This window comes from Miscanthus floridulus, chromosome 16 (genome assembly GCF_019320115.1).
Source record: "Miscanthus floridulus cultivar M001 chromosome 16, ASM1932011v1, whole genome shotgun sequence".
NCBI classification, from domain to species: domain Eukaryota; kingdom Viridiplantae; phylum Streptophyta; class Magnoliopsida; order Poales; family Poaceae; genus Miscanthus; species Miscanthus floridulus.
In genome coordinates this window covers 64,805,682-64,866,629 of record NC_089595.1, presented here as the reverse complement: position 1 = coordinate 64,866,629, position 60,948 = coordinate 64,805,682, and the positions used below count along the sequence as shown (strand labels likewise).

At 46.9% G+C, this 60,948-nt stretch overlaps 1 protein-coding gene across 12 annotated transcripts; it reads left to right on the top strand.

Annotated features, from left to right (window-relative positions):
* Window positions 1-17,019: 17,019 nt before the first annotated feature.
* On the top strand, window positions 17,020-24,553 carry LOC136512700 (uncharacterized). Of its 12 annotated transcripts, XM_066506676.1 has the most exons (6): window positions 17,026-17,355; window positions 17,554-17,842; window positions 17,916-18,252; window positions 18,629-18,716; window positions 19,318-19,418; window positions 24,022-24,553. In XM_066506676.1, the coding sequence occupies exons 3-6, from the start codon at window positions 18,095-18,097 to the stop codon at window positions 24,233-24,235; spliced, it is 561 nt and encodes a 186-aa protein (XP_066362773.1). In that variant the 5' UTR covers window positions 17,026-17,355; window positions 17,554-17,842; window positions 17,916-18,094; the 3' UTR covers window positions 24,236-24,553. The 12 variants fall into 12 exon arrangements, 3 of the variants coding, with proteins under 3 accessions (XP_066362775.1, XP_066362774.1, XP_066362773.1); XM_066506678.1 differs by lacking the exons at window positions 17,554-17,842; window positions 17,916-18,252 and having other exon boundaries at window positions 17,020-17,355; window positions 19,321-19,418; XM_066506677.1 differs by lacking the exons at window positions 17,554-17,842; window positions 17,916-18,252 and having other exon boundaries at window positions 17,023-17,355.
* Window positions 24,554-60,948: the final 36,395 nt, after the last annotated feature.

Genomic DNA, 60,948 nt, shown 5'->3' with positions numbered 1-60,948 from the left:
TCCACAATCAAATCCGAGCAAGCTGTGCTGTTCTTTCTCGACATCATCCATCGCTTTGGAGTACCGAACTCCATCATCATAGACAATGGCACACAGTTCACCGGTAGGAAATTTGTTCGCTTCTGTGATGAACAACACATCCAAATCGATTGGGCAGCCGTCGCGCACCCCCGGACAAACGGGCAGGTCGAGCGCGCAAACGGCATGCTTCTTTAAGGCCTCAAACCCAGAATTTTCAACCGGTTGAACAAGTTCAGCGCGCGTTGGCTCGCTGAGCTCCCAGCTGTGCTCTGGAGCCTAAGGACAACTCCTAGCTGGGCCACTGGCTACACACCTTTCTTCATGGTCTACGATTCCGAGGCCATTCTCCCGACGGACCTCGACTATGGAGCACCAAGAATAAGAGCATATGACGAATAGGGAGCCCAGGCATCTCACCAAGACACCATGGACTAGCTGGATGAAGCTTGCGACATCGCCCTCCTCTGTTCGGCTAAATACCAGCAAGCGTTGCGGCGGTACCACAGCCGACGTGTGCAGGGTCGAGCCTTCAACGTCGGAGACCTCATCCTCCGTCTTGTGCAGAGCAACAAGGATCGCCACAAACTCTCCCCACCCTGGGAAGGACCCTACGTCATCGCGGAAATACTTCGCCCAGGCGCCTACCGGCTAAAAACCATCAAAGGCGAGGTCTTCACCAATGCCTGGAACATTGAGCAGCTATGTCGCTTTTATCCTTAAAATAAGCATACACTCTTCCTTATCAGTTTTTGTCATAATAATACCCCGATCCTTAGTGACTTCCAACCCCTGCAGATAGCGAGGGGTCAGATCTCACTTGGGGGCTGGCTTGAGATCGTAACATATGACATATGTAATACAAGTATTACGCTTGCAAAAAATTCTTGTGTTATACTTATAAACAATCTCTAAGTTTTCCATTCGCCTCATAAACAAGTTCCAAGGGCTAAGATCTTGGGAACCAATTCTGAATACAACTGGTAGGACTACGAGATACCCACGCCCTAGCGGCTGCAACTTCTTTGCTCACCAGTTCAATCAGAATTAGTTCGCCCACGTTCCTAGCTTCTTATAACTTAGACCATGAGAAGAGTCGGAAAGCACAAAAATCTTTCCTACAGAAAGGAGGGAAGATAAAAATTGCTTGCCATAAGCAAATGATGTAATTTTGTTCCTTTTTTGTACAAATTCATCACTTACAAAGCGATTTCATTACAAAAAGGAACAATATACTTATAAATTCAGAGAACTGTTTGCTCGGGGGCTTCCCCACAAAGTTATTTCATTACAGTCTCTGCTTAGCTCTACTACAAGTACTACTGCGGTCGCCGCGCCACGCTCTCCATCGGTAATGCCCAGGGCATGTACATAGGCCAGCTCATCTACTACGGTCGCCGCGCCATGCTCTCCATCAGCGACGCCCAGGGCATGTACACAGGCCAGCTCATCTACTGTGGTCGCCGCGCCACGCTCTCCATCGGCGACATCTCGATATCCCGTCGCTTCGCTGGACCCTCGAAGCCGCCACCATCTGCGACGTCTCCGCCGGGGCATTCGGGGACTACGCCATCGTCGTCAGCCGCAACCTCGACAACGATGCCACCGCCAAGGCATCTGGGGACTACGCCATCATCCCCAGCCATAACCCTAATGATGGCGTGTGAGTAGGAAGTGCCTCCCGCCAAAAGAGGAGCACAGCGGACGACGGCGCAGTCGACGACGTACGACGCCCACCGGCACCTCTTCTCCTTCGACAGCGGTGACTCCTCAGCAAGGGCAGTACGCACCATGTCATCCACGTTGGATAACCCCTGGCTCGACATCACGCGCCAGACTCGCAAGCAAATTTGTGAGTTCTCTCTCTCTCTCTAGCATTACTCTTCCTCACTCAGGAATTGCCACGATGCACGGACGTGTTCGGCAGAAAGGAAGAAGAAGGAGAGATAGCGGCTCACCCCTCTCCCCCTCCCTATTTAAAGAGGAGGCGTGGTAGCTAAGGAAAGGCAAAATGTTGGACGAAAAACCCTCTCCCTTCCCCTCTTTAAATACGGAATCAATGCTAATTGATATCTGAGGGGACGCGCCGAAACTGACGGGACGCACCCCGGTCGACGAGGCGTCCCTCTTTGGTCAAATTGAGCACTGCCTGGGTATGGCCCGCCACTGACCCACTCCGAACATGGCAATTAAGGTGCCCACGTAGGCAGACAGCCCTTCACCTCCCCGTGTAGGACCAAGGACGATCCGATGATGGGACCTTTCAGGTCTCCTGGGCTGGTCGTTCGGCCCAGAAGACACGACGAATGAACGTCCAAAGAAAGGTAAGCCTCTCAGCGTTCTTACTTTATACGTTAAAATTCATTCACGAGTTTCTGACCCCGTCAAACGGCGGGGACACGAACATCACTCGGGGGCTGCCGAGGATGACTACCAGTCTAGACATCCTCTACACCCGACCCCTCTGTACGCTTGAAACTGGGAGTACAGAATACGGGCATAGAACTTTGAGTAAAGCTGGACGAACTGGCAGACCCTATGCCTCGGTGGCTACGGTGTTTTTCGTTCACCAAAAAAAACCATGCTCAAACACCCCTCGTGTCTCTGACTTCAACGTCTGCCTTCTCAAGAAGGGTTCGAAGGGGTCCACCTACAGAGTCTCTCCCAAAGGAGAAGCTGTCAGGTTCCCTAAGTTAATTAAATGGCTCGGATTGCCACCGAGACATGAAAAACAAAGAATAGCAATTCTTATGCAGGTTACTCTAACCTCATCGCGAACATCAGGGTCCGAACCCCGTGTGGACACGTTTCATAAGAGCCTTTCGTCACTCATACCGCCAAGGTAATGTTGCCGACCCCTCCTTCATTTCGATTATATTATACGTAGGCAAAACATCCCAACACTTCATGTCGCACCACGAAATGACTGTTGCCTCATTTGATATAGGCGACCACAGGCTGAGGTTCAAAGGTCAGCCCACGAAGGGCTCGAGGCCGCCTCACACCGAACAGAGCCAGGGAGAGATAATCGAGACAAGCCCCAGCGGCCCTGCCTGACCCCGCTCAGAAGTGAACAGGGACATCTCGACCTTCTCTCGTTCGATTCTAACCCCGAGCCAAACCCACAAAATCTCCATCGAGGAGAGGCCATCGGGCCCCCTGAGCTTATCGAACGACTCAGGCATCTGCCGGGAGGCGGGTTAAGAAGTTGTGGAGTGCTACCAGAGGGCTCTGCCAACCCCATCAGCAAATGATGGACCCGGATTCCACATGAACGTACCCGTTAGTGAGCTCGTTGAGCGCGACACTCGAGCCGTCGAGGCAAGTGTCGTTCACTCAGCCCCTCCGATTGCGAAAACCGAGGATGGGGTAACATGCAAATAACGGCCGACCCCTATTAGACCCTAACAAGGCTCGGGGGCTTGAGCCAAACAATATAGGGACACAGGTTCGAAGGCTCCACCTTGCCGAGCCCATAGAGTCCCCAGTTGGGGATTTCTATTGGAAGACAGGGTGGGGAATATTGCGATAACATCCATGGACTTCGTCGACCCTATCACCAAAACCAAAGTTCTGATCTCCAGTAACCCCCGACCCCTGCAAATGTAGGGGTCGGACCTTACTCGGGGGCTGGTTAAGGTATGGCTACCTCCTTTCTTTCTTTCGGAACACTCTCCTCGCATTATAACCAGCGGTATAATTCAGAGGAACAGATTGGTAAGATTGTAAAACATCAAACAAAATGAAATTACGACGCAAAATCATGAAAAACATCTAGACTCAAAAAATACTGACACTTGTCCACATATTACATATAAGTTGTTCTCAAAATTGTTCGACTAATTACTCCCGTGGAGGGAGAACCATCTCTTTTAGATTGTCTGCCAGGTTCTTCGCAAGGGGAGCAACCATCTTCTCCATTTCCTCTAGCTCTTCATCCTCGTAGGTGGATGGAAAGCCTTCACTCATCACCTTCAGGTTTATTTCCTTCTCGTAATGGGCGTGGGTGACGGTGAAGGCCTAGGTAATCCTGGCGTGAAAGGCACTCTCCTCAAGTTGGCCCACCCGAGCCGTGATACCTGCGACACGAGCCATGAGTGGGCTGGTCTCCACCGGCTCCATCACATTCAGGGCATTAAGGACCACCCTGACCGCAACTTGTAGAAGATCGTGCTCATCGCTCTCAACCTAAAGGGCCCTTCGCGTATAGGCAGCCTCTTTTTCTAGCTTGATGGAGACGTTCTCAGCACTCAACCTTCCTTTCACCGTGTCACCAAGCTCCGCCTGGAGAGAGCGGACCACCATGATGTCCTCGTCCACCTTCTGCTGGAGGGCCGTGGCCCTACTCTTGGCCTCCCATCGGAGTTCCCGCTCCATCTCCAGCTCCTTCAGGACTTCGTCGATCTTCTCGTTGACCGCGGCATTCCACTGCAGCAGCTCGTCTCGCTCTTTCTGGAGCCTGGCAATCTCCTCCCCATCCAGCTTAGACCTTGTCACCAGATCCTCGAACATCCCGTGGGCCTCCTCCGCGTCCTGACGCGCCTGGGCTTCCCACTCCTAGGTGGTAGCAAGCTGGAAGGCCATGTCTGCTCGCAGCTAGGCCTCCTCGAAAAGGCGATCCCTCTCCGCCTTCTGCTCACAGAGAAATTGGGACTTTTTTCTAGCTACGAGCAACAAGAATCTGAAGAGGAAGAAGACTGGTATCAGAAAAGCGAAAACACAAAAACATGCGCAGAAAGAAGAAAGCCTAGCAAATACCTGAGTAGTAGGAATAACAATCTCACGGAGGGCTCCTCTGGCCTGGTCCAGGGCGTTCAGCATGGTCGAGATCCTGATGTCAAGACCCTCCCGCTCCATGCTCTCAGAATGATCATCGAGCGAGAAAAGGGCCGACGTCGGGTCCTGAGCAGCCATCCACTAGAGTGGCGGCTCCCCCCGCGTAGGGGAGCGGTCTCCTCCTGACAAAGGGGCTGGGGGCGGCTCCCTCCTAACCCTATGTGGCGCCACTGCTGCACTCGAGGATCCTCCGACTGGATCTTCCTCCATCTGGGCCACTTCGAGCGCCACGGGCGGATCCACCTGGGCCTTCGGTGGCGCAGATTGCACTACGTCCTCGTGCGCTACCACGGCCGTACCCGGCTGGTCTAGGCTTGGCGCAGTCACAACCGCCTCCACCAGTGGTATACGGCCCTCGGCCAGCTGTACCACGTCCGCCATTAAGGAAGCCGCCTGCTCGGTAACCTCCGCGGGCGTGGGCGCCACCACAGACGCCGTCGGGTCGGCCAACGCAGCCCCAATGTTGGCATCACTCCTGCCCGAAATAGGGGTGATGGCAGGCAATGCCATCTGTCCCACTTGAATGGCGAGGCTCTTCTTGGGCACCAGCCCCAGGGGGTGACCCGTCCACAAGAACCTACACAAAGGTAGTAACCATTAAGTCAAAATAAAAATGGAAAAAGGATGAAAACAGAGGAATCAGCAGCTTACGTTGACGTCCTCGGCCGGTGGAAGCGTTTTGGGGATGGATCCCTAGATCCCTACCCCGACTCATCTGGGCAGGACCGTTTCATGCCTGCACCCTGCTCTAGAGCAGGGGGGTTCATCTCATTGGGCGCGGCACCAGAGTCGCCCCCCTCTATCGTCTCATGGGGCATGACACCGGAGCTGCTCCTCTCCATCTTTTCATCGGGCGTGGCACCAGAGCCACCCCCCTCCATCGTCTCATGGAGTGCAACACTGGAGCTGCTCCCCTCCATCGTTGCCTCGGGGGTGGCGGCAGCAAGCCCACCCCCCCCCCCCCCGTCCACCGGTCCTCGGCCGGCACGCCGTGCGAAGCGGCGGACTCGCCGGCCTCCACTAACCTCATCGATCTACTTCCCTCCGTGTGGAAAGGGAAGGGCCCCTGCATGAATGGGTGGCCACTCGTCAGCGTGTCCTTGTCCTCCAGGATGTCCCAATCCACGCCGACGGCTACCTCGTCGTCGTCATCATCATCGTCGTCATTGTCGTCTTCCTCACTGCTCATGTCCTCTCCCTGATCCCGTGCCTCCTGCTTCAGTCGTTTTGCCTTCTTCATCTCTTCCCTTGCTTTCTTGTCCCGCTCGGCCACGAGTCGATTCGCTGCCGCCATGACCTTGTCCTTCGGTAGTGGAACTGGGCTGTCCTTAAAGACCAGCACCCTTGGCTGGTCCCAACGTCATAAAAGCAAGTGTTAAAAAAATGGAGATCTAGGAAAAAGAAAAGAGCATGGGAGAGGAGGGCTTATGAATTCAAAGAATCCAGGCTCTGGCCGCATTGGGGGGTGTCCGGGCATCGGATACACAATGTTAAGGACCCTGCCTGTAGAATCCTTCATCGGCTCCGTCACCTCCTTGATGCGCTGCGCCACTTCTGAATAAGGGAGCGCCTCGTCAACGAGCACTGTCCCCTCGAACGATATCCCGGGCATCATCCGATGTAGGGGAAGCACATGCACCATCAGTGGTGCCACCCTCCTCGTGTGGTAGGCGCTGATAATCCCCATCCCCTTTACACCCCGACCCTTCAGGGCTTGGAGGGTGGAGAGAAGGTCAGAGATGTGTTTCTTGTCTTTGGACTGGGTGCCCTAGCCCCACGACTCTGGAGCATCCACAATAAGGCACCTAGTGTACTTTGGTAGGGTGGCACTCACATCATCCCTAACATAAAACCACTGCGAGTGCCATCCCTTGTTGGATATCGCCAGACACATGTATGGATAACCCTTTGACCAGGTATGGTGTAGATGAATGCTGGCACACCCCATCGGCGCATTCACATCTTTCCCCCCAATCTTCCTCTTCGACAGACTAATGCTAAAGAAATACCACCACAGATCAAAATGGGGATCGATCCCCAGGAAACCCTCGCACAGGGCCACAAATGCTGCCATGTGTTGAATCCCGTTGGGAGTTAGATGTTGCAGCTCTACCTCATAGTAATCCAGCAGCCCCCGAAGGAATCTATGCGCGGGTACCCCGAATCCCCGCTCATGAAAGATGGCAAAAGAGACGACATACCCTTCAGGCGGCACTGGCTCTCCCTCATCACCAGATAGTAGCCACTCCTGGACGGCGGACTGTGGGCGAAGAAGGCCACGGCGGATGAGGCCCTCCAGACGCCGTGAGGTGATGTTAGATCTGCCCCACAACTCCATTAAAGCAATAGGGGGAAGGGCAGGCGTGAGCTTGACAACGGCTGCAACACGAGCGCAAGCCAGACGATGGTGGCGACACAGGCACAGGAAGCTGGGGCGGTTGGCAGCGGATGTTTCAGGACTCAAAGGCAGGGGAGCGAAATATGGAACCCTAGGGGCGAACCCTGCGGTTTTATAGGGGGCGACGGACATGAGAAGGGCAACCATCCGCCTTGATCTCTGGGCCTGCCACGTGCACCACCGTGTCACGTCGTGGGACATGTGCCCACAGTCCCTATCCTCTCACCCCAAAAATCTTGGTGGACGGTTTGCCTTCCCCGGGTGAATTCGAACTCTCTACCCACCTGGGAAACGCAAGCCACGAAGGCCTTTTTTTTCCTCTCCTTGGCCCACCTAGGGCCTCGAAGCACAGCGGCCGGCCCAACTGAGGAATCACTAGTCAGGTCAGCCCTGAAATCAAGGGCGCAAGCACCAGTCAGGTCAGCCCTAAAATAAGTTCCCCGCGAATGGGATACCACGACCCTCTCAAAAAAATGACCAGTTGATGAAAAGATTAAGTCCTTCAGCCTTACCCACGAAGGGACTAATACAACCCCCCGGGCGACTCTACTCAAATCACCCGGGGGCTCGGGGGCTACACCCATCGGGTGCACTTGCGCGCACCCTCTGGCAAAGAAACTCTAACGAAATCAAAAAAACACCCTCCAGGCGGTTCTACTCGAATCACCTAGAGGCTCGGGGCTACTGTTGGGGACCTAATACCGGGGTACCCCAGAAGATGGAACCAATAACCACCGAATGTTAAAAACTTCTGGACGCACAAGAGCATTGCTTCACCCCTTACTAGGGTAATAGGAGCTTGGTTCCACCTCGCTCGACGCCTTTAGGGTGGGCTCGGTCTCGCCCGAGGGCTGAGGATTAGTCTCCATCTCGCCCGACGCCTTTAGGGCGGGCTTGGTCTCGCCCGAGGGCTGAGGGATAGTTTCCGTCTCGCCCGACCCTAGAGGGGCAGGGTCGGTCTCGCCTAGGAGATAGGGATTGGTCTCCGCTTTGCCCGACGATAAGGATGATAGAGACAGGGCAAGACAAGACGTTCGGGTCAACCATGGCTCCAAGAACCATACCCTGCGCCCTGGCAGGAAAAGTACTGCCAGGGGAGGACGGGACGGGTGCTTTAGACCCTTCCAGGCGCAGAAGGGCCCGAAAGGTTGTACAGGTGCGTGCTCCTCACCCTGTAGAATTATAGGCGCCGCCTTCAGACCTGGGACACGGAACCCGACGAAGATATACGACAACCGCTACACTCTAGAAGAAGATTTGCTATCTCCACAAATGACGGGAATTCCGTCACCATGCTATAGACCTAAGGGAGCAGCACCCGCTTCCTGACCCCTCAGGTCCAAAGCCAGAAGGCCTTGACCTCGGCATTACTCTGGACCCCGACCCCTCGACACTCTGACAAAGACTCACAAGAACCAGAAGACATGCGGAGCAAGGCTGGAAAAGGCTAATAAGTCAAAACCACTGTACTACAGCCCATACCCTGAGCAGGATAACATTCTGTAATCAACCTGACACACTATAGGGACATCAACAGTGTTGTAGACACTTATCTTTCTTAGCACTCATCAGAATGAAGGACCAGGCTGGGTAGACGTGAACCACAAGATTAGATAAAGCCCTCATCCTTGTAAAAGTCACCCCCTTGATCTATAAAAGGGGATGCGCCTATCCCATAGAGGGGGGACCGAAAATAAGACCAAACAAGAGAATGCACTCATACACACAGTCAAGCGGCTATGAAGCTCTTGACCACCTTTCAACCCTTCCATCAGAGACTTGGGACCAGTCCCTCTCTCGATTGTTTGTACCCCTTACTATAGACCATTCACGGTGCTAATAATACGAGCAGCAGCAAACTAGACGTAGGGACGTACCACCCGAACCAGTATAAATCTTGTGTCCTTTAGCGCACCATCCAAGCCTAACGCATATTACTATAAATTTACTTGCCGGTGCTTGTACGAAACACCGACAACTCCTTCATGACCTGGTCGATGACCAACTCTGAGTCACCGCGAACATAGAGTCACATAGTGCCAAGCTTGATGGCGATGCGTAGTCCATTGATGAGGGCCTCGTACTCCGTGGTGTTGTTTGAGGCTGAAAAGTGGAGGCAGATGGCGTAGCGGAGCCTACTCCCGTCTGGGGAGATCATAACCACTCTAGCCCCCGAGCTGGGTGCCATGATGGACCCGTCGAAGTACATTGTCTAGTACTCGTTGGTGACATCTGGGGTCGGTAGCTGGACCTCCGTCCATTTGGCAACAAAATCCATGAGAGACTGAGACTTAATAGCAGTACGGGGGATATACCTGATGTTGTGGCCCATGAGTTCGAGTGCCCACTTGGAGATCCATCCCACGGTGTCATGGTTGCGGATGATGTCCCCAAGTGGGTATGAAGTGACGACCATGACTTCATGATCGGTGAAGTAGTGTAGGAGCTTCCGAGTCACCATCAGCACGACGTATAGGAGTTTTTGCACCTGGGGGTACCGGACCTTGGGGTCAGTGAGTACTTCCCCGACGAAGTATACTAGTCGCTGGACCTTAAGGTGGTGTCCCGGCTCTTCCCTTTCGACGACTAGGGCGACGCTCACCACATGGCTGCCCGCCGCAAGGTAGAGGAGGAGGGGTTCTCCTCATTTAGGAGTGACGAGGATTGGGGTTGACGTCAGTGATGTTTTGAGGCTCTCCAAATCCTGTTGCACTTCCTCAGTCCAGGCGAAGGTGTCTGTCCTTTTGAGGAGCTTGTAGAGAGGCATCCCCTGCTCGTTGAGCCAGGAGATGAACCGACTCAGGGCAGCCAAGCAACCCGTGAGCCACTGTACACTCTTGACATTGCGTATAGGGCCCATGCTAGAGATGGCCATGATCTTTTCGAGGTTGGCCTCGATATTGTGTTCGAACACGATGTATCCAAGCAGCTTCCCCTTCGGAACCCCAAAAACACATTTCTCGGGATTCAATTTGATGTTGAACCTTCGTAGGTTCACAAACGTTGCAGCTAAGTTTGCAATCAGGTCATGAGCTTGAGCTGTTTTGACCACTATGTCATCAACATAGACGGCAATTGTTGGTTTCGGTCGCTCGGTTTGATTAGGCTGATCGAGCGGGTCAATTTGGTCGACGAAGCATTGCTGCATGCACCTTTGGTAGGTGGCACCAACGTTCTTCAGACCAAAAGGCATGGTTATGTAATAGTATGAACCATACGGGGTGATAAACAGGGTTGTGAGTTGATCAGACTCTTTCATCGCAATCTGGTGATAGCCTGAGTAGGCATCTAGAAAGGAGAGGACCTCGTATCCTGAGGTGGAGTCAACTATCTAGTCTATGCGCGATAAAGGAAAGTGATCCTTTGGACATGCTTTGTTGAGGCCAGTATAATCAACACACATTCTCCATTTTCCAGTCTTCTTTTTAACAAGAATAGGATTAGCAAGCCAGTCGGAGTGGAATACCTCTCTGATGAATCTGGCTGCTAGGAGTTTGGCGACCTCCTCGCCTATGGCCCTGTGCTTCTCGTCATCGAAGCGATGCAGGCGTTGCTTGGCGGGCTTCGAGCCTGGGATGAGGCATAGTGCGTGCTCGGCGACCTCTCGTGGTATGCCTGGCATGTCGGAAGGTTTCCATGTGAAGACATCGAGATTGGCGCATAGAAAGTCAGCGAGCTTGCATTCCTATTTGGCCGAGAGCTGGGTCCTGATCCACACCATTTTGGTTAGATTAGTGGGGTCAATCCCCACCACCTTGGTTTCCTTGAGTGGGTGAAATGCCATCGAGGAGGTTGATTTGTTGCAGTCTAGGACTGCCGGGGTCAACGCTTCCTCAAGCCATGGGAGCTTGGACGATTGGATGATGGCAGTGGCGAGCTCGTAATGCTCGTGGTCGCACGTGAAGGCATGCAAGAAGGTGCTACCCACAGTGATGACGTTGTTCGGTCCTAGCATCTTCAACTTTAGGTAGGTGTAGTTAGGCACCGCCATGAACTTGGCATAGCATGGCCGCCCCAAGATGGCATGGTAAGACCCCGGGAAGTCCACCACCTCAAAGGTAAGCACCTCCGAGCAGAAGTTGGCTCGGTCGCCAAACGTGACAGGTAGGTTGATCTACCTGAGTGGTACGCCTGCGCTCCTAGGATCACGCCATGGAAGGGAGAGCTCGCCGGTCGGAGCTCCGACCGGGGGATGTGCATGGCATTGAGGGTGTCGACGTAGAGGATGTTGAGGCTGTTGCCTCCGTCCATCAGCACTTTGGTGAGGCGCTTCTTGTGAACGATGGGGTCGATGATGAGCAGGTAACGCCCTGGTCTAGCAACATGGGATGGATGGTCCCTCTGATCAAAAGTGATCGGAGATTCCGACCAGTGAAGGAAGGAGGGACAGCCATTTTAGCGATGCACGCCTCTCGGTAGCGCACTTTGTGCTGGCACTTGGAGTAGACAAGCATCGGATCCCCCAAAGATCATGATGCATTCCTCAGGGTCGGGGAAGCCGTCCCCATCCTTGCCCACCGTGCCTCCTTTGTTGGCTGCTACCTCCTTGCCCTTTCCTTCTTTTGGCCTGCTGGCCTGTTGTAGGAAGCGCTTGAGGAGCTCATAGTCCTTGTAGAGGTGTTTGACGGGGTAAGCGTGGTTGGTGAAGGGGCTATCCATGAGCTTGCCAAAGTGGTCAGGCAGGCCCTGATGGGGCTGCTTGCCCGTGCGATCAGCTACGGCGACCAACGTGGACTTGGTCAGTCGGTGCCGATCCTTCTTGTTCTTCTTGCCCCTCTACATGGTGGGGCCCTCATCTTGGTCCTCGCGTTTGGCCTTGACCTTGTCCTGGCCTCCATTGAAGACCGCTCCGACTGCCTCCTTGTGGGAGGCGTGGTTTGTGGTGATGTCGAGAAGGTCACGGGTGGTTTGGGGCTTCAGGCAGCCAAGCTTGTGAATCAAGGACTCACAGGTTGTCCTAGAGAGGAATGCGTTGATGACGTCCGTGTCGACTACATCAGGAAGGGACTTGCACCGCTTCGAGAACCTATGGATGTAATCCCGTAGGGACTCATTGGGCTCTTGTTGGTAGCTCTTGAGGTCCCAGGAGTTCTCAGGGTGGACATACGTCCCCTAGAAGTTCCCAACAAAGACCCTCTTGAGGTCCGCCCAGTCGCGGATGCTATTGTGCGGGAGGAATTTGAGCCACGCTCGAACATGTTCCCCCACATAGATGGGGATGCACTAAATGATGAAGTGATCATCATCCACTCCCCCGGCTCAGTAGGCGAGCCAAAAGTCTTCGAGCCATATTCCGAGGTTCATCTCCTCAGTATACTTGGCGACGTTGGTTAGCGGTCAGAAGCGCTGTAGGAACGGCACTCTCTGGATGCACCGGCCAAAGGCCCATGGTCCTAGGCCATCCAGGCTGGGACTCTGGTTGTCCGGTCAACGACCACACTTAGGGTGCGTCTCTCCGGTTTCCTCGATGGTCCGGTTGGAGCCCGTGTCGTCTCCTCTCACTGCCGCTCGATGGACGTCATCATCATGCCAGGCCTGACACCGGTTGTTGATGATGCTACGAGCATCTTGGTTTGGCCCAAGATGTTCGTGCACATGCGGTCGGTGTGGAGCGGGTGCCGGGTCAGGCTTTGGCGTAGCTACGCCCTCCTATGCCGTGCTCAGTGGCTATAGCGGTGAGCAGATGGAACGATTCATCTGGTGCGTCCCCACTCCCCTGGTGGGGAGAGAGGCCATGAGTCGGTGTCATGATGCGAAGCTCTCCGCTTGTTGAATGGCGATGGTTTCCACTAGTGCCCAGAGGTTTTGGTGGATCGCCTATTCCTAGGGGTTGTCTGGCTCGAGAAGGCCACGCAGAAGCATCGCCGCTGCGGCGATGTTTTGGCCAGCCCGAGCGAACTGTGGGGGATTATTCCCCCCGTCCATGATGTTGCGCTGGACCTGGCAGGCACGACCCCGGACGCCGCTCGCCGGGTTACATGCACGGGGCGCATCATGGCGGCTCGCTGTGCGCATAGGCACATGCGAGGGCATCCACATGAGGTACGGAGGGGTGTGGGTCTAAAGAGACTCCACTACCATCGGCGGCTGTCCTGGGGCGTCTGCCATAGCGCACTCCCAGTATAGAGGGTGGTTGGGTGCCACGACGTCGTCGATGCTAGAGCTGTTGCTCTCAACATCGTCATCCAGGAGGTCGTGAAAAGAGGCGGGAGCGTAGCTCGCTATCCCCACGAATTCAGATGTGAGAGGGGGTGGCGCCAGCATCCTTCGGAGCCCTCGGGCGTATGCATCCGTGGGGGACGCGAGGCCATAGGGGAACCGGTTGCATGGTGGTCATGGCAGGGACAACAGGGTCCCTTCGGAGAATCGGCAAAAGACAGTAAATAGCGAGTAAATAACAAAGCGTACATTACTCATAGTGGGGTTTGAGCAGAGCGTTTGCTCGGAACAAAGCGCAGGCGCCTTGCCGTTGAAGTCGTCAGGTGTCCTAGGGCTGATGGAGGACGCGCTTCCTTCGATGGGCGCCGGAATAAGTGCCTCCTCACTAAGGTGAAGCACGCCGAGCCGGTAGGGGGAGCCTTACCATGTTTGTCTAGTAAGGGAGTTGATGGCGCCCACATACTGTAGGGCAAATGTCAGCGCCCACAACACTGCTTGGGTTCTAACATGCCTAAAAGGTTGCAGGGCACCCTTCTGACATGTCCTGTCGGTACTGTCCTACAGGTGTACACGGTATAGTCCTTGGTTTTGCGGTTGACTTGAGCGCCCTGCTTTACTTGCTCCGCCTGTTTCCTAGTCCTCACCGAGCAGGCGTCCCCGGTTGGTTGGTCCTAGTCTTCTTTGACTGCGCCAGTCGGGGAAGAGCTATAAACAGAAGTTTGGTGTATCCCTAGTCGGAGAAGCGGGTCGGAGTCAGAAGCGAGGCCTTCCGGTCGGAGAGGTGGCCTAGAGTCGGAAGCGAGCGTTGTTCCTCCTCGGCTAGGCCTTCCGATCGGAGAGGCAGGCCAGAGTCGGAAGCGAGCGCTGTTCCTCCTTGGCTAGGCCTTCCGATCAGAGAGGCGGGCTAGAGTCGGAAGCGAGCACTGTTCCTTCTGGGCCAGGCCTTCTGGTTGGAGAGGTGAGCCAGAGTCGGAAGCGAGGCCTTCCGGTCGGAGAGGCGGGCTAGAGTCAGAAGCGGGTGGCGTTCCTCTCTGGCTAGGCCTCTCAGTCGGAGATTTGGATCGCCCTTCTGGCCCGTCGTTAGGTTTTTGGGCCGGCCCAGGAGTTGCGCGTTGTTTGCAATATCGTCTGCTTGGGCCGAGCTTTTGCTGGGAAACAGGTCCATGAGGGACTCCGGGTTTATGAACCCGACACAATTGTTTTACAAATCACTATACAACATAGACGACCATACATATCTGTACACCTACTCCTATTAACACCTCACCCCTTATGTGCAATTACCACTCCTATGAACGCACGCGCGCACACCTTATGTAGAGATTGACGAAGTTACTACAGGTGCCTCACTTGTGGGGGGTCTGCGACGGTGTCATGGAATTGTGGGTGGGTGCCTATTTTGTCAAAGGCTTTACAATTTCTTTCAGCCCTTTAGTTGGAATTGGGAAGTGACACAAAAAAGAGGCGGAACCTAGGTGCATTTGGTAGGTATCCAAATGACCCCTAATTAGAGTTGAAGCTGGATCGCACAACCTTTCTATTTATTTCTTCATGTTCGGTTTAGCATTATTCCTTTGCACATGAATTGTGCTCTAGCATGCAAAAAGTTATCATTTGTGATACATCATGTGTTCAACTTTATGAATTACTGTACAACACAGACGCTCATACATATATGTACACCCACTCCTGTAAACGTGCGTGCACGCACACACACATTACCCCTTATGAGCATCTACCATTCCTATGAACTCACGCACACACACCTTACCTGAAGATTGACAAAGTTACCATGGGCGCCTCGCTTGCGAGCATTCTTTCTGATGTAGACAATGCTCGATCTTCCAATAGGTAAGACAACGGCTACATATATGCAGCGCTGGGTAGCTTGGGCGACAAAGAGCGCCCAGCCCAACTACAGCTACAAGGCCCAATGGGGCTGTACGGTTAATTCTAACAAAGGGACTCTTACAGTACAAGTTTTGGTTGAATATCTTTAGGTTTGAGACTTGGTGGATGGTACAGTTTTGCAACAAGATGTGCCTACACTACGCTAGATTATTGCTGTAGGAACGGAGGTATTTTTTACTGTAGGGGCGGTTGGGGTTGGGGACGCCCCTACAGTGGGCGTCCTCGGGCCCCAGCAGCCCAGCCGCCCCTACAGATGGTACTGTAGGGGCGGCTGGTAACCTGAGTTGCCCCTACAGTTGGGGTTGATCTGTAGGGGCGGCTCAATCACCAGCCGCCCCTGCAGTGCCCATTTGTCTTTTTTAAAATTTTAAATTTTGAAAGGTTCAAATTGACTCAAATGACAAGATGACCAAAATAAAAGTTATAGATATTGATGAGTTGAACAACTTTTGTATTCATCACTTTTGCATCTGAAATCATTTAGGGTTTTAAAATTTGAGTTGAACTTGTCAAAATTCAAATTTTAAATTTTAAAATGTGTAAAACATTGTCACATCCAAGTTTGATCAAACTTAAATGCTGAAGCATGATTTTAAAAATTTTTAGGAAAAAAACCATCATATTTAGAGTTAGTATGAGGGAGAACAACTAGTTACAAAGTTTACCCACAGATTAAAAAGAAAAATCACACTGTTCTAGATGATCGTTACATGATCATAGTGAACAGTGTGATTTCTTTTTTTAATCTGTGGATCAACTTTGTAACTAGTTTTTCTTCCTCATACTAACTCCAAATCTGATGATTTTTTTTCTAAAATTTTCTAAAATCATTCTCTATCAATTTATTTTGTTGGTTTTGTCAATATATACATATGACAAGTTTGAGCAATTTAAATTTTGAATTTAAAAAAAATGTAATTTCAGACAAGATTTTGGTACCCCAAATGATTTCAGCTGAAAAAGTGATAAATACCAAAGTTGAATAACTCATCAAGATCTACAACTTTTGTATTGGTCATTTTTTCATATGACAAAGTGGTAATGACATTGTTCACAAATGTGACACATCTCTCGTAAGGTTTTATAAACTATAAGAGACATGTGTAAGATTAGTGAACAATGTGTGCTAAGAATTTATCAAATGAAGAAATGACTAAAATAAAAGTTGTAGATATTCATGAGTTGAACAACTTTGGTATTCATCACTTTTTATGTTGAAATCAATTTGAGTCTCAAATTTTGGTTCCAACTTGTCGTTTTTCAAAATTTCAAATTTGAAAGGTTCAAATTTTATCAAATAAAGAAATGACCAAAATAAAAGTTGTAGATATTAATGAGTTGAACAACTTTGGTATTCATCACTGTTTATGTTGAAATCACTTTGGGTCTCAAATTTTGGTTCGAACTTATCATTTTTTAAGATTTCAAATTTAAAAGGTTCAAATTTTGTCAAATGACAAGATGACCAAAATAAAAGTTGTAGATCTTCATGACCTCTGCAACTTTGATGTTTATCAAATTTTCATTTGAGATCATTTGGTGTCTAAAAATTATTTTAGTAGTTTTGATTTTAATTTTCTACCCTACGCTCTTAAAGCCGTATACCAACACCCCTCTCACATTTCACTATAGATAAACAGTACCTCCACCACTACCGTCCAATCCGCATCCTACCGTCCCGCATCGTCCACGCGTCTAGACTTCTGGAATCACCGGCTCCCTCTTCCTCTCCGCTCTCAGGCCCGAGCGTCTCGCCCATCGCCCCTCTTCCTCCCCCGACATCGCCGCCCCTCCCTCTCACTTTCCCTCTCCTCCACAGCGCCGCCCCTCCCTCTCCCTCACAGCGGCGGCGCCTCTCCCTCTCCCCCACAGCGGCGGCGGCTCCGAAGCCCGAGCGTCCCTCCCTCCACCTCTTCCCCACAAATGGCATGCAGAGCGCGGTGCTCCTCACCCACAGCGGCGGCGGCGGCTAACCGGAGGAGCGGGGGACCCGGATCCGCCGCGCGCGAGCCTTCTGGCACGACGCGATCCAGGTAATTCTCTCTCTCTCTCTCTCTCTCTCTCTCTCTCTCTCTCCTTCGTCTCCACGTTCTGAGGTCGCCTGCAAACCCTAGCGGCGCAGCCCAGGTTCCGGCGTGTCTAGACCTCTCTCCCTCCTCTGTGTCCATTTTTAACAATTGCTCACACTGTACTGCGATATTTGCCTCTGAACATTTTTGTTGTTGTTGCAGGTACCCAATTGCGTTGGTCCACAGACGCGTTCAACAACAAAGTCCAGTTCTGATTTCTTTGATTGCCTAATTAATGCGATGATCTACGAGGAGTCACAACTAAGTAGGTGATTTCCCCCCAAATAATTGAATTGGTTTGCTATTTTAGGTTTCCAGTATTCATGACTTCGGTTGTATATTCTGCTTACATTTGTTGGTGTGCCTGAACAGGAGCGTTTATTTGTTTTTGTGCCCTCTGAACCAGTGTATACCAATCTTTCTTGGTTTGGTAATTTTAGCTGGATTTTAGGTATTTTATATTGTGGTTTCCTCTTGAAACTTATCCATACGGAAAATGCCTGAACAACTGCTGCTTTGCACAGGGGTCCACTCAGGTTTGTGCTGATTAGTAACTGGAATGGAGATTTAACCATGTTTAAATTTTGAGTATTACCGTTTGCCCATACTCCCGGTTAAGACAAATGGATAACACTAACAAAATCAAGGTAGACATAAATTTACATGCTCTCTCTCAGTTCTGTTAGATCTGCATATTTCATATATGAACCTTTGTAATTGCATTGAAACTGAAGAAATGGCCCTGATACTATATATACACTCGCATAATCATGTGAACATCCAGTGTTTGCCTACAAGGACCGTACATGTTTGTCTGAATCTGTACCTACCAGAGACCAAGCATGGCAACCAAACAGAAAGGTAACAATGGTGCCATGGCATTCATGTTGTTGCAGTATATGCTGCCCGTCGGTTCTTTAGTACTGTGATTGCAATAGATTTTACTGTGAACCAGAATCAGGGAGTATGCAATGCTAATCAGTACACACGCTGTTAAGTAATAACACACAAGTATACACAATTCTTTTTGATCTGTGGTTACAATTCTTATTAACTTTTAAAGCTATGCACTTGCTGACTGTCAGTTCTCTTTGCTCGATCCAATTCTCATTTATAGAAAGTTTCTAAAATGCTTGTAGGGAAAAAGTACCAAGAATACAATTTTCATTTCTGCGTTGAAGACCAAAGTTTACAGACCTGATGCAGTGATCAATATGATAATTGACATATTTGTTAGGGAAATCTTACAAAGTGGGACTGGTGGCTTCAATGGCATGGATGTCAGCTTCCTTATATGTGGAATTCTTTTACCAACTGTTTCAAAGGTAAATCTGTACTCCATGATTTTTTCCCCTAATCAGCCTAATTGGCTGCACCTTCGTTATTGATTTTAAAACATATACCAAGCAGACTTAGATCAGTATACACTTTTTAGCTGGGAAAGAAATTTCTACGTACGTATTTTCATTTTTTAATGATCTACCTCTCATATCCATGTGTTGGCATAGCAATGCACTTTCAAAATTAGAACTTGAGTCTTTACTGTTTTGGAAGTGCCCTTTCAACCAGTTGTAGTTGCACTTCACCATTTGGGTTATTTTCTAAAGATGTGCAACTTTCTTCAGTTATCCAAGTGGTCTGTCCTGTCTGAACTGATAGCAATTTTTGTCCACCCCAAGTGACAAGGCCCACATAGCCCAAGTGAAAATAATAAACCAGATGATGTGTCTTTTTTCTTTATGCATTCTATCAGATAGATCTGTAATTCTTATGTGACATGACAGATAGCACTCGCTTACATTATTCTCAACATTACATTACAGTTAACTATGATTTCTCTATTGCCCAAAGGAACAGGTATACAGTTCCTTGGTCTAACTTTCAGAGGGGATCAAATTGTTTAATTCTACATTTGAATTATTTCAGCAGGTGGATTCGCTGCAAAAGCTGACTACCACAAGCTTGGCGATGTTTCGGTACAACACTTACTATGCCTTCGAGCAATGTGATGATACAAAACAACCAAGGTTAGTACCCTGCCCTGCTCATGCGTTAATCAGCCTCACAGTGCAGTATCAGCTACTTCGTTACTGCTAATTGCAGATTCAAAGATTAAAAATTAAAGAACCTTGATGTCTTCTGTACAACAAAAATATGAATTGGCAGTAACCTCACAGTACAGTAGTTGTGACTGCATCAAATGTACTGAATTTTCAGTATTGGCTAGAGCAAATGTCTGAACTTTATTACTCTAGTTGTATTTACTTGCTGTGATTTTGTGAAACCAGTGTCAAAATGTTTAGTGTGAATTGGTGTACTTCCTGGAAATGCTTAAATATATGTCAGAGTTGAGAAAAGATTGTTGTTACTTGATTTGAATTATATATATATATATATGTGGTCAGATTTGAATTTGAATTATTTATTTTTTTTTCTGGAAAATCCACTGTAGGGGCGGTTCTTGATTGAACCGCCCTTACAAATACACACAGCAGGGGCGGCTGGTGATACAGCCGCCCTTACAGAAGTCCACTACAGGGGCGGCTGATATTACCAGCCACCCCTACAGAGGGCACTGTAGGGGCGGCTGAAAACACCAGCCGCCCCTACAGAGGTCACTGTAGGGGTGGCTGAAAACACCAGCCGCCCCTACAGAGGGCACTGCAGGGGCGGTCAGGAAACCGGCCCTACAGAGGCACCCTCTGTAGGAACACCCTGGGAAGGGCGGCTGGCGCAGCCGCCCCTACAGAGGCTTTAGAGCCGCCCCTACAGTTAAATTCTGTAGTAGTGCTAGCCAGTTTAAGTGGAAGTTGACTCCGTCGGCCTCCTATAGCAGCAAATCCGCTTATTCAGCCTTCTTTGTTGGAACAATCAAGTTCAGTCTATGGAGAAGAATTTGGACAACTTGAGCCCCTCTGTGATGCAAATTTTTCATTTGGTTGGTCGTTCAGAACCGGTTTTGGATGGCTGACCACCTAGCCAAACGGGGCTTGCCTCACCCCGAGGTCTGTCCACTTTGTGATCAGGGTGAGGAAACAATCAATCACCTTCTAGTTGGGTGTGTTTTGCTCGCCAAGTATGGGCATCCATATTTCAGCTCTTGGGCATAGTGCAGTTAGCACCTGATCCTTCTGTAAGTCTGATGTGTGTACGTGTAGAGAACACACGACTGCAACCATCGAATTGACCCGACGCAATGAGAGGAAACCAATGTTTAAATCTCTCAAGGCACCCTATCAGCATTCTGACTTGACTCAACACTATCTAGGAATTGAATACCAATCTACGAAGGAAGCTTGTAAGGATAATCAGCTCACACCATGACAACCAAGGCTCTGAATACCAAATGATGTGAGAACGTGTAGAGAACACACGACTGCAACTTGTATGGCCCAATCTTCATGGTGGAGCATAAGTAAACTTGATAACTATCGTTGCATGACCTGATGGAGAGGTAGCGCACCACGAGATCTTGCACCCGCGATGAACTGCCGAGACATCCGCCCTTCCATGCGCCGACAAAACCAGTCCACGCAATCACGCCATATAGACATGAAGGCACGAACTGGGTGAACCGAAGTTCGGTGTTCTACAACCCCCTCAGGAGTCGAAAGAACGAATGTTGCAAAGCACTCATGCCTTACCAAAGATTCCAAATATTCTCTCCATGAGAGGAGAAACACACACACAAGGTGGCTGTATTTTAACCAAAAGAGACTCTTACATAGAAGGATTACATGGGTATTTATACAATGATGAAAAGTATGCGAAAAGTTGACACTTAATCTGGGTGCTAACCACCATTCCAAGGGTCCTCTTTACTTTTGGCTAACTGAAGTGGGAACTCAAGCAATCTCTTCAATTCTCGCGCAGGTGCTGGGCTGCATGTGCACCTTCCACTAAAACGATCATAACTCTTAGCTCGGAAGTCCAAAAGATGCACCGTTTGTTGCGTTGGAAACTACACTTCAATGTCTTTCTGTTGATATGGAATAAGGATGCAGAAACGTGGCCCAGTTTTGCATGTATAGCTATAACAAACTGTTGAATCATAGTTGAGGTTGAGTTATCCTTGTCCACGTCAAAGTCGATTCTCTGGTTGGAGGAGGAAAGTAATTAGAATTGTACCAAAAGAAGCGCGTAAAGACCTCAATTCCTTAATAATCTTGGTGGTGTAGGAGGTCTGGAAACACCAAAATGATTGTGTGTTCGAGAAGTTAAGGCCAAGTCTTCAGGCTGTGCTTTGGACAGTGAGTGTGGAAGGCGGCCTTTGGTGTTCTGCAGGAGCTTCGAAGCTCCAAGAGCTCCTTGCCTAGGTTGATGACCCTTGGTTCTTAGGCCTTGTGGTCACTGGTCGTGTTTTTTCTTGTAGGGCCTGTTCGCTTGAACTTATCAGCCGGCTTATCAACTAGAATCTACAGTATTTTTCTCTCACAACAAAACAGCTTCAGCCGGCTTATTAGCTGGCTTTAATACCAGCCGAACTGGCACGATTTTAGCCTTTTCCCTAGGGTGTGGTGTGTGTTCGCTTCTGTACTTGGGTTTGGGTCTTTCTGGACTCGTGTACTATCTTTTTCTATCTTCATAAAACGACGCGCAAGTCATGCGTAGTTTGAGAAAAAAACATTTATAAGTGAATTACATTACTAACTACCAGAAAAAAATTAACATGGATTGTCCTTTGCATGACAACATGTAAAATGGATGATTTTGGGCCTGTTTGGCACAGCTCTGAATTTTGACTGAAACTGGCTGAGAAAACACTGTTTTGGCTGAATTGTTGTGAGAGAAACACTGAAAAAACAAGCCAAACAAGCCGGCTTGTGGGTAAGCCAAACGGGACCAGCTTCATGAGCTGTTATTTTTTTTTTGCCAAACACTTATTTCCAAAACAGCTTTATGGGTCAAGTTGTTTTTCTCCTCCTCTCACAAAGATATGAGTGAGAAGAAAGCAGCTTATCCCAGCTTCATGTCCCATATTATAGTTATTTTATTCATTGTTCCACCATGTGAAGCTGTTTTTGCCAAACACTCCAAAACAACTCAGCTTAAAAAAAATTGCTCACAAAGCTATTTTGCAAAAAAAAAAAAACAGCTTATACGGTGAAGCTGACCTGTGCCAGACCAAGCCTTTGTAGATCAATAAGAAATGCCACGTGGAAATAGATATTATTTAATATAATGAAATTAAATTGGTAAGGGACCAAATAGCGGCGGATCCAGCTTTTAGACAAGACTAGGGCCTCTAAGAAGCTAAGAATATTGTCGGATACACATGATAAGATGAAAATAAATACCTAGTGTCTAGTGATGTGATACATTCGCATCTTCCATATCATCGTCAAGCTCTGCATATGAATACGATCAAAATATAAATGAAAAGATCATAAAAACATTAATTATTGAAATATGATTGCAACTTCCTTGACCTCTTCATTGTGGAGATTCCATAAATCTATCATCCACATTTCTAACTTCAAATCAATCCAATTAAAATATTGAATCCGAAAAGAAATTCAGTACAGGAACTAACCAGAGGGCAGGGCCGCAGGAGCCTGGAGGACTGCTGGAGGGCAGGGGCCGCCCGCGCCGGGCTCGGGCTAGCTTGAGCTGGAGCCTGGAGGGCAGGGGCGGCCGGCACGACACTCTGCGGGGGTGTGCGCCCTGCGCCTGTGGGATGATGGGGCCAGGACGGGATGGGCGCCTGGGCGGCGCCGCGGTGGGAGGGCTTGGTGCGCCGCGGGATGGCGTGCGGCGCAACGCTGGCCATCAGTTGGGTGGCGCCGGCAGGCGGCTGGCAGGCTCCTCGTCCTTGCGACCTCGCCTCCTCCTGTGCGGCGGTGCGGGTGTGGCCGCACGCTCGTGCGAGGGACGGAGGGAGACGGACAGTAGCAGAGTCAGAGGGTTAGGTTCGCTGTTGCCTTGGCCTTCGTTATTGGGCTGAAACTACATGGGGTATGTGGTGATAATGGCCCAACGACTAGGGCCTGGGCCCTAGAGGCCTGGGCCGCAGATCCGCCCCTAGGACCAAAGGAATATTACACAACCAAACAGATTCTATATTCTTCTAGGATCATAATCTTTGTAGAAAAATGAATCTTGCCTGCAATGCCAATTAGAAAAATATGGAGATACCACATAACAAAGGTAGTAAACTTAACTTGGAATTTCGATGTAACTGGTACCCTTTGCTGCAATAAAGAACAGATTTCTACAACGAAGGGAAGGGGCGCTGATACGCGTAACCTTACCTGATGCAAGGTGGAGGCCAGTGTCAGCACTGCAGAGGAATCAATGTTTGAAATACCTATAGAAAGAAATGTGATGGAATTCTGCAGAAACAATTTGTACAAAATAAAGTCAGGAATTATCCAATGAAACACCTACGGGGACTAAAAACAGTCGAACGGATGCCAAACTTAATAGTTGAGGATGTTAGAGATATATGTGTGTGTTTGTATATTCCCATATCTATAAAGGCTTTTATGCATATTGTACATGTACACACGATATTGGGGTTCAGCCCCTTCCACTGAATACAAGGCTCAATTCATTCTATCATGGTATCCAGAGCTTACTTGAGGATTTCGGTGTTTCACTTTCTGTGCCCACTCATCTTTTGTATACCAGTGCTATCAACATAGCTCGTGATCCTATGAAGCATGAGCTCACAAAGCACATTGAAGTTGATGCATATTACACTCGGGCTCAGGTACAGGATGATGTCATTGCTCTTCGCTATGTGCCCTCCGAGCTCCAGGTGGCTAACTTCTTCACCACGGCGCAGACACGAGCTCAACATAGGTTCTTCCTCTCCAAACTCAGTTTTCACGATCCACCCTGAGTTTGAGGAGGCGTTAGAGATATATGTGTGTGTTTGTATATTCTCATATCTATAAGGGCTTTTATGCATATTGTACATATACATATGATATTGGGGTTCAGCCCCTTCTACTGAATACAGAGCTCAATTCATTCTAACAGAGGAGATCAAACCTGTTATTTAAGAGATATGCTCCGGTACTCCTCCCTTTAAAAGTTGCACGGATCTCAAAGCAAACTAATTGTAGTTATTTTCTTAATTATTTTCTGTTTAGGTCACGCTTGGACCCAGCCCATCCAATCCAGCCCTGAGTTCAGCCCACCTACATTCCGTTCTGCCCCTTTCGTGATGGTCCACCGTTTATTCCTCAAGGAAGGAGACGGCGTGGCCATGGAAACCATTCCGGAGAAGCGGCGATCGACCAGCAGACCGAGCAATGGCGGCATGCCAGCACCTCCACTCCTCTCCTCCCCTGATCGTGTTTCGTCGTGTGCTGGCAGAGCTGGCAATAATGACGTCTGGCACCGTCGTTCGATTTGGCGTAGGTCCGCAGTACCTCCATCGTCGACGTCCTCATTGTGGGTACCGTTCTCGACGGACGGCGCGTGAGGACGACGACTACTCCATGCATGATTAAAGCTATTGGGCAGGTGCTATAGCAAACTGATGGGTGCGTACATGCAACACTGATCATCCGTGTACCTGCCATCGTCCTCAAGCGCCGCCCATCGAGAACGGCACCCCCGTCGTCCGTCGAGGACGTCGATGGAGGCACGGACCTCCTCACGCCAAATCGAACGGCGCCGCCAGACTTCCTTGCCAGCTACCAGCACACGATGAAACGAGATCCTTGGAGGAGGGAAGTGGAGGTATCAGCATGCCGTCGTTCGCTTAGTCCGTCCGTTGCCGCTGCTCCGGAATAGTCGCTGCAGCGGTGTCTCCTTCGGCGAACAGATAGTCAGTACATGACTTTACTTTTGGAGGTGGGCTGGACGGGACGGGCTAGGTCAAAGCGTGACCCAAAGACAAAAAAATTAATTAGTTTAATTGTTTTGCTTGGAGATGTGTGCATCTTTTATGAGGAGTCTTGGAGGAGAAGCCTTATTTTAAACAGAAAATTGAATCTGTTATTTTTTTTCAATGAATAGGAGATTAAACCTACAAATAGATCCATAGCATTTATAGACAATTCTATGGTAGTACTAAACTATTTTAGAAACGTCAGAAACCATGCAACTTCTTGATCATTTGTGGAGCTCTAGAAATATTAGATAAAATTCAGCATCTTCTATAGTGAAGTACTTTTGTCGAAAAACAGAGATACCTACCCAACTTGAAGAGATCTTTTTTTTATTATTATTTTTACAATAGAACTAAGACTAAGAGAAACACCGTACTGGTCTATATTTCAACTTCCTGTATACGGAGTACATACCTTTTGGCTTTTGAGATCACCTGACCACCCAGCAAGAATTCAACTGATCTGAAACGATGATCTGACGGTGCGCGGCTTCGGAGAGGTGGAGCCGTGGAGGGCATGCATTCTGCAGGAACGAAGATGTGTGTGGGTGGAAGGAGGGACTGCAGGGACTTCAGACTTGAGTTCTGCCACCACGGCGTACGTGCAGGAAGATGCAAGGGTAGAACACATATGCAAGCTCAGGAGCTGTACAGTCGGCCTCTTCAATATTGATTGCACGGTGACAGTGGTGGAGGCAGTTTGCACGTAGTGGCAGCGAAGTCACATGTACGGACGCCATTTTGTACCATGGATGACATTTCCTAGAAGGAATCGATTCATGTTGCCAGGATGGCAGTTGCGGTAGATGGCACTCCATCTTTACTGTATCATAGTATAGTATATTAATGCTGCCTCTTTGTATGAACGGTAGAGATTATACTAGTTGATGAGAGCGAACGGACAATACTAACTAAGATGATGTGGCTCAACGTGCACTAGTAGAGAACAGACCTTTGATCCTCGGTCAAAATGGGCTCTAGTCCTGGAATTTTTTTACGCCCGGGACTAGAAATACCTTTAGTCCCGGTTGGTGGCTCCAACCGGGACTAAAGGTCCCTGCCCAACGGCTACTATGCCAGACAGAGGTGGCAGGGACCTTTAGTCCCGGTTGGAGCCACCAACCGGGACTAAAGGTATACTTTTACTCCCGGTTGGTGGCTCCAACCAGGAGTAAAGGTCTACTCCCGGGTCGTGGCTGCGCCCGGGGTTAGAAAGTTACCTTTAGTCCCGGTTGGGGCCACCAACCGGGACTAAAGGTCCTCTCTTTATATTCCGGCCGTCTCCTTCCTCCCAGAGCCCGAGCTCAGCACATTTTGAAGCTCACTGCAGTAGTGTTCTTGCTTCCTCCCTCCCTCCATTGTTCCTCCATCCATTCTTCGATTCCTCCGTCGATTTCTTCGATTTCTCCGTCGATTCTTCAGTTGTAAAGGTTACCAATCTCGTACTCTCATTTTTCACCATTGTCTTATCTCATTTTGTTCACTATATATATATGGTTCATTATTGTGGTTTTTTTTCATTTGTAAGCAATTTGAGCTTAAAATCACTTCAAGCTTGCATATTTACATCAAAGAAGGTTAAAGTAGCTAGTTGAACTTGTGGACCGTGTTCATCTCAGCGACCATGTTCTCTGCCGAGCGATAACGGACGTCAAGGAGGAGCTTTGATTCTACGAGGGAGAGCGGCAACGGTCGTGGAAGACCGTGTTCCCTTCCTCATAGAATCGGAGCTCTTCCGTGGCAAGTACGGTGCCGTCCGGTGGAGAAATGCTCGCCGAGATGATCACGTAAGCAAGTTCAACTAGTACGGATGGTTATTTATTCACATGTCCCGATATCGTCGCAGTAGTCTGTCAATCACCGTACTTTTTATTTTAACTTTTTATGAAATCAAAAACTTAGAAAATAGTTAGAAAATTATAGAAAATCCGTACTAGTTGAACTTGCGGACCGTGTTCAGCTCGGCGAGCATGTTCTCTGTCGAGCGGTAACGGACATCAAGGAGGAGTTTTGATTCTACGAGGGAGAGCGACAACGGTCGTGGCAGACCGTGTTCCCTTCCTCGTAGAATCGGAGCTCTTCCTTGACCAATACGGTGCCGTCCGGTGGAGAAATGCTCGCCGAGATGATCACGTAAGCAAGTTCAACTAGTATGGATGGTTATTTATTCACATGTCCCGATATCGTCGCAGTAGTCTGTCAATCACCGTACTTTTTATTTTAACTTTTTATGAAATGAAAAACTTAGAAAATAGTTAGAAAATTATAGAAAATCCATACTAGTTGAACTAGCGGACCGTGTTCATGTCGGCAAGCATGTTCTCTGCCGAACGGTAACGAACGTCAAGGAGGAGCTTTGATTCTACAAGGAAGAGCGGCAACGGTCGTGGAAGACCGTGTTCCCTTCCTCGTAGAATCGGAGCTCTTCCGTGGCAAGTACGGTGCCATCCGGTGGAGAAATGCTCGCCGAGATGATCACGTAAGCAAGTTCAACTAGTACGGATGGTTATTTATTCACATGTCTCGATATCGTCGCAGTAGTCTGTCAATCACCGTACTTTTTATTTTAACTTTTTATGAAATGAAAAACTTAGAAAATAGTTAGAAAATTATAGAAAATCCGTACTAGTTGAACTAGCGGACCGTGTTCATTTCGGCGAGCATGTTCTCTGCCGAGCGGTAACGGACGTCAAGGAGGAGCTTTGATTCTACGAGGGAGAGCGGCAACGGTCATGGAAGACCGTGTTCCCTTCCTCGTAGAATTGGAGCTCTTCCGTGGCCAAGTACGGTGCCGTCCGGTGGAGAAATGCTCGCCGAGATGATCACGTAAGCAAGGTCAACTAGTACGGATGGTTATTTATTCACACGTCCCGATATCGTCGCAGTAGTCTGTCAATCACCGTACCCAAACATAGTATATATATAAATATAAACGATAATCGATTGTTATGTGTGTACACTCCCATTCTTCTATTAATTTGCGGAAATATCATGTGAATTACTTACCTGCCGCAGTAAAAGACGAGAACACAATGACCATTAAAAATATCATTGTTTAGAGATATAGATAATTTTATAGTTTCTTAATTTTATTTGTTTATAAAATGAGAAATTTATAGTGTATTAAAAAATGAGTTTAGAGAGTAGATGGCAACTACTTTCGGGTCCTCGGCCTCTCATGGGTTTCCAAAGCGACTTAGGCCGGCCCCTCTCATTCCATGCGGCAAGTGTTATGATGAGACGAAGATTGTGATGGAGTACCGAGTGAAGAAGGAGGGTCCCAACAAGGATCGTATCTTCTACAAGTGTCCGGATCGCAATGTGAGTATATTGGTACGGATGATGATTATTTAAATAAAGCGCACTACATAGTTCTACAGAACTCCTCTTTGGTAGATCTGTATATTGAGACACAAGGATCTCTTACGATCCGAGTTTTCAGGGAAGACTGAAGCTTGGATTACGCGTAAGCACATGGAAACTTTCGGCGGTTGGTTGCGAAAAAAATGTCAAGGTGATGAGAGCATCCATGAGCAACTGTATTTATTGGCTATGCAACCATCATGGCATATCGTCACATACAAAGGGTACGAGATAAATGGGAACATATTCTACACAGTAGCCCAAGATAAAAGGAGTACCAACCAAAATAGTGGTGTCCGCATAGATGCCACAGACCCAAATGGGAATAAGCAGACATATTATGGACGCATAGATGAAATATGGGAACTAGAATATGCACCTACTTTGAAGATCCCATTGTTCAAGTGCCAATGGGTCAAGGTGACCGGAGGCGGGGTAACAGTAGACAACGAGTATGGAATGACAACAGTAGACCTTAGTAATATTGGGTACAAAGACGAACCATTCGTCCTTGCCAAGGATGTGAATTAGGTGTTCTATGTCAATGATATGTCCACCAAACCAAAAAGAGGGAAAAACGATAATGACTCAACTAAAGAGCCAAAACGCCACATAGTTCTTTCAGGAAAAAGAGTCATCGTGAGAATTGAGGACAGGTCGGACATGTCAGAAGATTATGAAAAGGATGACCAAATTCCGCCCTTCAAAGTGAACAAAGACCCTAGCATCTTGGTAAATGATGAAGACACTCCATGGTTACGACGCGATCATAACCAAGGGACATACGTAAAGAAGTTCACTGCTGTGCCCACTTGATGATATAGTGATTTAATGTAGTGTGTGTTTGAGATATTATGTAATAATTGTGAATTCAGATGTTTATTATGTCATGTTTCAAATTAAATCAATGTTTGATTTGGTGGGATTTCTCTCTCAAAAAGGTAAATTAGGATATTGAGTGATGAAAAATTAAAATATTAACGTTAAAATGATGTGAAAACAAATTTCCTATCCAAAACCAATAGTTTTAATAATTTTAATTAAACACTACATTTTTTCATTAACGAAATAATATATATTAGTTACATTATGTTTTATAATTGTAACATAAAATAAAAAAAGTTAGGTTATAGATTTTTCCTATGTGCAATAAAGAAAAAGAAAATCTATATTTTTAACAAAATAATTTTATGCCTTTTATTTAATTTACTATGTATTTAACAAAAACTATTGCATTTCTATTGTATTTAACAAGACTATTGCTTAAAACAGGCGGGAAACGAAACTGCAGGCCACCTTTACTCCCGGGTGGGAAGCCCACCCGGGAGTAAAGGTGGCCTGCAGTTTTGTGGCCCACCAAAAAAAATCCTTTACTCCCGGTATACCTTTACTCCCGGTTGGTAACACGCACTGGGAGTAAAGAGACCTTTACTCCTGGTTGGTAATACGCACCGGGAGTAAAGGACTTTTACTCCCGGCTGGTGGCTGGCATCGGGAGTAAATCTCCCTGATATATAACCGCCAGCGCCTGGCGCAGATCGATCCGCTCCTCTTCTTCCTCGTCGAACACTGCCGCCCTCTTCTTCCTCGCGCCGCTGTCTGTTCGTCTTAATCCATGACACCGCCGCCCTCTTCTTCCTCGCGCCGCCGTCCGTTCGTCTTCCGTGACACCGCCGCCCTCTTCTTCCTCATGCGGCCTCCACCGCGCGCGCCCATGGCCCTCCTCCGCGCGCGGCCGTGGCCCCTCCACCACGCCCGCCGAGGTGACAGTTTGTCTCTCTATAGCTACGTACATTCTCAGATGGTGGATCGAGTATTATGTTTGGAAACATCACTAGCTAATGATCGTATGTTGATATGGGCAACAATCTTATTTGTTCTGGTTCAATTATTCATAGTTGTTTCGATGAACACTATTGGGACTGGAATTTTCCTAGCGGTTCGAAACTGTCAAGGAATGAATGAAATAAGCAAAACTATCAAAGTATTTTTCTGACAGCAAACCAGACAGTTTTGGCATGCGCGAAGTAGTTAAAACGTTAAAGCAAATAAAATCTGCACAAACAAAAAATGTTATATTTTGCTGTGATACCGAATATAGATGTTCTAAAGTAAATTACAAATGTCCTAGATTTTATATACGCAAATATCATATAAAAATGAAGGAAAACTTCAACGTTTCTTCATTTGTGAACTTTGAATACAGATATAATATATTAATGTTGCTAAAGTAATATGAGCATTACATATTTTTTGGGAAGACTATCTTCAAACTTTATATCATAGCATCAGAGAAGTATTGTGCCTGTAGAAGAAGAAAATAAATTCTTATCATTTTGGAAATAGTAATGGTTATATTAGCAATAAGACACATATACTTACATTTCATAATGACTTATACTTACATTATCAGCATAGAATTTTCTCATATGATGAATGACTACATGGTTCACATGGTACATAGGATCACAACATCACGCACCGACACCGCCCCGGCCCGCCTCACGTCGTCGTCGTCAGCACGCCGGCCCGCCTCACGTCGTCGTCGTCAGCACACCGGCCACGGCGCCGACATGTATATATACATCATTTGTATTCATATGCATGTATATATACGTCGTGGAGCACCGCCGCCCTCGTTCGTCCATGCGTTTCTATGTATACGGCGGAGCACCGCCGTCCTCATTCACCCATGTGTACAGACATATATACGGTGGAGTGGAGCACCGCCACTCTTGTCACACCGCCCTCTCTCGTGGCCTAGTCGATCAACATTCGTATTATCGTTATCGTTAACGCTAAACAATCACACCAGGGCGAACCGCGCTGTTGATGTCACCGACGTGGTTTGCCCTAGTCACCGACGCAATTCGCCCTCGGCCGTTTATGTATAGCCCTAATTCGCCCTAGTACCGACGCAGTTCGCCCTAGTGTGGCGAATTGCGTCCGTGATCGAGGGGCAATATTTAATAATGCATATTGTTCGTAGATTTTACGCATGTAAGCAAAGATTTGACGTACTATATATTGGTTTTGTTTTTTTGAAGCTAGATGGCCGACCCAAGAAACATGGATGAGGAGGAGTTGATGATGAATTTGATCAACACTGGCACTCAAGTTGCCGGCGATGATGGTGCTAAAAATAAAGTGCAAGAGGATGCAGATGACGGGAGTCAGTACTTAGCTCTTGAACAAAATGAGCAACAACATATTGGCCAAGTATATATTTTTTATTATTAGCTATATATATTATCATATGTCTTATGTGTGCTCATAACATTAAAAATAATGTTTATGTTTTGTAGCCCGCTGGATCGACATCAACAACTACAACGAAGAGTAAAAATGTTCGAGGTCCCAAAAAGCCATTGGAGGGCCGCTTCATCATCTCGGAGTTCAATGTGGATACAGGAGAACCGGGGGGGGCCGAATAAAATGAAATTCGTGCACCACTGTGGTTACCTTGTACGGGACCGGCTCTCGATCAGTACCCGCGAATGGAAGAAGAAGACCAATGCTCCTCATATCAGTTTTGTCTCCAATCATGACAAGACGTTAATTTGGAAAGATGTCTTGGTACATTTCATGCTCCAAACAGATGATTATGATGATATAATAGATGGTGATAAATTGAAGGAGCGAGTTAGGGATTGGGCAATGAAGAAGATGGCCACCCAATTTCAGACTTGGAAGAAACACCTATACACGACGTATGTCAAGAAGAACATAGCACCAGATTTTACTATCCTAGGCCCGATCTCAAAGCAGAGGCCCTATTGGGATGAGTTTGTACAGTACATGACTTCAGAAGAGGGTGTGAGTCGGGTGATAAAGAACCAACATAATGCCCAACAGAAGACATACCACCATAACTTGGGATCAGGTGGCTACCCAATTGCCATTAAGAAGTGGAACAAAATGGAATCAGACCTTCTTGCCAAGGGTATCAGACCAGAATCACTCGAGTGGGGAGAACGTGCAAAGAATTGATTTTTCGCTCATGGGGGAACACTGGACCAGGAGACAAGGAAGTGCGTTTATGGTGCAAGAATGCAAGAAGCAGCAGAAAGATTGTTTTATGCTTAGAGAGCTACTGCTAGTGGTGCTTCAAGCCCAACAGAGAGAAGGATGAGCTAACATACACCATTGGGACTATTGAACATGGTGGCCGAACTAGAGGCAAAGGAAGTGTCTCGTGGGAGCATGGATTCCCTCAGGACAGACCTTCCTACAGAAGCCGCCAGAGAAAGAAGGAAGAAGAGGCACAGCGGCTCCAGAGGTTGGAGGAAGCGGTGCGTGAAGCACAGGAGCAGGAAAAAAACCTTGAAGCGATAATGCAGGAGGAAATCAGAAGGCAAGTGCAAATAGCAGTGAGTGCAAGCAAGCAGGCATCAGAGCTAGGAATCAGCATTAGCCAATCTGTTCAGTTGAAAAGCAGCTGCGCTTCCACGGAGATACCAAATCAAGGGGACACAGGACTGCGCTTCCCTATGGATGATGTCACTGAACCTTGTACATCGTGTGAGCTACATATTCCGAAGGGGAATTCCACAATCAAGGTGGCTATCGGTCTTGTTAATCCTATCGACCGAACCAAGACACCAAGGATTCATGGGAATATAATCCAAGAAGGATATGCTACCATCTCAGTAGATAAAGCTAAAAAAGGTTTTAGTAATTTGCCTCTTGACATTCTTGGAGGTGACGGCGAGAAGACTCTAGGAGAAGCGGAGAAGACATTCATTCTATGGCGCATGCGCTACATCATCATTCCCGGGATGTTGGCTCCACCTCCTCCTGAACTACCTCACCATAGGTACGTGCGGATGAAACACTACATCATTAATTTGTATTGGCTTAAATAATTAACATTCTGCTCATAATAATATGTCATTCCTTTTTTGTAGCAGATCCTCCCCCAACCTAAATCCAATTGTTCAATCGCCAGATCATCATAGTGCTCTGTACGATGACATTGTGTTGGAAGGCGAGGCTGCATCCACACCATCTCCAAGGAGGTCTCCAACGCCGTAGCCGCCACCTCCAAGGAGGTCTCCAACGCCTCCCCCGCCCCTGCCTACCAAGAAGCCTAGCAAGAGGCCAGCCCCGCAAACGAAGAACCAGTCCCCGCCGGCAAAGAAAGCCATCGTGAAACCAAGGGCTATTCCCAAAATAATATCTGAAGAGAAGGAAGAAGGAACTGATGCATATAAAAAAGATATGTCTAGATTCTATGACAAACTTAAAAAGAATCAAGAAGCAAGGAGAAACCCGGAGAAACCGTACTTCTTCGTAGCTCTAGATATTCTAAGAAAAAGGGTGGCTTCTTACCAGCAACAACAGCGGGAATCTCGTAAGCCGTCCAAATCAATGTTATCGGACTATGACCGCACTCTCACCAAGTCAATTGAGGTGGCACAGAAAAAGAAGCGGGTAGGGAAAGGAGTTGCCCAACTCGGACAACAAGCGCACCAATCAGTCCCCCCGCTAGTTGTTGGTAATGAATATGGTTCGAATTTAGGATTAATGCATCAGGCAAACATACCTTCGATGTCGATTTGGATCACCTTGGTGAATTTATTGATGAGACTGGTCTCGACCTTTATCAGATGTTTGGTGATGGAAACATTGAGAGTGCAGCGGAGGTTGATATTTGGAAGAAAAAATTTGTACTAGGCCAGAGTCTATACAACCCTCAAGCCTTATCTGATCTGAGGATGCAAATGTACCTGCTAAACAAGTGGTACATGCAGGCGTCTACCGGTGGAGACTTCTGTGTTGGTGTCAGAATTAGAGACGAACATTGGTTCCGTGGCGATGATGTTATGTATGTTGACTTTGCAGAATTTCATCAACTATGCCACCTGACCTCTCTGGACAAAGTTATCATTAGCTGCTATTGCCTGTAAGTAATAATTCTTTCGATCTATTATTAAACTCATCATATGTGTGTATATGCATATAAATTATCCTAACAAGTACTATATATATGCAGATTTACAATGACAGAGCTCAGAAAGGAAGGCTGCAATGAAATTGGTTTTGTTGATCCCCATATAGTATTCAAAGACCCAGTTACTCCAAAGACTAATTGGAAGTCTGAGTCAGAGAGTAACCTCATGAACTTCTTAGTGAACTAACGCCACAAGAAGGATATACTCTTTCCCTACAACTTCAAGTGAGTGTTAATAATGTCGATCATCCTTAATGGCTCATATGTTGATTCTAGTTAATTAATGAGTGTTATGCGTTATATCCTATAAACACATGCAGCAATCACTGGATATTGATGGACATCGATCTGGTGAAAAGTCACTTGATAATCTATGACTCGATGAGAAAACCACAACAAGACTACCAAGATGTGATAGATATTATCTAGAGGTAATTTCGGTATCTCTAGCAACTATATATACACACAAACATGATGATTAACTATATCTGATGACGTGGCAAATTTTTTATTGGGCAGTGTTTGGAAAACCTTTATTGAGAAGCAACACATGGGAAAATGCAAAGCGCCACTGAATGTAATCCCTTTGAAAGTAAGTCCCCTAAATCGCATCATCTTTATTAATTAAACATATAGCTTTCACCGGATCACCAGATTGGATGACAAATCTTTTTCTCGTAAAGTGGTGTCTGAGGCAGGAACAGGGGAACAACTACTGTGGTTACTATGTTTGCAAGTTTATCAAGGTGGTCTCCCAAAGAACTCCTACAGAGAGACTTAAAGTACGTTAAAAATACACTATATATTCATTTAATTATTATTATTGATTGTGTTACTATGTCTTTATATATATATGCACATATATTAATTTATTTTCCTTTAATTCAAACCTATAGACTCGATGGTTGGAGGAAAATGTCATACGGCAAGACCAAATCAAAGCAATTCAAGAGTCTATAGCCGGATTTTTTAATGAGCAGGTCATCGATTCCAAGGACGAGTTCTACTTCGACCCAACACTGCCATGGAAGCCAAGCTAGAGGATGAGAAAAAACTTGTTATATCACAACAACTGTACTGCAATCTTTTTGTAATATATGCACATGAAATAATATAATGTAAAATACACATATGCATGCATGCATGTAAATATATATATGATGCATACATGCATACATGCATATATATATATATATATATATATATATATATTTCTATGCTTGAATTGTGTGATTTAATACGTTCATTGTGCTTGAACCGAAACATACTATACGCGCGTATAAATGTATAATTAGCAGCATATAATACGACTTCGAAAACCTATTTTGAAAAGAAAACAAAAAAATGAAAAGAAAAGAAAAAAGAAAAAAAACCTTTAGTCCCGGTTCATATTACCAACCGGGACTAAAGGTGCCGGCCACCGTGGCATGTCAGGAGGCACCTTTAGTCCTGGTTGGTGTTACCCACCGGAACTAAAGGTCCTCCTTTAGTCCCGGTTCCTGACCCGAGACTAAAGGATCCCCTTTAATCCCGGATGCTTGCTCCCGGGTGGGGAACCGGGACTAGAGGGGGTTCTCCACTGGGAGTAAAGCTCTGTTCTCTACCAGTGGTGGTTGCAGGATCCTTAATGGGTTCCGTCTATATAGGTTACTAGTGATTAGCGCGCACCCTTGCGCGCGGGCTGGCACCCCTAGATACTGGTCTTAGAAAAAGGACAATTCATTATAGATAAGGATATACAAAACATAAGCACAAAGCAAAGCCAAGATGTTTGAAGACGTTTTTTTAGAATGTTTGAAGACGTATTAATCACATAGATTCTAAGATAATCGACATAAAGGTTCGAATATACAAATGTAATACATAGTGATACACAATATACAAATGTAATACATAGTGATACACAAGCCCCAAGAGACAAACTTAGTACGCATCTAAATGGCACATGACATATTACACATGCATTGAGTTACAACAGTTAACACTACCGGACAGAGCATCTCTGAGGATTTGCCGAGGGCAAATGCTCGGGCACTCGGCAAAGACTCTTTGCCGAGGGCCAGCAAAGACTCTTTGCCGAGGGCCAGAACCTCGGCAAAGACAAGCACACGGCAACAATAATTATTTGCCGAGGGCATCACCGTTAGGCCCTCGGCAAAGACTTTTTAACCGTTTTTGAAAATTTTCTTTTACAAATTTCTTTGCCGAGTGCCCCTGGACCAGCGCTCGGCAAAGACAGTCTTTGCCGAGTGCCAAGCTGGCACTCGGCAAATTTTCAATTTTTTTTGTTTTTTTTTTGACCCCAAATTTTTTGTTGTTGGGCCCCGCCTACATTGTTTACAACTTCATGTTCAAATTTGGTGCTTTTTCTAGTTTTTTTTTGTTATATTTGGTTGATTAATTTGATTATGTTGAATTTTTCCGACTATTTCAAATTTGAACTGCATGTGCATGGAATAATAGAATTTGGTCATTCAAAAAATGGTATTCATGGTATTTGGTGTATGTTGAGTCTCTATCCACGAACTCGCATCAAATTTCGCGCATCTTCTTCACGTAACATGATGAGCCGCTTGTGGGAAAAGTGTTTTAAAATTATATAAAGTCCATACGAAGTCCGAAAATCACAAAACTTGTCGATGTGTCATGTTATCGCATGTGTAGGCTGTGGTAAAAATTGAGAATGTTTCGAGCAAGTTGCGACGTCAGATGCATCAAACCCTGAGATGTCTGGGTTTTAATTGGACTTCACATTGCTATTGGAGTAATGAATTAGAATCTATGTGACTATCCTCTACTCCAACATAGCAAAGGTATCATTGTAATGTGCATGATCATTTCATCCCTTACTAGTATGCGGTTAGTGCATATAGTACATGCTTCATAGGATCATGCATTACAAATGAAATGTTTGAAATTCATAGCCTACCACTATTGCTTGAATGATTACTTGATCTAGTGGTTAGTATATGAATTTGTTCATGAGCTAGTGATCCCAAGTACTTGACTTAATTTGGATTGCTAAACAAGTGACAAGTACAACATTGACAAGATAACCCTTAAAAGAGGCGTGAAGAAGCTTGTCATTAGTTCAAACCGGACTTGAAAGCTTAAGCAAATCAATTTAGTTCAAGTCACATAAGAAGCTCATGATAGTGATAAGAGTACAAGCACAAGACAACAATGCAAATGGATATCTAGTTTGTATGTTTCAAATGGTATCTAGACTCAAGTATTTTATCAAGAATCTACAAATAATGTCTAGATCAACTCACAAGTGATATCCTATAAGTGGTACTCATAAAGATAGCAAATGTTCAAGAAATGGTCTTTATTGATAAATCAAATAAGTGGTTCCATACTAGAAGATTCTTTCAAATGATATTCACTTCCTACAAGTGGTATCTATACATAGTATCATTCATGCAAGATGATGGTTCCACAAGTGATCCTCAACTTTAAGTGATCATCAAATGAAGAATGCATCCCTCACCTACAAGAGCTTAAGTGCATAAAATGGATGACCCATGCATAGAATGATAAGATACATGTAATACAAGTTACAAGTTCAAAATGGTATCTACATGTAGTGTCATTCCAACAATCAAGTAATGTCCATAAAAAATGCACGATTCAAGTCTCAACCATCTACCCCAAAGTGCACACCTTTGCATCAATAAGAAGCATACCTTTTATGGAAATTGATGACAAAGGGGGAGAGATTGTACAAAGATATGAAGCTTGGGGAGAGATTGTACAAAGGGGGAGAGATAAGAAGATAAGATATGAAAGAGGTTGGACATGGACATGGACAAAGAGGGAGCAACATTGGAGAAAAGAATGGATCACAAGTCTTGGACAAGAGAAGCACACAAGTAGGGGGAGCAAGCTCATGAACTTTGTTTGTTTGCATATTAATATGTGTATATTCATGTGCTTGCTTGCATTGCATAAGTTCTTAAATTCAATATGCATGCTTGTGTGGTGTATGCTAGTTATAGAACTTGAATGATGATTTGATAACTAGCATGCATAGGATGATAGCTAGACACTTGGTATGTTTTTCAAATATAGCTAGTACCTTAATTTTAATGTTGATCTCATGAGGTATCTAGTGCTTTCATTTCCATGTGTTGCCTAGCTAACCATGGTGCTAAGGATGAACTTCAAAGTGCAACTTCAATTGGCATCACACTTCAAAGGTTTATTCTATACACCTTAGCATCATTCGGTAGTAATCTCTCCCACAATTTAAATCTATGCATATGCGCAAACTTTATGTCAAACACTCTAGCACATATGTAGGGGGAGCTAATACTACCATTTCGGGTTTGTGGTACTTGTCCAAAATCATTTACACATGGTAAAATTGCTTGGGCAAGCAACATGAATCCAAAAGAGCTTAATTTCCATATCTTTGTAGAGTTGTCATCAATTACCAAAAAGGGGGAGATTGAAAGGTCCTTGTTTGGTTTTGGTAATTGAGTGACAACTTAGGTGGACTAATTGTGTTTATGTGAGATACACAGGTGATTAGTCCACAGGTACATGTGTGTGAGCAACATATGCCATGAATGTGAAAATGGCTTAGAGATGTTGCAAAGCTCACACATGTGATGATGAAGGAGCTTATTGCACATGAGACATGACATTGAGTCATGTGATCAAGGTGGAGAAGATCAAGACAAGACTTGGCTTGATGGACTGGTTGCAAGCGTGAAGGGCAAGTCAAAGGCTTTGGAGTGATGGACCGTGTGGCGGTGAAGCTTGAGCAAGACTTGGCGCCGATGGACGATGGCAACGGTGAAGAGCAAGTGAAGTCAAGATCGATGAACCAATATGATCACGTGATGATATGAAGTGGATCATATCATTGTTGATCGTGTTGGTGCATGTGTTGCATCGGCATTGAAGGAGATGGAATGGAATGCGCAAGGCAAAGGTATAACCTAGGGCATTTCATTTCACTGGTCATAGGTGTGTAGAGAAGTTTATGACCGGGTTTAGGATAGATGGCCGTACTATCAAGAGGGGCAAACTTGTTTGCATATCGGTCATCTAGTGCCACTTGAGTGATCTAACTTTGCATTATCGCACGGATCGAGTGGCGTGGCAAGTTGAGTGGCTAACATCCTTTGGGAAATGATTGTGAAAAGCTAACACACATACACATGGTGGTGTACACTTGGTGATGTTGGCACATTTACAAAGGAGGTGGTGTTTGCAGGGGTGAGATGGGTTTGGGTCCCTCTCTCCCTCCCGCCGAGCTTGCTCGGCGGGATTTGGCGCTTTCGGGAAAATGGAATGCCTATTTTCTATTACGCCGGATGCAAATTCTTGTGGTTAGCACATTGAAGCAAGGGTGAAGAAGTTAGAAGTGAAAACGAGTTGATCGCGAAGATGCTGGCGTCGGTCAACTGACCGGACGCTGGATCTAAAAGCACCAGACGCTGGCAGGGTGCGTTCGGTCAGGCTGACGTACGGTGACGCAGAAGCTGGCGTGTGACCGGACGCTGGGCTACGTCCGATCACATGCGACCGGACGCGTCCGATCGAAGAAATACGCCTCGGGGAGCTTACTGGAAACGACCAGACGCTGAGGTCCAGCGTCCGGTCAGTTGAAGCTACTACGTCCGGTCAGGTCAAGTAACTGTTGGAATCAGGACACGTGGCCGTCTACGGGCGACCGGACGCTGAGGTCCAGCGTCCGGTCAACACGACCGGAGCGTCCGGTCGGCCCGATTTTTGCCCAGTGAAGGGATAACGACTAGTTTAGCCCTTGGGGCTATAAATAGAAGTGGCCTTCGGCCATGGCTGGCAGGGAGCACCTTGGGGGACTTTGTGTCCATGCTTGAGAGTGCTTAGGAGCCCTCCATCTCACACATACTTGATAGCGATCATCCGATTGTGTGAGTGAGCGATTCTAGTGCGATTGCATCATGAGGTTGCATCGAGTGGCACTAGGTGATCGAGTTGCAAGCCGGTGGTGCTTGTTACTCTTGGAGGTTGCCACCTCCTAGACGGCTTGGTGGTGGTCTCCGTCAAAGCGCGCAAGAAGCTTGTGCGGTGCTCCGGAGAAGTGCTTGCGAGGGGCATTGTGCTCGCCCCACGGGAGCCGTGAAGAGCAACTCTAGTAAAGCATGTCATTGAGCTACCCTCACTCAAGGGGTAGGTTCTTGCGGCGCCCGATGTGCGGGCTTAGCGGGTGATGCTAATTAGCCGCCGAACCACCAAGTGAGCGGTCAACACAATGGGGACTAGCGTGTTGGCAAACACGTGAACCTCGGGAGAAAAATCATCGTGTCAACCTTATTCTTCCTGTTGGTTTGCATCCCCGTTACACAAGCTTGCAATTACTTTTATACATATTAAGCTTGTGTAGTTGCTCTTGTAATTAGATAGCTTGTGTAGCTTGCTAATTACCTTCTTGCTTGTGTAGCATAGAAGTAGCTCCCTTGCGTGGCTAATTTGGTTTTAGTAACCTTGTTAGTCACATTGCTTAGTTTGTGTAGCTAAGTCTTTGTGCTCTCTAATTAGGCATTGGTTGCCTTGTTATTGAGCATTGCTAGTGAGCTTAGTTAGCTTTGTGCTTTTGCTTATTAGCATGTGTAGGAGCTCCCTTGTTGCTTAAAGTACTAGAGGCATAGGTTTGTGTGACCTTGCTCCTAGCATTAGTTAGGTGAGCTCTAGCTAGCCCGGCACCTTTGTTGCTTGATTAGTATCTTTGAAAGGTGCTAGAGAACATAGATAGAGGGGTGTAGTCTTGGCTGGACCGATAGTTATAATTCCACACTTATTTCGGTTAGCCAACGTGATTAAGTTTTAAAAAGGACTATTCACCCCCCCTCTAGTTGCCATCTCGACCCTTTCAAGTCCCCGACGCCCCTGTCCCGTGCCCCCCGCCCCTGTCCCGGCGGCGCTCGGCCGGCGCTCCCGCCCAGCCTCGACGCTCGCGCTCCTGCCCCAGTGGCCCCACGCCCGCGCCCGCGGCCCCGCTCCGGCAGACCCGCGCCCGCGCCCCAGCGGCCCCACGCCAGCGCCCTAGGTCCTCGACCGCCGCCCCAAGCTCGCCGGCGCCCCAGGCTCCGAGCTCCCCGGGGACAGCGACCCGGCTGGCCCCAAGCTCCCTCGCCGACCTGAGCTCCACCGGTCCCGCCATGCCCTGCGGCCGGCCAGTAGAGGGAGAAGGAGAGGAGCAAGAGGAAGAAAGAGAAGGGGGAGGAGGAAGAGGAAGAAAGAGAAGGGGGAGGAGGAAGAAGAGGAAGGTGGCGACCCGACTGCCCGTCGATCCTCGCGCCGTTCCGACCGCCCGTTGATCCTCGCGCTGCTGCGGTGATCCCCGCCGTCGTTGTCGGCCCTCGCTCTTGCCGTTCTTGCCGCCAAGGTAAGCCCTACCCTTGTAGTGTTAGTAGTAGTTGTTGTAGGGTTAGTAGTTGTAGTTGTAGTTGTAGTGTTAGTAGTAGTAGTTGTAGGCTTAGTAGTAGTAGTAGTTAGTAAATAGTAGTAGTTAGTAAGTAGTAGTGGTTAGTAGTAGTAGTTGTTAATAGTTAAGTAGTTCTTAGTATTAGTACTGTTAGTAGTTAAGTAGTTGTTAGTAGTAGTGTTAGTAGTAGTTGTAGGGTTAGTAGTAATTGTTGTTGTACTACTTCAATACTTTCATCTACATGGAAAGAGAACTAAAGTACATAGCTCCTCTTAATATATTGATGGTTGTTGGCCTTCATGCCCATGTTTGGTATATATGTGGTTGTTGGCCTTTGTGCCATGTTTTTTGTAGGTTTTGGGAACCTCCCCATGCAGGGGAGGTGCTACCGAAATTTTGAGTCGACACTAACCATTTTGCCCTCTTTTGCAGGAGGACCTGTGGGAGGGACTCGGCGACCCCGATCGTCTTCGTCGGCACTATGGGTCTTCCTGCACCGCGTCGACTCGCCACTGCACCGACTCTCCACCGCCCTGCTACCCTGACCTCACCGGCACCCTAGGTATAACCCCTCTATCTGTATGTGGTCTTTGGTCGCGTAACCTAGTTAGGTGTCTCCCATCCGAAAGAGATACGGTTGGAGGTATACAGATCTTTGTATATCTACGACCGTATCTATTTCGGATTGTCCACGTTTTTTGGACAGCCTGCCGATATGTAGATGGGTTAGTTTCCATGGTCTGCTCTGGTCCGAGATGGTGTTTCGGCATCACCCCCTGTTGTTCTCCGGATACGCACTCTCCCTTGCAGGACGTGCATCGAGAGAACAGTGCGGAGGTGCTGCCGAAATTCTGTCTTGGAAAGGGAGCGGAGCATGGAAACTAACCTCATCTACGCATCCGCGGGTGGGATTAGGACCTATCCTCACCTATTAGAGAGTAGGAACACCGTGTAGATGCAATTGATGGTTACATTACTATGTGCTGTATATGTGGAAGGATGGAAGACCGTCAATGGTTGTACACGGGCCGGAGAAGCAGGAGTGACTTTGACATTGAGTGGGTGAATGGGACAGATGCTTTCTTGGAACATGCATGGAGCTCGGGTGTAGCTAAAGGACATTCTAAACTTTGGTGTCCCTGTAGCAAATGTGACAACAATAGAAGGGTAGACAAGGTGACCATGGGTAAACATCTTGTGTACAATGGTTATACGGCTGGCTACCACCGGTGGATCCACCATGGTGAAGCAGATCATATAAGAGTGGAGGTGGTGAGACCACGCCTCGAGGCTTTTGATGATGATGCCGGAGTAGCAGACATGCTAGATGACACTCACCAAGCTCACTTCACAGAAGGACGTGAGAAGGAGGAGATGGAGGAAGCCGCTAAGGCCTTCTACGAGACTCGGCATAGAAACCCCTTCATGAGAGTACAACAATTTCTCAGCTGGATGCCATTGGACGTGTTATGGGGTTGAAGGCCGAGTTAAATCTGAGTCCCGAAGGCTTTGATAAGATGTTGGCCATGTTTGGAAGCATGCTACCGGAGAAGCACATTCTGCCAAAGAACTTGCACAAGTCACATAAACTACTTCGTATGCTTAAGATGCCATATGACAAGATACATGTTTGTCCGAAGGGGTGCATCTTATTTAGGAAAGATCACAAGGATGCAAAGTACTGTCTGAAGTGTAAATCCTCAAGGTACCTAGAGGTAGACTCTGGAGATGGCTAGAAGAGGCAGCTTACGATCCTCACGAAAGTCCTATGGCACCTTCCGTTTGTGCCGAGGATCCAACTGCTTTTTATGACCGAGGAATCCGCGAAACAGATGACATGGCATAAAGAAGGTGTATGGTACAAGCCATGGACGATGGTGCATCCATCCAATGCCGAAGCATGGACGTACTTTAATGACAAACATCCTGACAAAGCAGCTGAGGCTCGTAATGTACGTGTCGTGCTGGCAACAGATGGGTTCAATCCTTATGGACAGTTGTCTGCCCCATACACATGTTGGCCCGTGTTTGTTATCCCCCTGAATCTCCCCCCCGGCATCTCCTTTCAATGGCATAATGTCTTCTTATCATTGATAATTCCTGGACACCTGGGGAGTAATATGGGTGTGTACATGGAGCCTATGATTGATGAATTGATCGATGCTTGGGAGAAGGGGGTATGGATATACGACCGAGCTACAAAATCATCCTTCAAGATGCATGTTTGGTACCACTACTCCCTGCATGACTTCTTGGCGTATGGGTTATTCGCCACCTGGTGTGTCCACGGGAAGTTCCCGTACCCAATATGCAAGGAAGCTGTGAGGTTCATTTGGTTGAAGAAGGGTGGCAAGTATTCGTCGTTCGATAGGCATCGTCAATTCCTCCCTACTAACCATCCATTCAGACAAGACATCAAGAACTTTACGAAAGGTGTTGCAGTGATAGACCCTAAACCGCGCATGAAGAGTGGTGCTGAGGTGCATGCTCAGATAGATGCTCTCGTGCCCAATGAAGGAGGTGGTTTTGTGGGATATGGTGAGGAACATATGTGGACTCATAAGTCTGGCTTAACGAGGCTCCCCTATTTCGATGACCTTCTTCTGCCACATAACATTGATGTAATGCACACCAAAAAGAATATCACCGAGGCACTTTGGGGAACTCTCATGAACACTGACAAGTCTAAGGACAACGTTAAGGCTAGAGTGGACCTAGCGACGTTGTGTGATAGACCGAAGCAAGAGATGCGGCCTCCTAGTGGCCGAAACAAACAATGGAAAAGACCTAAGGTCGATTTCGTCTTAGAACCCGATCAAAGGAGGGAAGTACTAAAATGGATCAAGATGTTAATGTTCCTAGATGGATATGCAGCGAATCTGAGCAGGGGAGTGAACTTAGGCACTTTACGAGTCAACGGGATGAAGAGTCATGACTACCACATATGGATTGAGCGGCTTCTTCCAGTGATGGTCTGAGGCTATGTCCCTGACCATGTCTGGCAAGTGCTGGCAGAGTTGAGCTTTTTCTTCTGTCAGCTTTGTGCCAAGGAGATATCTCGGACCGTCGCTCAGGACTTGGAAAAAGCGGCACCTGTGTTGCTCTGTAAGCTGGAGAAGATCTTTCCACCTGGCTTCTTCTTGTCCATGCAGCATCTGATTGTGCACCTACCATCCGAGGCACGTTTGGGGGGGCCCATGCAAGCCTAGTGGTGCTATCCAATCGAGAGTTGTCTACAGACTCTTCGCAAGAAATGTACAAATAAAGCCATAATTGAGGCTTCCATTGCAGAGGCAAGTCTAAGGGAGGAGGTGGCAAACTTCACAACACTATACTACAAGCCAAAACTTCCTAGCAATCATAATCCACTCCCTCATTACAATGTTGGCGAAAATGAATGGACCCTCAGCCTGTTCCAAGGCCAACTCGGCAGCGCAAGTGGATCGACCAATAAGATATTGGGAAATGAAGAGTGGCGAAGTGTCATGCTATATGTGTTGACCAACCTTCCTAAGGTGCAGCTGTTCATCGAGTAAGTTCTCAATGAACTTGTTTCAATACGCCCTGAATATTCTTCATGCAACCCTACTGATTCTCGTTCGGACAGGGAATTTGTTCGTGAGTCCTAGCATCAATCAAGGGATCCTACCTCGTAGGAACATGACACCCTTCTTTCTCAGGGTGCGGGTGCGGGGAGGCCTGATTTCATTTCTTGGTTCAAACAAAAGGTAATGTCCAATTTAGCTCCCATGTTCCATATTCCAAGTTTCTCGTTCATTCGATTAATATAACGACCTATCATGCTTGAGCTTGCAGGCCCAGACTGACTCGTCCATGAGTAAGGAGTTGAGACAGGTTGTAGGCGGCTATGACATTAGGGTGCAGTCATTTACCGGTTATGACATGAACGGATATCGCTTCCACACAACAAGATATGAGCAGACTCGACCCAAACAGAAAACCACAAATAGCAGAGTTTGCACGCCCGACACTGATGGCCTCGACTATCATGGTAGAGTTGAGGAAATCTATGAACTCTCATTTCATGGTCACAAACATAAACCTATCGTGTTCAAATGCCACTGGTTTAATCTTCGAGAAATGAGACGGACCCCTCATCTTGGGCTAGTCGAGATTCGAGAAGATTCCGTCTATCTAGGAAAAGATGTCTACATTGTGGCTCAACAGGCCGTGCAGGTGTACTATACACGATATGCCAACCAAGACAAAGCGGATCTTAAGGGTTGGGCTATTGTGCACTAGGTGTCTCCACACGGTAAACTACCTGCCCCAAATGACGATGATTACAACTTTAATGCAAACACATATGATGGACAGTTCTATCAAGAAGATGGGCTACCAGGCATGTTTGAGATAGTCTTACCCGAAGCGATCGAAATGGAAGTAGACAACGAAATGGAGGATGACGAGGTTGATGGAGATGTGGTGCAAAATGCCAAGGACATAGAAATGCTTGACCGATTAAGGCTAGACAATGACGACGAAGACAACATAGAACCTTCATATAGTGTTGCCCATTTGGACAATTTTGACAGTGACGACGACACCTATGATCCTAATCATGAAGATTATTCCTAATACATGTAATACTACGTTTGTTTTAGTTTGTGTTTTCTTTATTTATTTTGAATCTATTTCTAATATATATACTAATAAGTCTTGTTCATTCTTTATGATTGCAGGTGATGGCGAGCAGCCGTCCACGATGTGAGATGGCCTCCCTTTATGGGAGACCATGCCCTCCCATTTCAGACAAGGGGTCAGGGTTAGGGGTAGCGTCCACAGGAGGTCAGAGGAGGAGGACCAGGGTCAGCAGGAGGCAGCAGACTGCTTCCCCACCAACTTCAGACGAGGTGATGGAGGAGGAGCACGTGATGCCCACGCCCGAGGACGAGGTCGAGGACGAGGACGTCCGATAGACCGAGGACGAGATGGCCGAGGACGAGGCCACCGAGGGCGAGGCCACTGAGGGCGATAGTTCCGCTACCCCGACTATGTACCAGTGAGGTCCCGCGAGCCTCCCTCAGCCTCCACTTCCTCACAACCGGGCATTGATTCGCCCTATGGCAAAGAGGTAAGTAACTATAGATGTTATCACAACTACTTCATATGATAATGTTGGAAATCAAAAGAGGAACTGATAAATGTTCTTAATCACTTGTGCAGGGCCTGATTGATTTTGTCGGGTACTCCTGCACGCTCCCCCGCGAGCATCCTTGGTGTTTTGTGTAGGAAATGGTATCCTAGCCTTGTGAACATGTCCGAGGACGTGTGGGAGCCGGCCTACACGTGGGATAGGTACCAGTTGGCCCCTGACGATAGGTACCGCAACAAGCAGGAGCGGGTACTGGCGGAGTTTTGGGTAAGTCTCTCTCGCACAACATTTTCATTGGGCAAGTCTTTTATTGAAATAATGAATGGATACATCAGTTTTTTATTCAGAGGTATTTCAAGCCGGAAGAAGGACTTGAGGCCCGGGCAGATCAGGCGGCTACCGCCGCCTATAGGAAGTACGTCACCGACATGCACCACGAGGCGCGCGTGTAGGCCCACAGAGACTACTATGCCGTGGTGTTGAAGCGGTCCATCAGCAAGTCTGATGCAAGATAGGTGGAGCTGTCCTAGGCCCAGTACGTTGAGGTAGACGAAAAACATTAATAATGATTTGTTTTGAGAATAAGTCGGTTTAATTTTATCTTTTTCTATGTCAAATAATCGATGACTTGTAGGTGATTCCCTGGTGGTGCTGATCTCACTCCGTGTGCTGGGAGATGATCATGGACAGGTGGTTGTCCAACGACTTCGCTGAGAACCACGCGAGGTAGCGGGACCAGCGTCTGCTGAGGTGAGGTGCTACTCACCATCAAGGTAGCCGCAACCTCCCCGTCTACAAACAAGCATATGTAAGTGATTTCTTTTATCTTATTTGACGCTGAGTTCTGCCTTATTTCTCACCATCTTGCCGTCTTACTCGCAGGAGGCTGCACACCCGGGCGTGGAGGTCTCGGAGTTCTCTGCGTGGGCTATGTCCCACATGGGCAGGGCGTCTTCCTCTGTCTCCTTCGACCCGTCTGCCCCGCGCAAGGTGTACTCTGACCCAACCGTGCACACTAAGGTCCAAGAGTACACCTCAAAGGTGAGGGAGGTCCATGGAGAAGATTACGATGTGCACACTGAGCCCATTGATGCAGAGACCATCATGAGGCTAGGAGGAGGCAAGAAGCATGAGCGGCTATGGATTGCAGACGGCACCATCGACTCCACCACTGTTCCCTCTCTCGACGTGCTCCGAGCACGGAGCACGAGCTCCAGCCAGCCTATACGCCCACAGCCTACTCCGTCACTGCAGCGGGTCGACGCTCTCGAGGTACGTCCTATTTTACTCGTCGTACGTTCATCTTTGCACACCTAAGTTACATTTGCATTACTGAAACATTGAAGTTTGTATTGCAGGCCGAGCTACAGGCCCAGAAGCTCGTGGTCGAGGCTCAGAGCGCGCAGCTGCAGTCCCAGAGGGAAGCGTTCGTGGCCCAGGAGAGGAGGATGCAAGAAATGGAGGCCTTCATGCAGAGTGTCCAGCAAGGGGTTGTACCTTTGCCGTTGGTAGCTCCTCCACCGCCTACTCCTACAGCCACTCCTGTAAGTATGAAAGTTCACTCTTACTAGATGCTTCCTTGACATACAACCATGGTTGACATACAAACTTACTAGATGCTTGACATAGAAACTTACTAGATGCTTGACATAAAAACTTACTACATGCTTGCACTAGCTATGACATACAACCATGCTTGACATTCTCAATTTACTAGATGCTTGACATAGAAACTTACTAGATGCTTGCACTAGCTATGACATACACCAATGCTTCACATAGAAACTTACTAGATGAATCTCACACATGCAACCTCTTATCCTTTTTGCAGCTTCCGTCGGCGGGTTCGAATAACCCCGCTCATGCGTCACCGAATGATGGAGCCTTTGCTTCACCATCGTGTCATAGGTCGCTTTTTTGAGGAGTTATGCTTCGTCATGTGCTTGGACTTGAGCTTCACTTGTGGTTGTGACTTGTGCTTGGACTTGATGGACTGTGGTTGTGAATTTGTGACTTGTGGTTGTGATATTTGACTTGTGGTTGATATGTTGTTATTTGAGTTGTGGTTGTGATATAACGTGTGAAAATGGTTTCGTTGTGATATATATGTGATTATTGTGATGTTTGTGATATATATGTGACATGTGATATATATTTGAACTGTTTGTGTCAGTGGAATGCAAAAAACAAAAAAAAATTGCAATTTCGGTTGATTTGCCGAGTGCAATGGTCATGGCACTCGGCAAAGCTGGGAAACTTTGCCGAGTGCCAGGACATTGCACTCGGCAAAGATTTTTTTTTTAAAAAGCAAAAAATCTTTGTCGAGTGCCAAGCTGGGGAGGCACTCGGCAAAGAGCTTTTTAAAAAAAATTAAAAAATGGCTTTGCCGAGTGCGCGCCGCCGTGGCGCTCGGCAAAGAGTTTTTGAAAAAAAAAATAAAAAATATCTTTGCCGAGTGCCCTAACTGTCGGCACTCGGTAAAGGCGCCGTCAACGGAACAGCGCCGTTGACGGCTGCTTTTCTTTGCCGAGTGTCGCCGTTGGCCCTCGGAAAAGGCTTTGCCGAGTGCCCGACAAATGGCCCTCGGCAAAGAGCCTCTTTACCGTTAAATTTTTTTCCGAGGGCTCTTTGCCGAGGACGGCGCTCGGCAAAGCCTTTGCCGAGGGCTTTTGGGCCTTTGCCGAGTGCCCTGGGCCCTCGGCAAAGAGGACGCCTCCAGTAGTGTAAGAGTCACGACAGTGATTTGCGCACACACATGCATGCGTAGAGCCACCTCCGAATATAAGCACATATGCATAAAATTTGTCAAACTTCCCTGTAACTTGAGGAGATTATCACAATTTCTCTAAAGAAAATGTTATCGCCACTGTATCTATTGAAATTTGATAAGCAGCGCATGCTAATTTGTTCAGGTCATCGACAATACATCAAAAGATATTTTAATTCAGCAGGGTTCCAACTGACATGAGTCTCAAATAAACAATACATTGACTATATAATACTATTTGATAACTCTGCACTATCAAATAGCAAATATGGTACAATACAAAGCGTAGTGCGGGATCAGCTAAGACATGTTGCTTAACTTTCTTTGCTCAGTTAGCAGCGGAAGAGTTAGTGATGCCAGCTGCGTACTGTAGAGCATCACAGATATTCCAACCTCTCAAACCTCTACAACAGAATGGGCAGAGGAACTCGCCTCAGTGACGAACTGGATGACCCCTATTTAGAAGCTGACTTAACATCCGAGTTTTCGCCACCCCCATTTCTTCTGTGTTTTAGGCTAAGGAAGTTTATCTGCGGTTGGCACAGTTGTGGTTCTATCTCTACCATAGTGGCTCTCCAGCTTCATCATATTATAGTTGTTACAATTAGCCATTAGACTGAAAGGCTAGGGGAAAATGCAATCGAATTGATTTTCAAAACCAATTTGCTTTTCTCCACAAATTAACAAAGTGAAAATACCATGCACCATCGGTGGTGGATTGTCAGTATGCAACAATAAGAGTCGGACAGTACATAACTATTATCTCTATCTATAACTAAAACATACGGATTGTCAACGTCTACCCGGCAGGACCAAAATCTTCTTGCGATCCATGACTACCCGATGCAGAAAAGGAAATTCCCCCAACCCCTGCATGGCTGCTCTGCCTGGCTCTATCCCGCGCTCCTCCCTCTCAGGTTCCTTCGGGTCTTTCCATGCATGGATGCATGCACGTGCACCCCACTCCAATATGCAGCCGCGGTATTCTTATCTTTTGGCAAATCCAGAAAACACAGATCACGGAAAAAATCAACAATAAGGGAAAAAAATCAACAATAAGGCAAATCCAGAAAGCACAGATCACGGAAAAAATCAACAATAAGAGAAAACACAGATCAAAGGATTTATGATAGTTATATTTTAACTATCTATCTTTCGTGAAGACTTATGTAATATTGATTGGAACATTATGATTGCGGTATCTATTTTAGATAACAGTATAACACATGCACATATATATGTTATCGTGATATTATGTGTTCCCGTTGCAACGCACGGGCATTTACCTATCTTACAATAAATATGCCATTAGAAACAAGAATGAAGTATACACCCTACAGTAGGCACTAATATTGTTCAGTACATACCTCTACAGTTCAAGAATAAAGTATAGACCCTACATTGTCTCTTGTTCTTCCTTTCACCAGGTACCCGTTCAATATTAGTGCCTGAAGTTTCAGCTTCCCAGTTAATAACACAGAGGGTCAAGTTTTTTAGCCTAGCAAAATTCTCTATGAATACTAAGATAGGTTCTAAGCATCAACATCGCACGCCATGGTAACAGAGACTGCAGTGTCTGGAGAGATGAGAAAACAATGTCTAGACTGTAGTGTCTGGAGATGAGAAAGCGGAGATGAGACTGTTGGTGTTTGATGATCGGCAACCCGTCACGGGGGTACCTGGGATGGTGTTTGGAGGGCTTCGGCGTATGCAGAACTCGACGGTAAACGCAAAGAGACGAACGATTTATACTGGTTCGGACCCTCTTGTCGAGTAATAACCTTTACGTCCAGTCGATGTGTAGCTTTTTACGTTGGATTGATTGTATGATTGTTAGGGTTACAAAGGGGTGCACCGTACCTCTCTTTATATAGGGGAGAGGGTAAGGGCACATATCTAGTCCTAGTCGGTTACAAGAGAAGAGTCCTAGTTCTATTATAGAATCTATTTTTCATAGCAAACCGACTAAGTCGATCTAGAATAGCTTGAAGTCCACACCACCTTGTCTCGCGTCCTTCAACAGATCATGGGCCACCCCAGGGCCCATCCAAGTAGTACCCCGTGGGGGACCCCTAGGACCCTGGTCCGTCAAGCCCCTGAGCGTGTCATGGTTGAACTCGGAAGCCTTCTTGTTCCTCCTGATCTTGCAGAGTAGAAACAAGCGTAATCCGAGTGTTTTCATGAGTGAAGCCATGAGGTGCTCTGTGAAGCCTCCGGGTGACGTGCACTTTATAGAAAAGTGCACTCACTGAGTGTAGCCCCTGAGCCTCTTGCTGTTTGCAAAACTAAAGAGTTAGAGGGTCTAAAAGAAAAAACATCCGTAGAGGATATGTACCCTGCAACCCCCGAGCCTGTGTTCGAGTACTTGTACTCGAGATAAGGATCTAAAAAGGAATATACTCGAGGATGAGAGTGTCAGCGAAAATTATTGTCCTGTCTGCTTGTACAGAAGCAGGTAAGACATGTCAAAGTCACATGCAAAGCTTTAGTACAGTTGGTCCAAAGATGCTCAAGATATTCGTGGGAATATGCCATCAAAGGTGCTACCGGGTGTACTATGACTTCACATGTGCTAGGGAAAAGGCCGTCTGTACACTGAAAAGGTGTAGTGGGACTCACTGTACCCTTGTAGTGTAGCACGTGAACCTTGTGTAGGAGTTAGTAGCTTGTCCGTGTATTCCCGTGAACCTAGGTCCATAGACAACACCGAGACGCCTATAAAAACCCTCCTAGCGAGCACTTGAACCTCAGTTGTAGAAGAAGCAAAGTAGCTCAGAGTTTTGAAGCTTGCAAATATGGTGGTGAGCAAAGTAGAGCAGCCCCCGAGAGTACTCGGTTGGTATAACCAAAAGTTGTAGTGACTAGAAGAGTTCTTATGAGAGGGTTTAGAAGTAGGCTAAACCTGCAGTTATGCACAATAGAGGAGTCTGGAATTGCAACTAGAAGAAGTCTTGTGACGGCTAGTAGGGTGGCACATCCAGTAGTCCCATGTCAGTTCTTCTAGGGTGCCTGTCAACATCTGTCCATGAAGGGTCATACCCAGACCCGAATGTGTACAGATGGTGTCGGCTAGGTGGCAAGATGTGCGAATAGCTCATCCTACATACTAGCTTGCAGGCTTCCTCTTGCAGTAGCCATGCTCCCAAGGGCAGGCGACCAACAAATGTTCATAGCCGAACAGTCTACCCATGGTTCTAGGCTAGGACACACTGCACTTCTATTATCTACCTAGGTGCATTACTCTTCTCCTCTTGGATCTAGGTGCATCGGGTACAAAAGTACCTACTGAGAAGCACTTAGAGTATGAGTACTTTGTTATATCCGAGTAGGTGTTGTCTTTGTTATTGACTGAAAAAAATCTTGTATCCAATACTTGTAGCTCTCTAAATAAATAGTCACTCATTATTCTGAGTGGTCTTGAATCTTGTAAAGTGTGCAACTTTGTATCCATTGAACTGTTGTTGAATAAAAAATCTTCATCCGAGTACTGCAATGTTTATTGCATACTGTCAAGCGATTGTCTGAGTACTGCATTCAATCATCCGGGTACTTCACGATGTGGCCATGTAGATAACGGTCAGTAGCGATGGCTAGTACCCAGAAAAGGAGGAATCCAAAGGATAAGTCTTGAACACATTGTGATGCATTGGAAATCCTAAAAAGTCAGTGCAGCCGTCGTATCAACCGCGCAGCCGCATTAAAATGGAAGGGAAACCAAAACGCCATGCCCGTTGGCGTGATTATCGGGCCACATCATGGTGAAAATCCTATAAAAAGGGAACCGTACCTGTGCATCATATACCTCTGCTCCATTTTTCCTACCTAAGCCTTCGAGCCACTGTGAGCGCTGCCAATCTCACACCTTGAAACCCTAGATCTGTAAAAAGCTCTGCTTGATGGGTAAGGGCAAGAACCCAAGCGCCGTCGCCAAGAAGGCTGCTGAGAAGAGGGCACTAGAGGTGCCAAAGATGGCCACCGCTGCCCAGATCTAGCCGGCGTCAAGCACGAAGCCGAAGCACCTCCAGAAACTCCACGAGCAGGCTATTTGTCTGATCATTAGCTTGGTGAATGGAAAGCGCCTGGTGAGCACCGTATTCCCAATCTTGAGCCAGGGGAGATTGTGCTCTTTGTGCCATTCATCCTGCATGGGTTAGGGTTGCCAGCTTGTCCCTTTTTGCATGGGTTTTTGCATTATTATGGCATAACCCTGAATCATCTGAACCCTAACTCCATTCTGCATCTTTCAATTTTTGTTCATCTTTGTGAAACTTTCCTTGGCACCCCATCTATCACTCTGTTTCGCTACTTTTTCAAACTAAAACCACACCTAGACGCCACAAGTCCAAGTATTTTAGGGGGTGTTAGTATTCAGTTTTGCGTGGGGAGAAAGAACGAGTATATCCACTATACCCTGGTGGATTTTGTGAAGAACTGGACGGCCGAGTGGTTTTATGCGGGGAACATGTGGCCCCCTAGAAGTGCATAGCAACACCGCGCCAGTGCCCAACAACCGTTGGGATAAGGAGACACTGAGTGCGATAGAACTTGAGGGTATTCGTCCTTTCCTCAAGCAAATCTGAGCCATGAAGGACCAAGGCCTTAGTGGAGTCAGAGTAGTTGCTAGCTTCATTAGGCGTCGAGTACAACCTCTGCAAGAGAGAATCCATTATGGGTTCAAGTACATTGGGCTAGAGGACCCTGCTTGGGTAACCACTGATGAACTAATGGAGGGTGAAGTTCTAGAGAGAATTCAGAACGTGCTTGTGTCGGTACAGGTGATACCATACCAGTACCTCCTGGAGCATGATCATCAGAATCCACCAGCCGCTGTAAGTATATTGGCATTGTGATTTGTAAATATCTTAATACTTGTAAAAAACTAACTCCTGTGTGTTGATGCAGGAGTTGGGGCAATATTTCAATGATTTGTCGCCCGTCCTTCGCATCTCGATTCTAGAGGAGTTGGTGGAAGCAGAGCGGCATCCGGTGGAGCAGCTAGAGGGAGCACTGCCTCCACCGTCCATGTGGACTAGGAGGCCAGGGGTGAGTCTAAAAGGAGCCTGGACGTCATCATAGTCCAGGCAATCCTAAGTGCCAGGTAGGGACCGCTGGCGGAAAACAGTCGTTAGAGGTCGATGTTGCCACCGGAAGCAGGATAGTGCCTAAGAGGCCCCATCGAACCTACACACTAAGACCAGGTAAAAGATGTCTAAAATATCTCGGTGTAGTCTAAATTTTACCCTGTGCTAAATCCAACTCATGAACAGCTACTGCACATGAGGCTGTGGAGGAATAGCCGGAAGAGGAGGAGGAAGACACCTCATTTTCTATCAGACAGTAAGTATTCTTTCTGAGGAAAATTCTGTTACTAAATTCTAACATAGATCTACGTGGTGACATTGAATTGCTCTTAACAGGATGCTGCCACCAGACATACTGAGCACCCGAGTTCCAACTCAGGGTGACGAGATCCCACTTAGACAGGATGTTAGTACTGTGAGTCATCCAGAGGACTCAGTACTATCAGCATCAGTATCAACCTGGGGCTAGGTCGATCACTTAGTGGTATATCACTAGGAAAGACCACCCTGAAGAAGAAATCCAATGCCAAGTAAGTGTCAAAGTTTCCTCTGTATGTTATTTCGTTCCTAGGACATCTTTTGACTGCTATTCATACTAGGGTACAAAAGACTCTGAGTATCCAGGAGCAGAGTGAAGAGCCCCGGGTTGAAGAGAACCCGCGTACTGGTGGTGATCGGGTGGAAAAAGGCTAGGTAGGTGGGCCTGTGTCTCCACCCAGGTCTACTAAACTGCCCTAAGCACAAGGTCCTACATCCGTTGAAGGTGAGGTAGAGCAACCTGTGCAGCTAGGTACCATAGAGTGTGTGGAGGTGCCACATCCATAGGTGGCAAAGACTAAAGCCAGCGAAGCTCACCAGCTGCCGGGGCCAGAGCCTATGGAGGCTACCATTGATGAAGATGTGTGGAGCATGGGGGATGACCCAAGCGATACTGCACCGAGTGCTCCTGCCTAGAGGTGCCAATGACAAGCGCCCAGCAAGCAGAGCAGGATGACATCATCCTAGTTACTAGACCGGGTACCCAGCTCTAGGCATATAGCCCAGAGTTCACCGGGCTGCTGAACCAAGTTTCCATCTTCGACAACCAATTGAGAGTAAGTAAATGCATTTTGTTATTTCCTGCTATAAATAACTTCTAAATTCTAATTCTAGAAACAATCATTTGCTTAGGGCACGAAGCTAAAGGCCTCTGTAGAGGTCTAAAAGATCCAGGCGGAGCTTGCCAAGCTAAGGGAGGAGCAGGCCACGAGGGAGGCCAAGTGGGAATCTACATAGAAGTGCCATGAAGAGACCCTCTGTATCCTCTGTTCTCAGATTGGTGAAGCCGAGCTACAAAAAGCGGCTACCAAAATAAGGAAAAATGATGCCTTTGACTGTTTGTTGAAGATGACAGAGAAGGCTGAGCTCTTTGATACAAAGCTGAAAGGTAAAAGAACTATATGACTTCTCTGAAGTTCATGACTTGTAGTAGTCGGTGGTCATGATGATGATCGTTTATGGTCCTTTTTGTAGAAGAGCAAATCAGAACCCGACGGTTGGAAGGTGAGGTGAAGGAGCTGAAAGAAGCCCTGAGAACCAAGCACAACCAAACTGAAGAGGTAACTAAATGAGCAAGCAAAGAACTCGCTCGAGCTAAGCTAATAAAGTAGGGAGCTGATCGTGATCTGATGTAGGCTCTAAAGTCAGTAACCGACATGAAGGCCCAACTAGAGAGGGCGCAGTCAGAGTGGAACACACTCTGGGAAGCTATGAAGCCACTCGCCCTCCTTTTTCTTTGGCCAGAAGACGATGAAAATAGGTGGGTGGACATAGTGAAAGATATCTCCAACCACTTCAAGAGCTATGTGCGTGGAGCCACCAAGGTCTATGTTCAGAATGTACTCGGTACGCTCTGAGTGCTATACCCGGATGTAGATCTCCATCAGGTGACCATAGAATATGATGATGAAGGCCATCTTGCTACTGTGGAGAGAGCTGAGGAGGAACTCGATGGACTCACCATCACTATAATTGATGAATTAAACCTTAGGATTGAGAAGCCTGATGAATAGGCTATGTAAGTTGAAAAAACTTGTTAAGCATATGTGTTGGGTAGGCACTTTATAAGAAACAATGTTCTTTTGCTTGTGTAGGCTGTTAGTTTAATGACAAAACTTAGCCTGTGAGTTGCGAATATGATGCGTCTTGTCAGGGTACTTAAACACCTAAGACATGTTTTTCAACTTGTTTAGACTTGGTAATCTTTTTAAGGAAGACTGTAGTCTGCTTAGGCTGTAAATTTGTCTTATGGAGTCCTTTAGAAAGGCACATAAGACTGAGTAGCCAAGTAAAAAGTGATCAACGTAGTCGCTATGATTTTAATCATATTAGACCCTTTCGTTGATGTTAAGTTCTCGAAGTCACTTGTTCAAGGAACCCTTATAACGATTGTTTGCTGTTAGGATCCCGTCCTGTAGTCCATGAATTAGGTTACTTGCTTCTGGGAATCACCCTACCTAGGATGACATGCAATAGTTAAACTGAATGTTGGTAATTGGCTCCCGGCTAAGGAGGTGTAAGCCAACCAAATAGGGGGCGTATCTCATATAATATAGCCCAGTACTCGATATACAGAATAAAAACTATGTGTCGAGTAAATTTATCATCTTGAGAGATGTGTAGCCATGCAATTAGTCAGTTGTATATCTCGTATATGATGTAACAAATGCTGCAACAAAAAGAAACAACTGGAATAGTTGTGTATCTTGCACAAAAGTAAAAAGACAGATTCATCTAGCGAAGAACATTGACTCTGTATTATTATCAAAGAATCTTAAGTACAGATGCTAGAACACTAGATTTAGTTAAACAAGAAAACTACTTATTAATATTAAGCATAAAATCTCCATAGCGGATCGATGTTCTAGGAGTTGGGCACGGGATCGCCATCATCTGTGATTAACTCGACGGAGCTAGGTCGAGTAACTTTGGAGACGATAAAGGGGCCTTCCCAGGGGCTGAGTAGCTTGTGTCATCCCAAGGTATTTTGGATACGCTTGAGGACTAAATCTATGACTTGAAAGGTATGGGGGCGCACGTTCTTGTTGTAGTGACATCATAGGCCTTGTAGGTACCTAGCAGACTAGAAGAGTGCGTTATGCTTGATTTCTTCAACACTGTCAATTTCTAGCCTTTGGTTTTTGTCTGCTTCACCTTCATTATACTATTCAACCCTAGGAGAGTTCCATATCAAATCTACTGGTAGGATGGCTTCTGAACCATAAACCAGAAAAATGGGGAGTACACTGTGGCTCTGCTTTGTTGAGTGCGCAGTCCCCAAACTATCATGGGTAACTCGTATATTCACTTGCCACCATAGTCTTTAAGCTCATTGAATAGCCTAGGCTTTAGTCCGGCTAGAAGTAGCCCATTGGCCTGCTCCACTCGGCTATTCGCTTGAGGATGAGCTATAGAAGCATAGTTGATGCTGATGCCACAATCTTGAGCGCAACTTCTGAACTCGATAGCAGTAAAAGGTGAGCTGAGATCTATAATGATCCGATTGGGCATACCAAACCGGTACATAATGTCTTGGATGAACTTGATTGCCTTTGTAGCATTGAACTTGATGAGTGGCTTGTACTCTATTCACTTAGTGAACTTGTCAATAGCCACGTAGATGTACTCGAAACCACCCAATGCTCGTTTGAGAGGTCCAACCATGTTGAGCCCCCTATCATGGAAAAGGCCATTGATGGAGGGATACTAGATAAGGTTGTGAGCTGGGACATGGGCTTGCTTGGCGAAAAACTGACAGCCCTTGTAGTGTACGTACTAACTCTTCTGCGTCTTTTAGTGCTATAGGGCAATAGTACCCTAGATCTAAAAGCCTTGCTCGACTAAAGTCCTAGAGGCTGCGTGATTACCACAACACCCAGGAGTGGATTTCCTCCAAGATCTTACTGCCCTTCTTTAGGTGTAATGCATTTGAGGAGAACACCAGATGATGTGCCCCATCGGTAGAGCCTATCCTTGACTAAGACAGTATTCTTGCTTCTACGCGTGATCTGCTCTGCCTCTACCTTGTTGTTAGGCAACTTATGATCTCGGATGTAATCAATAAATACTTGTGTCCATGCCGGGTTGACCACTAGTACCTAGGACATCAGGAGTTAGAGTACCTGTGGATGTGGAGGCTTCTTGTTTGATTGAAGGGACTTGGAGTTCCTGAACAAATACATCAGGGGGTATGTGGGCTCTATCTGATCCCAATTTAGCCAAAACATCGGTTGCAACGTTGAGATCTCGCATAACATGGAGGATTTCTAGACCTTGGAAGTGTTTCTCAAGTTTGCGGACTTCTGCGTAGTAAGCATCCATGGTCTCTTTGGTGCAGTCCCAATCCTTGTTGACTTGGTTGATGACCACCGAGGAGTCGCCATAGATGAGAAAACGCTTGATGCCAAGTGAGACTTCTACTCAAAGGCCGTGAAGGAGGGCCTCATACTTGGCTTCATTGTTGGTAGTAGGCCAAAGTATTTGTAGGACATATTTAAGCTGCTTTCCATCTGGAGATATAAAGAGAACGCCAGCGCCTACGCCTCCTAGCTTGAGGGAACCATCAAAATACATCTTCCAATGGTCGAGGATAACTGTTGGAGTAGGCTGCTAGGCTTCGGTCCACTTGGCTATGAAATTAGCCAAGACTTGAGATTTGATAGCCTTGCGGAAGATGAACTCAATGTTCTAAGCTCCTAGTTTGACTGACCACTTGGATATGCATCCTATCACATCCCAATTGCATAGGACGTCACCAAGTGGGAAGTCGAATGCCACTGTTACCTTATGTTCATCAAAGTAGTGGCGTAGTTTGCGTGAAGTAATGAGGAGGCCATAGAGGAGCTTTTGCACATGTGGGTACTTGGCCTTGGATTCTGATAGCACCTCGCTAATATAATAGACAAGTCATTGTACCTTATATACATGCCCTTCTTTTGCCTGCTCCAGGACTATTGCCATGCTGACTACTGTAGTAGTAGCTGCAATGTAGAGTAAAAGTGGTTCGTGCTTCTCAGGTTAGGTAAGTGTTGGAGAGGTGGATAGGTACTCTTTGAGCTTCTGTAAGGCTTCACCAGCTTTAGCTGTCCACTCGAACTTGCCCAAATTTTTCAACAACTTGAAGAAGGGTAAACCTTTCTCCCGAGTCATGAGATGAAATGATTAAGGGCAGCCATGCACCCTGTCAGTTTTTGAACATCTTTGATGCAGTGAGGTCAAGTCATCTGAGTGAGTGCTTGTGTCTGTTTTGTGCTAGCTTTGATACCCTGATGGCTCACAAGGAAACATAGTAGTTGCCCAGAAGGAACTCCAAACACACACTTTATTGGGTTAAGTTTCCACTTGTACTTACAAAGACTGTCAAAGGTTTGCTTCAAGTCTGCGATCAAAGCAGAGGGGTCCTTGGTCTTGATGACAACTTCAACCATGTAGGCTTCTACATTATGACTGATCTATTCACTTAGGCACGCCTAGATAGCCCGCTGATAGGTTGCACTAGCATTTTTTAACATGAAGGACATGGTTGTGTAACAGTAGGCACCAAACAGATTGATGAAGGAAGTCTTGCTCTGATCTTCTTTTTGGAGGGCAATCTGATGGTAACCTGAGTAGCAATCAAGGAAGGATAGAAGAGCCGACCTAGCCATAGAGTCTATGATCTGATCAATGCGAGGTAAGTCGAAGGGATCCTTTGGGCAGTGTTTGTTGAGACCTATGTAGTCGACGCACATGCTCCACTCTTTTGAGTTCTTCTTTTGGACGAGTACAGGATTGACTAGCCAGTCAGGGTGAAGAATTTCCCTAATGAACCCGACTGCCAATAGCTTGGTGATTTCCTTCTTGATTGCTGCTTTCTTATATGATGAAAACCATTGTAGATGTTGCTTGACTGGCTTTGAGCTAGGATTTAAATCCAATTTGTGCTCAATCAACTCTCTCGGAAGACCTAGCATATCAGTCGGCTTCCATGTGAA

Bases quoted from the DNA above. Each gene is read 5' to 3' on its own strand.
- LOC136512700 (XM_066506676.1), top strand. From the start codon at position 18,095: ATGAACCTTTGTAATTGCATTGAAACTGAAGAAATGGCCCTGATACTA. The intron at 18,253-18,628 runs GTAACAATGGTG...CATATTTGTTAG, and splicing joins CATGGCAACCAAACAGAAAG to GGAAATCTTACAAAGTGGGA. The intron at 18,717-19,317 runs GTAAATCTGTAC...GAATTATTTCAG, and splicing joins TTTTACCAACTGTTTCAAAG to CAGGTGGATTCGCTGCAAAA.